Here is a 72,089-nt window from a genome sequence, read left to right on the forward strand (position 1 = left end):
TACGGCCTATACCCTTCTCATTGTGGGAGCAGACCCGTGGGCCGGCAATGGGTTAATATTATGATAATTATGATTTTTATGTCAACTAGAAATATTCAGTACGTATTTAAAGATACTACCTACTAGTATTTTTGTTGTGTTAGTAACACGTGGATCTAAAAAATAGAATTGGAGATCCGCTAGTTTGGTTGTAGGTAATCTGCATGGCATTAGAACCAAACCTATTTTTGCTACGGGTAAGTTTATTTTTTCTTATGCTTGAAAGTTGAATTATTCGAGGGTGTTTTTAGCTATGATTTATGAGAATCGGTCCAAGATGGCCGTCGCCACAAAATAGCGATTTACATATTTAACACCACTCCCTCAATTATCGAAATGGGTATCAAATGAAAGGACTTGAAGAGAAAAAACACTATAATAAATCTCAAATCCAAAAAGCTCGCCACCACGCAATGGCGAATTATATTTCTTTTTTCACAATTTCCTCAGTATCGGTATCAAAAGGATTGACTATTAGATTACTATTTTTAAAGATTTTTTTTAATTTTTAAAGTTTAGGAGACAATATGTGCTTCATCAATAACCAATACCACTGCACTGCTGACTAAAAGGCTCTCCTGTCAATGTGTGTGTGAATTTGGTAGTAATCATCAGGCTGGGCAGAGGTGATCACCGCAGAGTTGCACAGAGGACTCTTCTGCCCGCTCCCCATTATATTCGCTTTGTCGCCTCGCACGAAACCCGCAATAATTGTATTCAAATCTGCCGCCACAATACGGCACTGTGTACTAAAATCAACCTATTCTCGTTTCAATTTAATATAGATAGAATACATTAAGCAAGTAGTTAAAAAGCATACGAAAAATTAATCTCTGAAATTGCAGAAAAAATAAAATGTTGCACAACCCTGCATGTTACAATGTGTTCGTACCTCTAAGTATAATCACTTCAGTACAACTTCGCCTCTACAGTTGAATCCCACCTTGTTAGTTTAAAATGAGGTTGTACAAACTTAGTTGGCCACGTATCCATCCTAATATTTGCGAAAGTACGTCTGTTTGTTTGTTTTTTACATATGTTCGGCTACTATTAAGCTTGTTTTAATTCTCAGCTAAACCAAGTTTAACATATTTTATACATAGATGTCTTGTACCCTGTATCTAAGTTAATTAGAAAAAAACGAAACAGCGAACTAAGTCGTAGGCAACTTCTTGTAAACAATTTGCTTTTGTTTCCATTCTGCTTATGCTTCTGCTGCGTTACCTGGCAGAGATCGCTACTAAGCGATAAGGGCCACTGATGTCCTTATCTTTTTTTATATTGTACAGATAAAATAGAATAATTCAAAATAAAATAAAAAGCCTTTAATCTACTACCAATTATAACATTTTTCTTTTATAACATATTTACTAATCATATTTGAATTTATTTGATAAAAATTATAATAAAGTTAATTTTGTTTTTGTTATTTATATAAAGTTAATTTTGTACAAATTTGAATTTATTTGATAAAAATAATACAAAGTTAATTTTGGTATGTCTTTTAATGTCTAATTCTTAGGTCTAATTTAAGGTAGAAGTCGCCTCATCGGCGTAGGCCTCCCCCAAGTTCTTCCAAAGATCCCTATCCCTACACTTAGTCATCCAGTCTGTGCCAATTTTCTGCGCAAAAACATTTGTACAGATAACAATATTATAAATACAATTTTTAAATCGAAAAATATCACGTGAATCCGTTGCTCGGCTTTGTCAAACTAATAAGAAAAAAAAGCATTTAGGGTACAAGAAGGGAAGTAGGGATGATTCTGCACTTAAATATTACCTTACATTTATTATTATCTACAAATATTATAGACGGCTACGTAACTAAAACACCTAAAACACAGATAATGAGATATTTCTTAGTTCCTCAAAGATGTAAGAAAAACATTAATCTCATTCTATAATATTACTTCGCAGGCTGCATTTAGGATTGAAGGGGAAAATTATAAGATATGACTGTTGGAAATTTTCAAACGGATCAGCGACGTCATCGTTTTATGGGAAATCTCCAAGCGAGTTTCCGTAAAGTCTATTGCACATTGTCGCAAGAGCTGTAAGGCATCATCAGAAGTCCAAATAATATTAGTGTATTATATACCAAATAGGGTTCCAATCTATACCATCCATTTTTTTGTGCATGCAGTGGGTAGTACGTTCGACTAGATCTGCTTACGTCATCCAAATTGTCAGATGCAAAAATAGGTTGGCTGATGCAAGTATTAGATCTCTTCTGGCAATATTATCATCATCCTCAATCTGTCATAAGAGAGTGAGATTGAGAGCATAAACCTACAAAACTGCTCCTTACTAGTGTGTTTACGTCTTTCAAAAGAAAAAATACTTTGGCTCATGCAGGTCTCATGTACAGCATTATTATCTTCGTCTTCAATCTGCTCTCTCATAAGAGAGAGTGAGATTGAGAGCGTTCTAAGCTGCCTCTTACTAGTTTTGTTTATGTGATTCGAATTTGCAGTCCTGATTGCAGATAAGATTGTCTGATGCAGGTCAGTCTAACGTCTCTTACGGTAATTTTTATCTTCTTCAGCCTTTATCCCATCGCTGGGCATGAGCCTCCTCTCTCGTTATAGAGTGAGATGTAGGGAATAAATCCACTCAGTTGCTTTTATTTGACGTGGTGGGCTTAAGTGATCTATGATATAGCGTTGGTACTGAGGAAGCGGGATGAATGAACAAAATCAATTTTTCCAACTAATGACAGGTCCCGAGATTTTTTTATAGGAAAAACTGGATATTTAACAATTTTTGGCAATGTGCTATCAACTTTTTAAGGGACCCGGATCGCTTGGGAGCATAGTTTTCTGCCTTCAAATGATCCCATCTTGGTGCGGGTGATGGGAATTTCATTTTAATTTCGCCCGTTGAGCGCTGACGGCTATGGAATCATTAAAAACCCTTTTACGGATTCGGGATAATATTTCTGTTTTATCTGTTCTATTTTATGTCTCTTTTATGTTCGATAGACCGGCGCTTTACGGTAATCTCATCGGAAGAAGAGATTACTCGTGTGTGCCGAAGTGTAACTATACAATGTATAATATATATGCAGGATCCCCCGCCACAGGGCTACACGCACTATCACATAGTTTATATCACATAGTTCATAAATTATTAATCTTTAACTATGAGAGGTTGATTTTGTCACAAAATCTCCCATTACTACTACTATGTAATGGGAGATTTTGTGACAAAATTCTTTGAGAACTTTATTTTTAATTTAAGTAAATTAAAAGGGTTACACAGCGAAAGAAAGTTCTATAATGCAATTCTGTATTTTTTCAAGTTGTATGCATGACATTTTATTGATTAATTCTTTTTTTAAATAGGTACTACCGACCAAACAGATAAAACCGGGAAATAAGGTTGTATAAAGTACTTTCTTTTTCAACATTTTGTTTAGTTTTAAATAGTTTATTTTAGGTTATATTTATAAAACAATTATTTTGAAGAATAAATAAATTAAACTTTTTCAAGATATTTTTCAAGTATATCCATAACTACTGACTTTTAATTCCTTTTAGCTCTGCCTATATTTTGTTTTCTGAAGACGGGTAAAGACACCGCGGGAAAATTTCTTATCTATCAGACATTTTACTCGGGCAAAGTTGCCTTTGAAAGGCATATTTATATTTTAATAACCCTCTTTTGGTTTCGCCATATCCAGCTATATTTACATTGAAACTTCTTATAGGACATAGCCTGCTAGTATAGAATGCTCGCCTATGTTACTAGTCAATAGGCAAAAAGATTAAAATGAATAAATCCCTTGCCAATTGGACTTATTAGGGCTTATTAAATCAAAGTCAAAAGTCAAAGTCAAAAATATCTTTATTCAAGTAGTTATTATAGGTGGCACTTTTTGTACATAAGAATCACACGGTAGTGAGATGATGGCGATAACCACATTCGTAAACTTAAAACTAAAGCTACGAGGGTTCCAAACGCGTCCTGGTCTAAGAAGAAGCCCACAACAAACTTAGCCGGGTGTTTTTTGTTTTTTTGTTATCACCATCTCACATTGTCATTTCAAATTATTAGAAGAGCAACCTGGTTAGAGCAATAATTTACATCCAAGCTTTTTTATCGATTACATAGTCCTTTATACTATAATAGGACTTTTCTATAAGCTTACGTTTAATACAAACTTTGAACTTTTTAAGAGACATCTCCAAGATGTCAATTGGTAGTTTATTATAGAATTGTATGCAATTTCCTTTAAACGAATTATGAATTTTATGTAACCTATATTGTAAGTTTATTCTTACTTCTAATGTTTAAATTATTGCAGTCAAATTTTTTCTTAAATTTAGAAATGTTTTTATGAACGTACATTAAGTTTTTAAATATGTACTGACTATACACTGTCATTATTTTAAAATCTTTAAATTTATCTCTCAATGACTCTCTCGGACCCATTTTGTAGATCGAACGAACAGCCCTCTTCTGCAGTACGATGTCATGTCTAATATCAGCAGCATTACCCCAAAGTAAAATTCCATATGACATAATGCTGTGAAAGTAACTAAAATATACCAGTCTAGCAGTTTCTACGTCGGTCGGTATCTTCTTTAACGCATAGGCAGCAAAACTAATCCTGTTCGATAAATTATTCATCGCAAAAATATGTAAATAACCATAAATTATTAATCTTTAGGGCTTCTAAGAATATATTCTTTTAAAGGCCTAATGATTGTTTTGACCCTAAATATGTTGATAAATGGCTTGAAAATGAGTGTTAAACTCATAAAGCATCAAATAATTTTTAACTCATGTTTCCATAAAAGTCATATAGCCAATATAACATAACATCTGTTCACGTAAAAAGTTACTGACTGATCTGTACCTACAGCTAAATCACCTGATGTAGTGAGCTTAATTTTAAAATATAGATAGTTATTATAAAGTAGTCGTCCGCCAAGAAAGGATTTCTAAAACTTCATCTCCAAAGAGGGAAATATAAGGGCTGAAGGCAAAAGCTTATAATATAAACATATTTATCAGTAGCATACCATAACGAAACATTTGCATACCTATGTAACCTACTGGAGTAATTCATAAAACGTGGTGTATTAAACAAATGAACTGTTAAGTTTCCAAACACGTCCGGCGACAGGATTAGTTATAATTTACGCCGCTCATGGGCCCAACATCTGCAATGCAGCTTCGTCCAGCAAAGGCCCTCCGAGGTTTGAACTACGAGATATAAAACTTGAAATACAGCAATGCGAATCAAAAGAATATTTTTGCGAGCATCATTAATTATTATCCTCACGTCGATAGTCAGCTCTGTCGCTTCGGACTTCGTCTGCTGCATCCAATTAATCTTAGTCCACAGCGCCAACTTACATCCCCAACACAAAACTTCCCCACTCCATATACTTTCGAAAGAAAGTTTGCGACTACTTAAAATTAAACTATGTAAAATTAATCTCATTTGCAAGTAAAATTACCTGGTTTCAATTTTCGCGGAGCATTTTCATTTTAATATTTTTAACTCGTTAACTTTTTAACGCGCCTCAGATGTGTATCTTCGTGAATTATTACTGGAGTGTCGACATTTTTTGGGCTAGATAAAACCATTAAGGGTGCCCGCAACGCCGCTCGCCGGTCGGTACAATTAACACTTCGGTCTGTTCGGCTCCAAAAATGGGAATTGTGTCAGCGGTATTCCTGCCAAATCCGCACAATTTTGTCTTGTCGCCATTCAGCCTACGGGCAATATGCCCAAATTGTAATGCATACAAGTAGTTTCTTAAGAACAATTATACTTTTGTTCATGACTTTTATCTCTTATGCTCAGTGAGTTTGAAGTGACGACTGTATCTGAATATCATCGCAATAAAAAACGCTGTCCATCTAAAAGTCGTATCTCAGAGGAGTTGGAATAAGTTCCACTGAGTCGTAAAGTTGATATAGAGAAAACATATAAACTAATGAAAGCTTGCGTTGGGGTTGGCGTCCATCCAATACCTCTTTCCTTTGACGTTGCGCATCAGTTTATTACTCACAAATATTTATTAAGAAAACTACTTTAAGCTATATCCTCGTATTTGCATTATTCAAATGATCTCCATTCAATTAAATTTTTGGCGTTTAGGATCTAAGGAGTTGCAACTGGATATCATTTATTGAATTCAGTAGTAATCTTTCTTTACCTATTTACTTATTTTTGCAAAGACAAGTATTACAGATACATTTTTGTAATCGATTCTAATATAATTATTGTAATAGTTGGAAATGGGAGAATAGGAACACCAATGAAATTTTTAAATTATTATTTAAGACTTAATTAAAACTTGGCGCAACCAGGTACCAAACGGATTCTACGGTTTAACATTATAAGGTAATTCTGATAAAATAGTATAATTTAAAACAACGAATTAGTTTGGCCATCCAAAGGGGCAACGCTGCCAGCATCTTAGGAACTGTGCCTCGCTGCGGTGGTTTCGAGGACGTTTTAGATTTTATTTAGTTTTAAATAGTTTATTTTAGGTTATATTTGTTAAATTAAATTATATCACTTACAAATTATATAAAAATATTTAAAACTAGAATGAATTATTAATTTCATGTATTTATTTTCAAATTTATAGTCAGTACTTGTACTAGAAATAGGAGGAGTTCTATTTTTTAGTTCTATTTCTATAGAGATTTAAGTAAACTATATCACTTTCAGTTCTAAAACAGACAGTTCAAAATGGACTCTTTTCATTTTCTTTCATGTAAAGCACAGGTTGCACTCTGCTATGCATCGGTAGATCCCATTCAGCAGATTGGAATGGTATAAATTTTTCATATCTATTGGAAGAGGTGCGGTACATTTAGATCGAGCTTTAATACTGAAAATGTATCTGTACCCAAGTATATTTATTTGTCAGTGTTAACGTAAACTTACTCTGATGTTGATTCTACATTTGAAGATGCATGGCGCATGCAAACACACCGTTTAATTGCCTCTAAACAGTTTATTAACATATTATATCCGCAGTAGTCAATTATAACCCATATTGTAATTTAGTGAAAACACTGCAGATGGAAACTGGTTTACTCTTACTTTATTTATTTACTGTTTATTGTAAGGCTAGATCGTAATTTAACTTGTTTTTAAATACACACACACACAATTAATTTGGATTTCTTCCAAATGAAAAATAAACTCGTCCGACTAAATTACTCTTCCTTCTTTCAAGGCTGTTACGCATTAAATGCCGCCTTTTTCATGCACCAGCGGTGCCGAGGGACATTTTTAATAGAGATTTGTAGAGACCGACTCGCTTCAATTAAACTATACCCATTTTACTACTGTTCACGACCATTTGTTTCATTATCATGTTTAATTAAATATATAGCACTGACAACGACAGTAAAAATTACCAAATTGATTGGTAATTTTTATTTTAGTAGTCAGTGCTAAATTATGCACATTATTTATCTATGTATGACTGTCTCCATATCCTTAAACTATAGAGATCTGTTTTGACTTATTTCTAACCTTTTTACCTACGCATTAAATAATACGTTTTTAGGGTTTCCGTTTACAAACGATGCTAAGGGAACCATATTACTAAGCGGACTGTCAGTCCGTTTCTTGAACCTCTTTTCCGGTTTTTATAATTCTAACTAAGTTATGTGTCATTAAAAAATGAAATATTGAAAACAGATTTAAACTGCAATATTATCTGTTAGGTGGGGCTAACAAACCGCTGCAAAAATGCATAATACAATTTCAGCATCGGTTTGGCCAGTGAACCGTGGATGAATTGATAAAGCAGTCCGGCTGCGATGGCCAGAAATGATAGCGGCATCAAATCCCGACGGTCATTCAGTTTCAATTATGGATATTTTGAAATCCTCAAAGTCTAGATAAACACTTTATTTAATAATCCCTGCTTTATAATATAGTTTACTCGAACGTGTGTTTGTTATTTTGTTGCAGCAACAAAGCTATACGATACATACATAGGTTATATCGTGTATGTGCTATACCATAAAGCATATGTAACATTGCCGCCCGTAAACCAAAATTCTAAATCTATCACAGCAACAGAGCTATAGAATAACACTTATTGTCAATCAATAGGTCTGTTGCACGAATTTTTAGTTTATGGGCTGGAATGTTACATAGGCTACATTTTATTCCGGATATTACATAGAGAGCCGTAGATATTTACATAGCGTTCCGGTACGATGTCGCTTCGAAAACTATTAATAAAACTGTCATACCACTAACAGGTTAGCCCGTTACCTTCTCAGACTGCATCATCACTTACTAGTTACCAGCTGTTTGCAGCATAAAAAAAATATAAAAATGTGTTTTGTTGTTGCAGCGATGGGGGTGGTGTCGCTAGGGCGGTCTAGTGGCGCGGTGCGGGGCGGCGGCGGCGCTCCGGGCGTGCGGGCGTGCGGTTGCGCGGGCGCATAGGGCGGCGCGGTGGCGGGTGCGCGCGCGGCGGGTGCGGCGGCGCATGCACGCCACCGGCCACACGGACCGCTCGGGCGGCGGCGGCGGCGGCGGCGGCTCCTGGCGCCTGCCGCCCGACGAGACGCTGCAGGTCGCCGACCCCAAGTCTGCCAAGGAAGACGTGAGTGAAACCGTGAGCTACCCACTGTACTATCACTTTTTGCTGACCTAGTATTACTAACGCATTTCAACGGAGTTCCCGGATCACTGTCCTCTATTAACTCACTCTCGATGATTGCGTCGCGCGTCCTGTGACCAGCACGTTAGTTGTTTAGCTGTAAATACGAGTGTCTAATGACTAAAACACCGTAATAAGTATTAGTTCCAGAGACACTCTTATGTCATATTTGGCGCTTCAAACAAGGCCATTTCAGCTATCAGTTGTATTGGAACAGCCAAGCCAGTGTTGGTAATAGAGGTCAGTGCCCTGGATTGATCCCCGGCTAGATAAACTTAGTTAACAAGCCTTACTTAACCTAGCCTACCGTATCGCCAAGCGATTTAGAGTTCCGGTAGGATGTGAAGTACTAACCGATCTAGGTTATGGATTTATGAAACTTCCCTACCACTACCAGTTTAACGAGCTTCCATCCTTAGTAAGGGTATAAAAGTGGTCGCTATTGACCTTAATCCGCAAGGTTAAGGTTAAATACGACTCTTTAAACTTTATTACATTTTATTTAATTTTAAATAACGCCACTCAGCTTTCATGTACTATCTAAGACTGCGTTCATTTAAGTAAAGATGGAAGCACGCTTAGCTGGAAAGAGTATTTCGACATCGTAGTGGAACTGTGATTCTGTGGCTACCTTGATCTAGCATGCGTACCAATCGAGGACTTTTTAATACACTCATTCAATTTCTTTTAAAACTAAAAAAATATAATAAACCCCGGAAATAAATACAACAGTCGTATTGTCGCCACGTAATGTTCTAGCGTCCTAAACCGACAAATGTCATATATTTGCCACATGTTTCCGACCTCATTGTCATGCAGTGAAGCGGCCTAATTTATGGTCATAGCAGATATTATTCTTTTGACACCGACAAATCGTTGATTTAGTCGGTTTTCGAAAGCTCGATGACGCGTGTCAACGGTCCAATGCAAACTCCAACCCTGCGCAAAAGTCGCTTTTTCGAAGTTCGATGAAGCAACTAAACGCTTCATTCGAATGCCAGTCGCAGAACTTTGTGTGCTTTGGGATTTGAAGCTCTTTTCTACCAGCGGATGTAGCATCCGTAGAACCACTGTGGGCGATGCCTCTCGGTTGCGTTGTCTCGTTACAACGTATGCAGCGTCAACGCAATGAGCCAACGCAACGCAACCCACTAAACATGAGCTCCAAAACGCTCTATTCTGACACCTTGATCAAAGGCAGCCAATTGGAAATGGCAAACGAACGCACCAAATACAACATCTTCATGTAGAACAGATGCAGTCGTAAAATCGCTTAACGCTGATGTTAGAAATATCGCATGCCCGATATACATTTCTTTGAATTTGACAGCATGCTGCATGCCATATGCGGTTTTTTGAAACTATGCAGTTTTTCTCATGAATCTCATCTCTTTTAATGAAAGATTGGAACATTTTTTTATTAAATAAGATATCCGGGCGCTTTAGTAAGTAAGATAAATCGTAAGCGCCGATTATAACGCGTCGGTTTTTCTAAAGTTCGCAAAGCAAGTCCTAGTTGTGCAAGCCAAGTAATTCAAGTATTTGTCGGCTGCGACCCCACCGCTTAAGTGTGGATTAACTTTAGTAAAACCATACGAAAATGCGAAAATTTGCCAAGAGGAATTTTTTACGTTTTATTCTTCTGCATTTTATGTTGGTGCTAATTTAGAATTTAACTTTTATTTTGGTATGTTACTACTTCTGCCTGTTTAAGAGCCTAAGCTCACCATATCGACTCAACACCGAGTCAACTCAAAACCGAGTCATCTCAAATAAAATCATTGAATTGTGAGCTATGCGATTAAGCATACATTTTCAAGATTTTTGTGCCAGTAGTTACGGCGAGTGGAAGGCGTGTTGGCCGCTTATCGGTCACGTGTCCACTCCAATCGGTTCTTTATGAAACATTATATATAAGCACACATTTCAATTGAAAATTATTGAATTGTCTGACGACCTCTCTGGCGCAACGGTGAGCGTTGTGAATTTATGTGGTCCCGAGTTCGATTCCTGGCAGTGGCAATTTGGAAATTTATAATTTCTGAATTTTCTCTGGTCTGGTCTGATGAGAGGCTTTGGCCGTGACTAGTTACCGCCCTATACCAACACAGACGTGCCGCTAAGCGTTTTAGTGTTCCATTGCGATGTCGCATAGAAACCCATTAGGGGTATGACTACCATACTCCCTAAAAAGTTAGCCCGCTACCACCGCTAGACTGCATCTTCACTTACCGTGAGATTGCAGTCAAGGGCTAACTTATAGTGGAATAAATGTCGAGTCGAAATGGTGGTCGGATAAACTGCTGTACTTTTTATATAGCCTTGGGTACGCAACCGTTTCATTGGCAGGTATTTACTGCCATGGTGCTACGGCACAGAGCTGAGTAGGTAACCCATTGACCGCAAATGCAACATACTGAATTATTGTATTTTTCTCTTTTCTCTTTATATGCATGTCGTAATTTATTGTTATTAAACGGAAGTTCGTGCGCACACACACGAACACATGAACATACACTCACAACTTTCATGTATAGATGGGCGCACAGACACACACACATACACATAAACACACGCACACACACACACACACACACATACATACATACATACATACATACATACATACATACATACAAACACACACACACACACACATACACACATACACACGCGTTTCAGTCAGCATGCTATTCTCACTTAACCGTTAGAGAACTCAACACACCTTTGTAAAGTTTCCTTTGTTAAAGTGCACTATATAATATCTCAATGATTGAATCAATATTTGGGAAGGCACTGGCCCCAAAGATACGGGATTTCCTAGTTTAGGGGTCAGGAATCCAAAGATTTATTGTACTGAGTTTTTCTAATAAATATTTTCTATTTCTATTTCTATTTCTATCGTGGTTAATAAAACTATTCCTTATACTATTCCTTATTACTAGCTGGAATATAATATTTGGCATGTTGCAGGATCTCTACCCGGGAGATGGTCACAACTGGCGGAGCATCATATTTTCGTTGATGGTCATCGGTTTTGTGATAGCTGGAATAGTTACAGCGATTTATTTACTAGGGTGAGTATATTCTAGTTTTTCTAGGTTTTTTTTTTAAATTTAAGTTAAGCCTTTGCGCGTTGGTCAAGATTATAACCAGTGTTTTTTTTACTTCTTGTTAGTACGGCAGGCCGATTCCACTAACTAGATGTAACTACATAATTTTTAGATAATTATTAGACAAATGAATGAAATGTGATATTAAACATTATAAAAGATATGATATTAATCTATTGATGTGATTTGTGATCATAATCGTTATAGCCCACCAATCCGCAGTTTTCGCATTCAATGAGCGTGGCGGGCCTATGCTCTAAAACCCCTCTTTGCTATACAAAAGGGGAACTGTGGCCAGCAGTTAGACGCTAATAAGCTGATGTTGATGATAACTTTTATGTATCATGTTATATGCTTATGTTGGGAATGCATTTATAACTAAATCAAATCAAACACGGGTGCCCACCCACAATGAGAAGAGGTTAAGGCCGTAGTCCACCACGCTAGCCCAGAGCGGATTGGTGGACTCCACACACCGTTGAGAACATTATGGAGAACTCTCAGGCCTGCAGGTTTCCTCACGATGATTTCCTTCTCCGTTGAAGCAAGTGATATGTTAATTACTTAAAACGCACATAACTAAGAAAGTTAGAGGTGCGTGCTGGGATTCGAACTCGGACCCTAAAAAGTGAAGTCGAGCTCCTATCACCGCCTCAAATTTCGTACTGATTTTATCCTCAGTTTTTTTGTTTCGGGAATAAATGTTGCATAAAGACTAAAACAGTCCCATACGACAATTTTACATCGCAGATTCTTAGCTTCTAGCGTTTGCCCCAGCTATACCTACCAGAGAAAATTCCAATCTCTGCCTATCTAAACGTTCTTCAACAAGTCACGATTGCTTTTAAAACTCGTAAGTAACGGGTAAAAGTAATACAACTTTCTGAAAAGAAAGTTTCATACAACTGAAGCTAGCTGTTCTCGGCGATAGCAAATCCTTGAACGCTTCTTTGGACTCGCGAAAGTGCAAGACAAATAAATATGTTGAAACTTTACATTTCTATACCTATATATATAGTTACAACTTGTAATTGAAAACCAAAATAATACTTCACAGGCTTTAGACGTATAGTATGTGCTGTCTCTGAGACTTGTGTGTGAAACCAAAATCTTAATAGTTTTTGAGTACCACTGCCAGTGGCGTGCACTCCATACAGGCACATAAGCACTGCATACCCTAACATTGATATTATAACTCGAATAGGAGGAGAGTTTGAGCCGTTTTATGCAATTTTCCTGGTGTATGCATACCCTGGTAAGGAACCCAATGCACGCCACTGACCACTGCCATAGGTTTTACTAAAAGAAATCAGATTCAGCCCTAACAGCGCACACAAAATTAAAATCATGTGACTCCTGTCACTTTGTTAGGTACGCATCGCGTAGCGTAGGTACTATGCGAGTGTCGGTCTTTTATCTTCAATAGGGTTGTCGTAAGTAAACCATTACAATATTTTGAATTCATCTGTATGGAAAAATAAATATGCTTCTTCGATTTAATATTTACACAGGGTGGTTCCTTATGAAATATACTTATGCAATGCCTTCAATATTAGACCATAATTCAGTTACACGCTGTATATTTAAACATTTTCTCCGATGAAGGAATTTCCGTATAATAAAGATGCATTTTCACTGAAGCAAAGAAATAGGCCATCAATCTTATCAAGAAAACAAATTAAGTATTCTGCGTACGATATTATGTAACCCACCAACCCATATGGCCATCGGCGTGCGTTTTGATTTCATTGGACACGACTCTAAACACCATCCCTTGTACTTTTACTCAATAACTAATAGCTTTACTTCTTTGTGAAAAAGTATGTTATAAATGTATAAAAAAGTATGTTATTCAGTCAACAATCCAGTCATCGCGGCGCCAGACCGAAATGACAACCCAATGTAACATCATAGAGTAAACCTCAGCACTTAACAAGATCACAACTCGTCATTTATATTAGGTGCACAGCTGCATTGCGCATATGAATAAGTCGGGTCACTGAATAAAGTGATTTCTGTATTTCTGACCGTAGATACATTTCCGTTTCCACGACCTAATATTTCACGTGTCTTTAGGCGCCCTACGCTACACCCGACATTTCGTGTTCGGTATTAACAAGTGAGCAAGTGAGACCGCATGCAAGCTCGCATGTGGAAACCGGTTTAGGTACATGTTCCACATAATTCAAACACCGAACCAGCTGGATTAAACCTAGGGCACAAGGCTGCATTCACAAACTATAATAGTTTAGCGATACATCGTAAATAGGCGCTTAGCTTTTGATCACGTGTACAGTACGAATATGTTGCAAAAAAACTACCGCTTTTGTTAATAATAATAGTTATAATCTTTATTAAAAGTTATAAACCAAGTTATTAAAATACAAAGAGATAAATGTGAATTTAAATAACAAGAACATAATAATATTGCAAACGCGCGTCCGTCATAATAATTACTCTTTCTAATTGTAAGCGTCATACTTTTATTATTATTATTATATTATCATATATCATAATATTATATATCAATCACTTTTCACAAATTATTGGTTTATACGTATTTGTAGCTTACAGCCCTACTAACTTGAGAAAAAAAAAAGTGATATTTGAGGTCACTTTGTGGCCCATCTGGCATTGACATTTAAGGCACTTTTTTAGTTACATTAAAAAGATCGAGCCTTTTAAAGTCATTATGTTTAAGTTATACTGAATACTAACCTAAAAATATATAAGTATGAAAAAAATAAATTGATGCAGTCTTTCAAAGAGTGTTCTGGCTGGAGATCAACGGAGTACTAGTAACTAGCAGTTTTTATATATCAGAAATCTTTTACACGTAAACTCAGTTATGCTGATCGAAAATGAGAATGAGAAAAAAATGAGATTCAAATTTTTTATTGGGTAGGGTATAGGGTTTCGTGGTACTGAAACGATTTCCTACCAAATTAAATTATGAAATTGATTCAATGTTTTTTTAATATTCTAATCGCAATCGAAACATTAGTAAAAAACAGCTATCAGAATAATAGAGTATAGACATAAGACAGTCATGAAAACAGATTCATTGCAATGCAGTTTATATTATTATGTAAATAGAGTGAGAAAATTTATTTGGTAACATTTCTCTTATGAATTTATATGCAACTCGGCCTGGATTTGGAATTCGTGCACGAAGCTACAACAACCTACTGAATTTGTATAAAAATATATTATTTTCAGTTTGCATTCGACTGAAACGTTTTCGTTTCAACTCAATAACGTGTTGAAAAAACAAACAGGGTTCGAGAGCGTCCCTATTAGGTATGCGGTTTAAAAGCTTTTATATTATTGTAATGAGGGTATGAGGTACATTTTAAATTAATCTGAAACCTGTAGCTTTTGGGAAAAGATATTTTGGTTTAATCCGGATAGATAGGTAGGTACGTAAAAGAAAATCTTGAATTTGGGAAATGACATACTGGATGTTATTAACTTTACTGTCAAATAACAACGATAAAAGACGATTTGACGATGAGAGGAGTCAAAGGCTAACATGTAGTGTAATAATGAAAACAAAAACTAATAGGAAAGAGATTTTGAGATTTAGTACTCAACTCTATCTCAATTCGATACCGAACTCCGAGTTTTAGGCAATTATTTTATTATCAGTGCTAATGTCTATAACCGGAACCGACGGATTAATTTGTTATTTTTAGGAAAAATCCAAATTTGTAATTCCTAATAACTTAGTAAGTCACCCAAGTTTTCGATTAGTCTTCTGAATTATTGTAACTAATTTAAGACCAAGAGTTAAATTCACTAGTGAGAACTTATTGAATTTTCTTCTGGGGAAACGTTCGCGTGATTTAGGACCCCGGGCGGGTTTTAAACTAGTCAAGTATAGGTTACTCCAACGAAAATTCCCGTGAGCTTTAGCCATTCCCTAGTTACTTGTAGCTGTAAAAACACGTCGGCGCGCCGCTTCCGACATCGGCGATAAGCGAGAAAAACAATAATACGAAATGCTAGCGCCCCCGGCAACTGCGTCCGGCAGCTTCGGTTGAAGAGTACCTACTCCCTCCTTTCATTGGATATATTTTATACCGAAACATCACCTACTAAGAAAACCGATCTTTATGTAATTTTGCTTAGGTAGGCTTTCATCCTGGAGATGTATCTACTTTCTAGCCCAAAAAAACAAACAGTCACAGACTTAGTCAAGGGCAGCAAATGAATAAATATACTATTATAACGCACAAATCGTCATCTTTCCCAAAAGCGTAGCGTGTACGAGTAATACACATAAATACTAATAGTATAGAGATGAACTCTGGAACACTGAAAACATGAATTCATTCATTGAAACACTGAAAACTGTTTACGTATTAATTAAGATCTGAAAACATTAATTCATTCATTGAAACATTAAAAACAGTTAGGTTAGCAGCAGATGGCACAGCTGATGAAATGTTGAAAACCATCGCTTATAAACAGAGCAAACTTCACAAGGCATGCAAGGAACGTGCCGCCGTGTATCCATTAACCGGAAGCGTAGGTGTTAAGCCTTATGTGCTTGTAATTGCACAAGCAACTGCTGTTTCGTAACAAATGCTGCTTTGCGGCGGGCATAAGCATGGCAATAGTAGTACTTTCCCGAAGAAAGAAGCATCCATTTTAAATTGTATACCTCCCTTCTATCGGTCATAATTCCCTTGATTCCAGATATGTGGACGAGTTGCTGTATTGGTCGGGTCGTCGCATGCGACTAGACGAGTTCCTGCGAGGGGATCTGACCGGCGAGCGACTGCCGACCACGTGGGTCAGCTCTCACCAACTGGTATACCAGGCGGACGACGGGGGGCTGCTGGCGCTCGATACCTTCAACAACACCCTCACTGTCCTCGTCACCAACCACACTCTAGTAAGTATATTGATGGTTTTATTTATTTTTAACTTGTCTCATTATAGTAAAACAGAAGGCCCACCGCTCATTGTGACTTTTTGTAGCCATGACGTCTTGCCACTGCCACTTACTGTTGCCCACGATACGCCCACTGTTAAATGACACCGACTCGTATTGGGGTATCGTAACTGACACTTGAGATAATTTTCAGTTTACGACTCTCCCAAACTGAACTGTAAATCGTCCTAACTTTAGATGGCGCGTGACGTCGTTGCAAATTACATAAGAGTTCGCGAAACGTTTTCCTTCTCCTGAAATCGATTTCTAGGTTTTGTGAATATGGGAATAGGACAACAATAATAACATCGCATTGCTTAGAAATGATAATACAAATGATAGTATATAACAAACGCTCTTTTATACTCAGCTGAAACTAATTTGATGTATTTCGCAGAAAAGTACTTATTTTATAGGCTGCTAATCTACAAACGGGCTAGGAAAGGAAAAACAAAAATTCTACGCAGCGGAAATTAAAGTTGAAATGGCGAGTAACTTCCCAGTTCACAATAAGAACATAATATTTTATTTATGCATACTTTATAACTGAAAAGGTCATGCCCGCGTGCAATAGTGCTGATGATATCAAGGTCTACCATCAGGTAGACCTTGATATCATCAGCACTCTCACCATCTACCATCATCAGGTCTCTTACCATCATCCCGGATGATGGTAAGAGACCTGATGGTCTGACGCTGCTTTCCCGCGAACGCGGACGAGCGCTTACATGGGATGCAACATGTGTTGAAACATTTGCCTCATGTCATATCTAATATGGCTGAAAACGGCAAAAGGCGGAAGTATCCCTCTCTTATAGAGAGTTATGGTTCAGTTTGCCGTCGAGACTGACTGCAAAAAATTCTTGCAAGACATTACACCGCGGTGGATTGCCTCTGGTATCAGAAGAGCTGGCTCATTTTTGCGCAAAGAATCAGTTTAGCTGTTCAGTGCGGAAATGCATCCAGCATTCTTGGCATTTAGTTTAGTTATAAATTTATTGTAACATTATTAAGTTTAAGCAGAATTAAACTAATATTAATCATGATCCGAAATGATCACGTTATATTCCGCATAAAATCCTATTTTTAGGGAAATTAACGAATTGAGATGTAACTTTATTCATCCCAAACAAATAGAAAATTGTTACCCAACCTGATAAAGGCGTCCACTGGAATCATCCCGTAAATTCTTCGCCGAAGTAAGTCCGGCCGAAGTTCCGAAGTTTTGGAACAAAGCAAATTCAATTTCCCACATGAATTACCTGTTAGAGTGGAATACCTACTACACCGTTTAACCGGCAGCACAACGCTCTCCATGTTACCGCTATGTTGCGGATATTACACGTACCTTCTGGTAGGTAGGTACTTGTAAGTTTCTGAGTGGTTTACCGAAGAACCTGTTTAACCTTTATATTCTTACCCCTGCCCTGTTATGAAAATTAATAATAGAACAAAGTGTGGTTTTCTTAGTTGACTTTGCAATTTCTTCGAACTTCAGACGGATCGTCTGTCAGACTGGATTAATTTAGGTTCTATTTATAAAGTTCTTTCTATTGGAACGCCACAATGATGATCAAACAAAGTACCCTAATTGTTTATACCCGTACCACTCGCGTAACTTTATTGGCGCAAGCTACTGGCACAAGTTACTGACGTTAGTTACTAGCGGAAATTTTATTGTACAAGTGATAAGTATTTTGATCAAATTCAATCTATAATAAAACTTGAATTCTGTACATTCAAGATATTTTATAAATTTCTTTGGACGGCACTCTATTAGCGATACTGGAGCCAAAACTGTATTTTTTTTTCGTATGTCTATCTGTTTGTCTATATGATAGCAGAGCATCACGCTGAAACTACTGAATGAATTAAAATGAAACATGGCACGATCTGAGTTAATGAAAGCTTCAAGAGCGAGAATAGATTTATTCGCCCACACCGCAGTCTTTTGTTTAAATAGGTTGAAATACTATATCTACTATAATATCATAGGTTTGTATGTTTGTCACTTCCAGAAAGTACGTATGAAAAAATTTAAGTGGTCACTAAAGTTTTTAATTATTTACGTAATAAATATATCATATTATTTGATTTATTTAATTAAATTATTTTTAATAACGAATGTTCAAGATTTGTTAAACACGATGAACACCTCCTTTTTTTCAAAAAGGCTGCTTTTGGCAGTTAGACCAATCGAATAAATAACTTGTTTAAAAATTCCTTTTTTAATCTGTCACTGTGCAAAGCCAGGGAGGTTCAGCTTGTATTAAATGTTGTCACTGGCAAGTATAATAATTTCTACTCGTTTTAAACTTTTCCAAAAAATTCAACATCTCGGACAAAGTTAAAATTGTTATGCAGCGTAAGACTCGCAAAAGCGGCTCTTGAAATTATCCCATAAATTTTCCTCGAAACCAAGTCAGGTCAAAGTTCTGGACTTTGAAACAATGCAAATTCAATTTCCCACCTGAATTGCCTGCACTACGCCTCCCGCTGAACATGCGCATAGCTCAACGTGCGATCACATTATAAAACATGTCGTAAAGTAAATACCTATTTGTACTATTCTATATAGAGGAAAAATTTAAGTTAATACATTGACTACGAACGCATACTTAACCTGAATTGCTTTTAAAATAGACGCCTTTCGAACTGTTGGGAGTCTTTGCTAAAAAACAGACTGGAAGTTGACAGACTGTTTAATTACAGTATCTTATTTAAAATGGGTGTGATATTGTTACCTTTAAGCAGAATTAAATGTGTTTCAAAAGTTATCCTTTATATGTTTGTCACGTTTCATGGTAGTGCAACAATAATGTTATACTTATTAAAAAGAACTTCCTAAAAAGATGGTTATAATAGCAACTTTTTTTAGTTTTTATTTAAGAAAAGCAGCACAAAACTGCAAAATGGCTCGTCGTGAATATACAACGCAATAACCGTTACGATATTTGAAAACGATCATACTGGCTTAGTATATGGTTTGCTCGCTTTTCGAAAAATCTTTATGGATACCTCCAGGCCACGGGGAGGCACGGAGGTTATATCAGACTCTTACTGACTAAAACCTAACGCTGTTCCTTCTCACCATCTGAAGGCAGAACCATACGCTTGGCATACATCCGCGATCGGCGGGGTGGTTCTGCGCTCTGGAAACTATATCTCCTATGAGAGAGGAGGACAGTGCCCAGCGGTGAAACGTTAATAGGCGGCGGGCAGCGGCGTGCATAGTGGGTATATACAGGGTATGCAGATGATATAAAATGAAGAAAATCTCCAGTACGAGTCGTACAAACTTAAGGGTAGGCTTTTAATAACTCTTACAATGCCCGCCCTTAAGTGTTTTATAACACGTACTGGAGATTTTCTTCATTTTATATCTTCTACATACCCTTTGCATACCCTCTATGCACGCCACTGACTGCGGGTAATGATGATTATAAATGAGATGGATCGTAAAAAACGAAGAAGACTTTGGATGAATAATCATTTATTGCAAAAAAACACGTCAATAGTCGGTGTTACTTTCCTTTAAGGTGCATTGCATTGCCAGTAATCCAGCAAAGTATGGCGATAGGAACTATTTTGTCAAAAATATGAAATTTAACGCAGACTAAGAATAGCGTTAACGTAACAACGCAATGCAAGAATTAGCTAAATTAAACAATTCGCTAGCTTTTGCCGTGCAAGATCATATATTTCTAGGATGTGACGTCGCATCGCAGTTTTGTTGTTTGCTCCCTATACTTAAGATTTACATACGCACGATTAAGTACTATTAAGTATTATTTCATATAAATATTCTCTTATTTTTTAGAGGCAACTCAATGTACGCGGTTACCAGTGCTCTCCGAATTTACGCTATGTGTTGTTCCAACACAATATCAAAGAGGTAAATATTTAATAACAAATAAAAATGTTTGCCTAAAGTTTTACATTCAATTCTCAACCTTACATATTGCAATTCTGAAGACAATAATTTACGCCAGAAATAAGTAGGTACCTACAAATGATTTAAAAGATTTTTGTTAGAGTTACAGTTTCATAAAATGATTTTGATAGCTATCATTGAATTCTTACTTAACCCCTTTTAATAAAAGTTAAAACTTTAACATGCAATAAACATAAAATATTTTTATTTTTACAGGTTTATCGACGAACTTTTACAGCGCACTACACAGTTTATGACGTCACAAATGAGTAAGTCGCCATTGGCGGGTATAGAAAATTTCATTTTGCGTAGGTAAAATGGCATTGAACTTAGTATAATTATTATAATTCAGTTCAATTCAGTTCAATTCAATTCTTTTAATTCAATTCTTTTACAAAATATTAATTTTAAATTCTGCAACGAGCTGCACGAAAAAAAATGATGCTTATTTATTCATTTTCCAAAAAAAACTAAAGAAATCCTTGGCACGTTAAATTGCTTAGGTATTTACAAACAATGATAAACCTATCTTTATTATCTTACGTAGAGGCGATTTGCTTTCTGGATTTCTAGTAGATAGGTTAACTTTACGAAGTTATTGAGAGCTTATAATAAGATTTGCTAAGTTATAACTGAGTCACAAGATTTAAAACGCTTCATAAGAGGTATAACAACTTATATCAAACCACAGAAAAGAGGGTGAGCTCAATGCTTCGGATAGGGTTACCACTTTTCAGTATTTTCTCGTGAATGTAGAATCCACACTTACGAGTAAATAATATTGAGTAAAGTAAACAATAATATTACGACTAAATATATTTTTAAGGCCTGATTATATATAGATAAGTGTCTGATTTCGTTCATGAAATTGGGCACCTATGTAGTATTCATTATTTCAAACATTGTTCATAATTTTATTAGTTTAAACCACAATGGACAATTTGATAATATCTTGGTAGTGTTAAACAAAATAACATAATTTTTGTTTTATTTATCGAAGGATTAACCGTGTTTCATTCTGAGGGAAACTATGACAGCATAAAAATGTTAAAACTGTATCCGCATTCAAAACCTTCTTGGTCAGTTTGATGTAGTTCAACTTTCGTTATAACCAAGCAGCACAGCAGGTTTAACTTTTTTTTATTTATTCTATCTCGTCAATTGACAACCCTATTTCTCAGAGAAGGGCTCTTTTGTTTCAACAGCCGGAAGCAGTTCCGCTCCATTAACGAATGAAAATTGTAATCGTCAAGAATAACTCGCCATCATTAAAACTTACCCGGAGTTTTTTACGATGCGATTTTGTTGCATTCATAATTATTATCATTAAAAAGGTAGCCTGAATGCGCGTTTTTAAATGGTAAATATTATGGTAAATTTTACTCAGAAAATAATGAAATAATATTAATTTTTGCCTCCACGTTGAGTTGCGGACGCTAAATAAATAAGTACCTATATATATATAAATATACTACGACAATACACACATCGCCATCTAGCCCTAAAGTAGTTGTAGCTTATTTTATTGGTACTAACTTACTAAGATAGCTGATAATAAACAGATAAACACCCAGACACGGAAAAACATTCATGTTCATCACACAAACATTTTTCAAGTTGTGTGAATCTAACCCACGGCCTTGGACGCAGAAAGCAGAAAGTTACTATGTATAGATCACATATTTTGTATTCCTTTTTATATAGAAGCAAGGAAAGTACCAGTAGTTTTCTAGATTTTATTGGCACCAACTTAATAATGTTATAGAAAATATTTATTTCCTGCCTTTTAGTTGTTTTATTGAAGCGGTGATAGCCCTGTGGGTAGGGTGGTTTGTTTCAACAGTGAAAGAAAACATGTATGCCTGAGAGTTCCCCATAATGTTCTCAAAGGCGTGTGGCGTCCACCAATCCGCACTGGGCCAGTGTGGTTGACTACGGCATTAACTCCTTCACACTGTGGGAGAAGACCCGTGCCCTATAGTTGGCCGGTAATGGCCGGTTGATAGGAAGAAGGACGAAGGAAGAAGTTGTATTGCAAAGTCGGTTTGTTCTTGTCAAAAAAAGGCACAGAAGTTTAACTTAAAGAACCGTCTAAACTTGATGATTTCCTTCCTGCAGTCACCACATCCCGTTGTTCGGCGAAGGCCAAAGCAGCTGGGAGTGGCAGCACGCGGCGTGGCTTGGCACAAAAGGCGCGCTCATCCTGGCCGCGGACAACGAGGTGCTGGCAAGACCCGCCCCTCCCGCGCGCCGGGCACCCTTGCTCCGGCTCACAACCGACGCCAGCCCGGGACGTGTTTACAATGGTGTTTCCGATTGGTTATACCAAGGTACCTAATAATATTTTATCCACATAATACTCGGCTTTTCAATGTTTAAAGTCCTCTATGAAAAACTTGAATCCACACAGTACCTAGTCGATTTTATAATATACTGAGAAATTCCTCGTCCAAAACGTCAACAAAATGTAAAAACATAAAAATACATTTATCGTACACTTTTTCGTTAAATACTATACATTTGTTAAACTAATTTTAACCAGTAATTTCCTGGATGAGTCTTATCCTCCTATTATAAATTTGAATGAAGATGTGAAATTTCACGATTGAATGTGCTACAGAATGATCTATTCAAGTATTCGAAGCCAGTCATTTAACGTCCGAACTTTGATTGAGGTTACGCTGTTAATATCGGGAGTTAGTTTACTTGAAAACTTACGCTATATGGCAATAGATAACTTGCTGTATAAAGCAAAGCGTATGTTTGGTTTGCCAGTGCAAATTGCGGCACCTAATACCCCCTTTGTTGAATGAGGAGGCCTGAGCCAAGCAGCGGGACAATTATATGCTGCGGATGACGGCATGCTACAAATGTTTTTTTTTTTGTTTGCAGAAGAGGTGACAAAAACATCATCAGCGACATGGGGCTCATCAGACGGCACGTTCGTGATGTACGTGCAGTATGACGACAGCAAGGTGTCCGAGCTGATGTTCCCCCACATATCCAATGGCATCGGAGGCGCCGGTGCCACCAGATCTGGCTTCCTGCTTCCTACTCTTAACAGCAGTCTTCCATCAGTCTTTCCTGACCACGTTTCTATTAGATATCCTACGGTAAATATAGTTTGTCTTCAATTTTATTATGAAATCCTCTTGACATTGATCTTCAACGTCAATAGGTGATTTAAAGAAAATCTAGTTAGAAATTGCATACACACCATAATCGAAATTTCAGCTCATTAAGTTGGATAATTGGCTTTTAATACAGTCGTAAGATTTAATCCACACATACTTAATAGCATGTCAAGTTAAATTAGCTTGTATATATTCCTCATCATCATCATTATCATATCAACACATTACCGGCCCACTACACTGTAGTAGGCACGGGTCTCCTCCCACAATGAGAAGGCGTAATGGCCGTAGTCCACCACGCTGACAGAGTGCGGATTGGTGGACTCCACACGCCTTTGAGAACATTATCGAGAACCCTCAGGCAAGCAGGTTTCCTCACGATGAGTTCCTTCACTCTTGAAGCAAGTTATTTTTAAGTATAGTTCAACGGGTACATACCACGATAATATTTTGTATTTGTCAACATTTCTTATTACTTAAGAAATGTTGATTAACCACGAAAATCTTAGTTTAAAATCTTTAAGTGATATTTTAATTGCTTAAAACGTTAGGGGTATAATATATTCCGTTTCCCAAAACTATGAATGAAGTTCTTCTTTTAAATTGTGATTTTTTCCGTTTCTCATTTTAGCCTGGCAGTTCTATACCACAAGCAAAGTTATCGATTGTGGCAGTCCAGAACGTGACTTCACCTCCACGATGGGAAGTCAAGCCTCCTGATACATTAGATGGAATGTAGGTTCTAAAGATTTACCAATTTTTCATTTTTCATCATCTTTCGATCAACCACTCACTTTTCTTTGTGTTTTAGGGAATATTATCTCATATCGGCTCAATGGGTGGGCAAAGAAAATTCTCACATAGGAGTAGTTTGGATGAATCGAGCGCAGAATCTCACTGTGTACAGCAGCTGTTATGCACCGAATTGGACCTGCACGGAGGTAAATATTTTCCACCTTTGATGTCGTCCATGGAATGTTACGCTGAAGTATCCAAATAAACCGAGGAGATAAAAATTATACTTGATCATATGTTTTAACTTCTAGACACATTCTGAAAAAGCTACTGAAGAACCCTGGTTAGAAGTCCATGAACAGCCCGTCTATTCAGAAGATGGTAGCGCCTTCCTACTTTTAGCGGCAGTGCAGGAGGGCGGCGGCCAGTATTATACACATATTAAGCATGTTGATGTTCTGCGACAGCGTATGGCTGTTTTATCACATGGTAAAGTCGAAGTCGCCAAAATCCTGGCGTGGGACCAGGAAAATCACTTAGTATATTATTTAGGTAAGTCAGCTTCAGAAACGCTTACAATAATTAAGCACGTAAACACAGATTTATTTTACGCTCAAATATATTACGGCGCCTTACAATAACAATAACTTTTTGTCAAGATTAAGTTTTGGGATACGATCATATCATGAGGTACTAAATAACCGTTTAAATCTAAACAAGAATTATTTAAGGAACTGGGCAGTTTTTTGTTATCGAACATTGGTTATGCATTCCTTTAATATTTTGTTTGACAATAATAAATTAATATTGTTTGTAAACTTAAGGGATTAAAGTAAAGGGTTTCAAACGTAGTTTGGGACCATTTTATCCCAAAGATACACACACTGAATCATAATTGATAACTTAAAAATTAACAGTCCTTGCACAGACAGGAGTCAAAATATACTATTAAAATTAATAACTCTTGCTCTATGATCATGAGATGTTTCAAAATGTAAGACACCAAATGCATTTCATGTGCAATAAAGTAATGGGTTGCTGGTCTTTGAATATCACCCAACTAACTCAAATGAAAAAATAATATCAATTTTCAATTTCAAATCGAAAATGCCAAAATTTTAAATGTTTTTTTTTATGTGCAACACATCGTACTCAAAGTATTTCATTTCTGCCCGAATGATTTCTATAGCCTGTTCTTTTTAAATTGAAGGTGTTGACGTCGAAAAGTTTTACCCTCATGATTTTGGAGCTGCTAACATGACCACGGAAGCTAATCGAATTAAGTATTATAGTTGATTGATGCCGCGTGGTGTTTTTGAAGTCCTGTAGCATCGTCCACTAACCAAACATCTATTCAAAATTTTCACAGCCGTTAAAATCCAGACATTCGCATTAATTTATTTAAACATCACTCATGGTTTTCGTAATTAATAAGAATATTACCTACCTATGTTGATAACAATTTTTAATGGAATAGTGTGTATAAAGCTTTGTATAAGATTGTAGAGTTTAGCGTTTTTGTGCCCTTGAATTCACATAATGTTGCATATTTTAGCGGACCGCAGTACGATGCATCCAAACATCCCATCATGACTTTTTCACATTAAATTTATTGTCCTATATGTGCTATCTAGATCGGAGGAAAAAAAATTGCTGATACATAATTTCGGTGAACTCGATGACACTTATTCGTATCAATCCATGAATGTTAGAACAAAGTGGTCCTGATTTATGTAAGGCCACTAATACTGCATCTAAAAAACCTTTATTTTACAGCATTGTTTTTGATACGTGATTAAACTATCCCTAAAACACTCTCAATACACTTAAACTTACACAAGTCTCAAAAGTAATTAGTGTGCTCACGAGAAAAGAATCCTCCAAGGATTTATCAAAGCCTTATTTCTTAAATAAGTAAAGAAAAAGTTATTCATTGGAAAGAAAATTGCAACTGTCTTAATGATCGATTTCATTTCGCACAGGTCACCCAAATTTTTTTTTAACGTACTTCTATTGTAATTGTGTATTATACCAGGTATTGTAATGTATTTTAGAGGTAGGGATACTTAATGTATATATAAACTTTTTCCTCGTAAATAAATACTTTTGCTTACTTCAACCCCCTGAAATATGTGTTGGCTACACCTTTACTCGTATGTGTGTCTTGCAAATTTTGTTTTATTAAAAAAACATTAACAACTAAACGTCTCGTTTTGCTAACAGGTAGCGCAGAAAGACCGGGCCAGAGACAAGTCTATGTGGTCCGGGATCCAAGTTACGGTGGTGGGAGTAACTCCGTCAGAGCACGTGCCGAGCGCGAAGAGCCACGATGCCTTACCTGCGAGCTTGCAGTGTGGCCTGCACGTTTGCACTACGCTAACTGCACGTTCTGGAGCGCAACTTTTTCTCCCGCCAGACCGAAGCTTGGCATAACCCATTATGTTCTGGAGTGTGAGGGCCCTGGGCCGCCACTCGCCGGACTTCATGATGCTAGAACACATAAGTTAGAGAGAATATTATACGATACGAGGCCTTATAGGTGAGCTATTAACTTCTGCCCTCTGCACAAAATCTGTTTTGCTTACAAGCTATTTTTATGTTGTTTTTTTTTATTTAAACAAAATTCTGTGATTACTAATAAGTTGCGAAAGTTTGCTTCTAATATTTGTGAATATTAGAAGCAAAGTTTGTCTCCAGCAACGTCATAGTACAAATTTCCGGTTTGTGGGAAAGCCGTATTTTTGCTATCAATATAAAAATGGATTAAACGTAAAATTAATTTTGTATGTAATTCTATTTATTTATTATTATATACTTTCGAGATATATTATGCTAAGCGAGATTAAATATCTATAATGATTGGCATTATTTTCAGATCAGTACGATTACGTGAGTTGGCATTGCCTACTCGTAGATCATTCGATGTACAGCTGAGTAGCGGGTCGAAAGCTCGCGTTCAGCTTTTTCTGCCACCCTCGTGGCGAGAGGAACTTCGCGATGCTGCATTTCCTGTCCTCGTTCAAGTGTAAGTACCTACCTTTTAAAAAAGTTTTAAACAAAATATATACGCAGTTTAAGGAAAAACTATGTATAGATTAGGCCGCAAAAAATAAATTCCAAGCTTTATCAATGCACGTTAGTAACTACTTGCATTTTTTTAGGGCCTCAAACCTTAAAATACTATTTTTAATTGTATATGTATAAAGTCTACATAAACACGGTTGCATTAAACTACACTATAAATTAATCGAAAAAAAAATTTACTACTTGCGACGAAAGTTTTAATAGGTATATTATTACTAACACTGTAACTCCATCCAGAATTTTGGAGCGTAAGAAATTCTGCGAAAATAGTTTAATCTTTTATATATTCATCCCATATATTTTTGGCTACCACCTTTGGAATATCTTTGGAAAAGGATTTAAAATTAATTATTATTTTTTATTTCTTAGGGACGGGCGACCCGGCAGTCAGCAAGTAACCGACGAGTTTCTTCTAGACTGGGGAACGTACATGTCCTCACGTAACGACGTAGTTTACGTAAAATTAGACGTAGCAGGCGCGAGAGGTCTCCCTCGCGCCCTACTGCGCGGTCGCCTCGGCGGAGTCGAGGTGGCTGACCAATTGGCTGTTATTAGGTACAGTTACAGTATTAGGTATAGATTTTAAATGAGATAATTGTATGAACCTAATTTTATTAAATTATATTTTGAATTCAAATCGCCATAGTTGGGACGATCAGACAGACGTAGGTCCAATTTGAAAATAACCGCCGAATCTAAACTTCATGACATATTTTCGACCAAAATTCCTCTAATATGCAAACCAAGCTACGACACAATTAATTAATATCAAATAACTTTGTTCTTTATTTTCAGATATTTATTAGACACATTCAAATTTTTGGACGTGACACGGGTTGCTGTCTGGGGATGGGGTTACGGCGGCTACGTTACGGCCATGCTTCTGGGATCGCAACAGTCGACGTTAAAGTGCGGTATCGCCGTATCGCCGATTACAGACTGGTTGTATTATAGTGAGTTTTTAATATAATTACAGAATGCCACAGATACAAGGTCATTTTAATATGCATCTAGGATAAAGGAACGCCAATTTGAACAATGTAAGATTGTGATAATAAGAATTATCCGGCCATGTTCTTGTGGGGTTCTTCTTAGACCAGTACGTCACGTGCACGCCAAGAGACAATTAGGTCTACCATTTTTTCGGCTAATTTGTATCAGGTAACTGGTAGACATAGTTATCTCATTCCGCGTATCCTAGCCCGGGCATCGAACACGGATGTACGGATTACACGGATTATGGATGTAGTTATCACTATCATCACACTACCATGTATAGGTCTGTATAGGTCCTTTTTAAAATAAACGTACATTTGACTCTGATTGACCGATTGATTGACTGAATGACGTAACGGAATGATAGCGATACGAATTTAACGTGATGATAGAGAGTAGCGTTAACTAAAATCTCTCGATTAGAAATTACGCCTAAACTCCCAAATTAAGCCAAGCCGGGTTGGACTCAGAATCTACAAACTCCGACAGCAGGAAGGTAACCTAAAAGAGGCAGAGGTTGCAACCAACACATACGAGTAAATAAGGCATCTAATGGCGACTGTACTCATTAAAATCTCTCGGATGGCTTATCAACACTTAATACACTACCACGGCCACGTCACTCTCACCTAGTCCTGTTTAACCCGTAGGAATACATACGCAACACATTTTGACACCGGCTTTTAGGTGCAAAAAACTGATTTAATTTTAGTATCTATCTATAACTTGTTCATCAGATGTTGCGTTCACGGAGCGCATCCTCGGCCAGCCGTCGGTGAACTACAAGGGCTACGTGGAGGCGGATGCTTCGCAGCGGGCTCACCACGTGCCACGGCATGCTTTATACCTCATTCATGGCATGGCAGATATGAGTGCGCCGTACCCGCATGCTTTGCAACTAGCCCGAGCTCTTACCGATGCCGGTGTGCTTTTTCGATATCAGGTATACCAACTTCTTTATTATCGTTTAAGTTCATTAAATTGATCGACAATTGTTTAATGTATCTTAATCACTTGTTACCTCATAAACTCTCCTCCTGCATATTATTTTTTACAAAATGTATACCGAAAGGGTAGGGAAATAGGTCTTACCCTACTCTTTCGGCAGCCAATGGTTGGGCTCCAAACTGATAAATGTTTTCACTATGCGTACTTTCGTACCCGACCCTTATATAAAAGTTGTTGACTGAAACTTACTTTATCGCTTCATTCCGTTGACCGGAAGGCCGATTGGTAAAATAACCGTGTAGTCAATATGTCAAATGGCTGTAATCTCGTGGGCATGTTCTATTAAGATGTCTAAGATGGTGTATGTTATCAGCATACTACAGGACACGGATCTCAGGGTAAGAAGCGTAGTAAACTTCGCACGCCTTTGAAAGCATGAAAAACTCTCAGGCATGCAAATTTCCTCATGATTGTTTCTTCATCGTTACAGCAAGTGATATGTAATTTCTTTAAACGTGCAAAATTCTGATAAGTTAGTGGTGCTTCCCGAGGATCGAATTCGGTGCCTCAGAGAGGAGAATCTAAAGTCTTACCCGTAACCCACCGTACCGATAAAACGGATTCACATGAAAACCTATCAAATCGTTTTATTCATTCCTATAATATAAAACTCTATCACAAGAAAGGAACGTGCTAATTCGACCTAACAACATAATGATTAAGTTGCCAAAATTATGTGAGTAGAATGTTTTATTATTTTATTTTTTTATTTCCAGGCTTACGCTGACGAAGGGCACGATTTAAAAGGTGTTATTGAACACGTATACCGATCTATGGAAGATTATCTCCGAGAGTGCCTATCTCTTGACCCCGAAGACACCAAGCTGCCTCCGCCAGATAGATAAAATTATACTTAGAAAAAAGTGTCGCATAAAACAACATTCTACCATTTTAGGTTAGATACGTAATATATTTGTTATCATAATTATTATTGTGTACATATGTAAATGAAATAGTGATTTAAATTGTTGTGTTCTTCATATTAAGTTTAGTTTACGCCTTCCGTTGAAGATGCTAGATAGACGAAATAATTTGATGACACATGTAGTTATAAACATAAGAGAGTAGGTATATATAAATATAGTAGGCTAAAGGGTATTGTCTGTATGTCGTAGGGACTTCATGTTATCAGTATTTTATTGAAACTCCTAGGGAATATCAGTAAATAATACCTAGACGTCGAATAATCCAAATGATTTTCTCCAACTGTCGTGATATATATTAAGCTCGTAAATTTCATCGAATCTAGCGAATGCACGATCCCGAAATCATTGGTCATCCGAGCTACTAAATGCATCTCCGATTGCCACCTTTACTTTGAATCTTCATATTAAGCCAATAACTTAGGTTTAGTAACATTTTCATATCCTGCTGAGTGATTCGAAGCTTTCTTATAATGTTGCCCACGATTAAGGACGTTGTTTTGGAGCCGTAACTTATACCTCGCGATACACATTGTTCAGATGTTATGGGCTTCAGACACTGAAGAATTGATGTAGAGGGCGAAATAGCTTACCGAAAATTATTCGGCGTACCCCTTTTCTTAATCTTGTCAGTTTATTATTGTTACATGCAAGTTCTTTCATAGTTTCCTGATATACCCTAGAGTTTTCACGAAACCGCGGTTAGTCTCATTTGGCTACAACATTACACTGTAATAAATGTGACTACCTATTTGTTAATAATAGAAAACCAGATGTGTGTACGGTATTTGTTTGCTTAAAACCAATACATGCATTTTATAGCATAAAACGTATTTTGATAAGACGTAAGACTGCAAGAAATGTACAGAACACGTCTTTGTTTTCTAAATAGTATTCTAATATCTAAATTTGAACGTTAAACTACGTAAAATTTAGTTTCCGAGTACTTTCCGATTACGAAAAAATAATACGCGGGAAATGTATACCCTAGTATCTGCTAGAATACAATAAAATATATCTAGTAATAGTAAGTATTACCTAATCATCTTATGATTACTATAAAGAGTTCACTTCGTTACTTTGCAAATCAAAATGTAAAAATTAGGTAACTACTTCGTAAGTTATCGATACAAAAAAATCTGACTACGTAATTTTTTAACAAAATCATTCTTAACACTTAATGTCAATCAAATGCAGCTTTTGCAACCTTCGCCTTTATGTCGTCTTTACTAAGTGTCACTTAAGGCTAGATTGTAACTTTAAAAACCAGCATGGTGGCCATACTATGTTAAATTACTCATTTGAACTTACCTCTTTTGTCTCAATCTGAATTCTACTTTCCATATGTCCATTTTCGTTACGGGATATTTAGTTGCAGTATTTTACCAATTCTTCATCCAATAAGAATCTACTGCTTGAAGATGCTTATGTGAAATAATCAGGAAAATATATAACATAACTCTAATGAGACCTACAGATATATAAGCAGAGCATAGCAAAACTGTATCGATTATGATATTGATAGAAATAGAGAATAAAACAAAATTTCATAATAATGGTAACAGTTATGTTATAAAACTGGGATACCTTCCATTTTAGAACTAATTGCTTTAGTCTAAAATCATACAACTTTTCTCGCGGATATCATTTTAAAAGGATGGCGTCACTCATCTCTTCTTTAACTGAACACCTATACTAACTTAAAGTATAATGTGATCATTTTAATAGCAGTACGAGCTTGACTTCCTACCTAGGCTTTACCTGTAGCTCTTTCTACTTTCATCTTTATAAATCCAGAGCCGTTTACCATGAAATAATAAGTATAGAATACAGTTTCAATTTCACTATAATAAACGTTGTTTATTGATAAAATAAACTTAGCCAGATTAGTATAATCTGGCAGAGAATGTCAAATAGCGAATGACAGAGAGATCTGTCATTCGCTATTTGACATTCGGAAGAAGACAAAGTATTGATGCTATGCAACAGCTACAATAAAATAACGTTTATTAGTAGAGTGATTAGTGATTAAAATAAATTTCATAAAAAATAATGAGGAGCTTATCACTTAGGGAATCTATTAGGCCTTTACAGGATTAGCAGTTTTCATTAAACATGAGTTACAGATGTTTTTATACAGTTAAAGCACTGTTATATTATGTAACTCTTACAATCGTATAAAATTAATTAATTAACATGTAATCGAAAGTTTCATATTGTAATTTTTAGAAATGAAGTGACCTTGATCATTCCCTGATCCTCAGCTGCTTTTGCTCCATTAAAATTCATATATTTCTTCTTAGTCGATAAGCTGGGAAACAATTTAAACATCATAATTTTTCACACAACAGTCTATAAAACGAATGTTAATGGAATAATTTAAGTGTGAATGTCAGCAAAAATTTTAACCGTTACATTTAGACGAGTCATAGCCAATGCTTAGAGCTGATACGTTAATATAATTAATAACATTTCAGCCCATATTAATATAAAGTTGGATCAGAAATCCATTCCGAATTCAAATATTTCTCATTTTAAAAGTAATGTAATCTCAGAAAACTTTTAAGTCTGGTGTATTACTATATACCTCACTTTAACGCTATATGCCTCAACAAAACTACTGCGTTTTTAATCTTAACTAATAAGCATGTACAAAGTAGATTAAAGAAGCTAGAAATCGCCTTCTTGTTATATGCAATCAAAAGGAGGTGTCATGCACGTTAAATTATCTAGTGTTCAGCTGTTTACCATAATAGTTTACATATACTGTACCATCACGTACTAATGTACCTACATGGTAATCTGATGATAAGTTAGGTAATATTCGCCTTGGAGATGTTTGAAGTACAATATTTACGGTATTTAATATTTTGCACAGAAGGGGGACTGTAGTAAACTATGAAAATTAAGCTCTAAATATCCTATTTTGAGTTATAATACTAACCACACTCCATTTCGTACGCCTAATTTTGGAATACTAAAGTAAGCTAAAAAGTATAGTGCTATATTTATATAATTTTTTTTCTCCCTTTGTGGATCTTCCAAGTAGGTATACTTGACACTGGCGAACTACAACGTTCTGATTTCGCACACCTAAAAGCCAAATAAGCAAAAAAAGAAGAAAAAGAAACGATGAAACGAGAAATTTTCCAAATAGAAAATGCCTATAAACTTATTCAATTAAAAAATCTCATTCGGCGAATGTTATTTAACATAATCCAATCTTTGCGCACGAAAAATAGGCAACAATCCTTTATTTATAACTTGGTCTGTTTGGTATGGAACAAAATAGCATATACAATAAGCAAAGTTTGATACTATGTGTATGGACAAAGTACCTAGATGTTGTTCATTACATCTAAATCTGACTGTAAGTAGGAAATTCGTTGTTGTTGTATCTATAGAAATAATTGTCAGCCGATATTTGTTAAGTGTTATCGGATACCTGCATAGACGCATATCGTACATTCCATGTTTGTGAAGACTGCCAATTTGGTCTAAATTTTACAATTAAAATACCTACGATATGTCGATGATGATAATTTCAATCGCCGTTATGGTCTTAAGAATGCTGTGATTCTTCTATTGCAAAATTTTATCGATATTGTATTGGATATATAAAATTAAAAATTATATCTGCATCTGATATACGTAGGGCCTAGTCAAATCGAATTCGTTGTAATTATTAATTATAATATTTCTAAGATAAACGTGAATTTAATACTTTTGAAATTCTTCCATAATTAAAATATAAACTATATTGCTTTGCCCAATAATTGTATAACAAACCTAGACAATATATTACGGGCTATGTATACATCACAAACATATGAAATTTTATAATTATTATAAAACGAGAGAGTTCGGAAACCGGGTGCTTTAAATTTTACATCATGTTATATTCATTTCTTTAGCGGATGGTCTATAATTATACAAAATAATAATTATTATATTTAACATAATGGCATGCCAAATACGAGTTCCGTATTGAAAAACTAAATTAGCCAGTACGTTTAAATCGATTCGCAGATTGTGCACATTTGCGAGGCAGCACTCGAATGTCCAGGCCAAAACTTTAAATAATAAGAATTGGTCCGATGAAAGTAAATGAAAATGATGGGGTTTTCAGTAAATAACACCAATTTAATACGTGTAGTTTATTGTATTAAATTATATGACAGGTTGTTATTAATTAATATCAGCACTAAAATCGATCTACAAACTCGATTATATGCACACCGCTTCTCTCTATGGTCACCCTTTCTTTCGTATTTAAAGCATTTTAGTCTTCCAGTGTAGCGAAAGCTTCTGATACCATAGATAATATACTCTTGGGGCAAGAATGTAGGAAACTATGTGATGACTATGTCAATTATTTCCTTATCTCCAATCTGGTCAGCTATGTATTTGTTCATTTGTTAATGTTAATATTTCTCTTAGTAAATTAGTTTAGATTTCTGTCATAATTTCCTCAGATTCATTGAATGTGGTATAAATGTCGATCAGTAACGCGTCTTTTTAGAATTTTTCTGCCAAAACTAAATTGAACTCAACACATTGATGTTTAAATTTTATTTTATATTACAATGTTTTATTGCAATCCATACATTGGTCCATGGTTGGTAATGCTACTGCGGAACTCTGCGATGAGTAAGTCGATGTGTAGAGATCAGTTTAGTTGCACTGCAGTGTAGTGTCCGCCTTCGTAACTATAGAGTGTCGCGGATTGCGCCTTAGCAATTAGATCGATGGCAAGCGCGATGGTGAACACAATAATTGTAAAATTAGTTTAACTATTCTAATAATTGAATGGTTGAAAATAGTTAATCTAAGCAGATGGTAACATTTTTAGATTTAAAGTATAGGATGCCGTCATCCTATGTTTAAAACTTATATAAACAATAAGCAAATTTTAAAAGATATTTTCAACCATTAACATTCACTGGACTAATAATTTACGTTTGATGACTTTAATACAGGGCAGCTACATAAATTATTGTATTCAGTAACGCGCAGTTTGATGGCCATAGAGAAAATTATATTCTACGTTGTTGTTAATCAGTGTTATAAATCTTATCGTCTCGTTTAAGAGTTACAGTGTTGTATAGATCAGTATGTTTATTTGTAAATTCTGAGATTATTCTGTTATTAATGTAAAATTTCTTTAAATAAATAAAATTTTCATAATCGTTCATAGCCAAAGTTTTATTTTACCACTCATTACGTTATTACATTACTTCTATACTATTCGAACTTTTTATTATTTATCATACAGATCGTCTTTAAAAATGCTTGGCCCGCCATCTTTACGTTTTCTACTCCATATTTCTGCACTCCGAAAATATTTCTCCAACTGATAATCTCTTGAAGTAATATCGGAAAGGCTAGAAAATATATCACTTGTAGTATTGCTGAAAGAACCTTCATAGTTGCAATTGGTTTGTGAAACATTACGCATGAGCTCATAGTGGGAAAAGTTCATAGAAATTAAAGATGTATTGTCAACGTCAGATGTATTTACGGTGGGACCTGTAAGGCTATCTATGAACATGCTATCTGTCCTTATTTTACCTGGTTTCGCCTGGCTTGTATTTGTTATGCATTCGCCATTTACTAGTTTACTTTTCTTCAACCTTGCTAACGCCACGTCCAGTGATCTAACCGCTTCGTTCGAATTAAATGATTTATGTTTAGCGGGCTCGCATGCGACTTTTTTAGATTGTCCTATGCACTGAGATTTCGCTTTATTAAGTAGTTTTTTATCACTAGATTCTTCATTAATGTTATGCTCCATGACTAATGACTGGATAATTTAATAGTTAAGTTAAATATACAAAAAAATTAAATCAATGAAACATTAAAAGTAGGTACAAAAATATTTTGAAATTTACATGTCATGTTTTTACTTTTTGATGTACCTACTGTTTTTTAAATATTGTAATGGTTTCTGCCAGCAAGAAAAATGTTGCAAAAAATCAAATATTTTTGTACGAGCGCCATCTCTGGTCTGGTGTTCAAACTGCGTTCGGCATCGTTTATTTGCGAGCTACGCTGTATTAGATCCATGGAAAGGCGCTAGGTGGCAAGGGGTGCTCTTCTATATTATTGTTTCATTACACTAGATGGCGTTGGCAGTTTTTCAACAAAACATTATTTATTAATTTCCGTTCTTAAAGCGTTCAGAATAAAAATTTACACTGCTGTCTATTTTTTACTAGTTAATTATCTATGAAATAACGAAATTTGCTAAAATTAGCCTAAATGGTCTCCCTGTATCAGTTTGGAGGGTACGTAAGAGTCACAGAGTGCGGCGGCTGTTGCTGCTACAGATTCAATCTCCGCCTTCACGCCATGCGCCAACATAACTTCTAGATCACTTTTTATACGGGCACCTAAAGACAACATTTTAAACTTAAGCTATAGAAACATGTAATGTCATATCCGAACTCATAATCTAAAATACATTTTTCGGCCTAACTTCTTTATAGTTACAATTGACAGACTAAGTAGGTGACCCACGTGATCATAAAAAACCATCGCCTTTTATCGGAGCAACTCTTCGCAGGCCTCGCACTATTGTCCTGTGTACCTGAGGCGTAGATGTTAAGCCTCATTTGCCTGTAATTGCACCAGCTATCACGCCTTTCAGACCGGAACACAGCCATGCTGCTTGGCGGCAGAAATAAGCATGGCGGTAGTTCTTCTGCGGACACGCACTGTCACAAAACAGTACAGCTGAAAAACTCTCTCTCTTGAGAAAGATGAGAGTAACTCATGATGTGCTGATGGGATGAAATATCGACATTAATTGAAAATGTCTGAGAGGCAAGAAAACCACCACTCGATAACTCGAACCTGGCTAATGAAGCTTGAAATGGAAAAAAAAAAATTACTCCTCCAGTTTCTTACCAACAGGTGTATTCAAATAAGGCCTTTTAATCAGGGATGTCAGTTTGCGTTTGTCTAGCTGAGTGAGACACAGTTGAGTCTCCTTAGGGGCAAGTGTCATGACGTCGTGGTGGCGAACACCGAGCAACAGTAAACTGCTACACGCCAATGAATCCGACAAGTGCGATTGTGCCTGAATATTTGAAATTTAATCGTAAATATATACTTAGTATGGTACTCTAAAAGCCACAATTTAATAAATTAATATGTATGGGGCAACCTAAAATCTGGAAAAGATCAGACTTGGATAACCTATTAAATGTATTATACTGTTACTAGCTGTGGCCCGCGTTCTTCGTCCGCGTTTTGCTACAAATTCCATGGGAACCGTTAGTTTTTCCGGGATAAAGAGTAGCCTTTGTTACTCTCCGTCCATTCAAATAACACTGTGCCAAAAATCAAGTTGTTGGTTTGTTAGTAAAAGCGTGAAGGAAGAACAAAAAAATAAAAAATAAAAACATACACTTAGGGTTTAGAGAGTCTAGGTTTGGGGCTGTAAACAACAACAACATGTGTTTACAGTCCCAGACCTTGACATCTAGATAGATGAAAAACGATTCCTAACAATTCAATAAAATCCAGATCCAGCGCTATTTGAAGTTTGAAACTTCGGCTTAGGTTACAAGACAAGGAATTAGAAACTAATCTTTCTAATTCCTTGTTTTGACACTTGTCTGATACTTTTGATCACCTGTGACCAGCAGTGGAGCCTTAATAGAGTGCGGATGGTAAAGCTGGGCCCTGTTGCACTACGAAAGTATGATGCCCATGTCAAAATTGCATCAATCACTCTGTGTGAACTCGCCGACGTAGACAATGTATTGTCATCATTCATGCTAGAACTATTTAAGTTTGACGCCACAAATCGCACGCAGGAGTGTTTTACGACTCCCGAACCGAATATGGGCCCTAAGCTGACAAGTATATGAAAGTATTTAAGGCTGACAGGTAAATAGTAAGCAAGGAGACATAGAATGCTTACCAGAGAACCGTATTTATATGTCAGGAAGATCTCGTATCCGTGTGGATCGGCGTCCACTAACGCAAGAGCTTTCAACCGCAATTCCTTTACCAATCGGCACAGGATCTGACGTGTGCATACATCAGGGTAGCCTTTACCCTAAAACGTACCAATTTAAACTAAGCACATTCTATTACAAATGCAGATGCTTTTTATGCTTGAAATGTTATTCAGAGGCAGGAATTTGAAATTTAATAGAAAATTAATTTACCGTTAAAATAATCACTGGCCCCAATCGAGTCAACGCTCCTTCATCTAACAATTTTTGAAAGATAGCGTCTTTCTCCACCACCAATATGTATTTAGCAGTAGATTTAAACTCGTTGATTCCCTTTATATCTTGTGGTATCAATGTACCTACAACAAATAATGATTTCCTATCCTGATTATCCCAATTAGGAAAACACAGTGTTTTCTGGAAATGATTCTGTATTTTATCATACCTCCCGACATCATACAGTCAACAACGGTTCCATCACTTAGGTAGATATTTAACGGGCCTGCGATGAGTCCTTTTGCAGTTGCAACTATACCCAAATCCCAAGGCGGTGTGTCCAATAAGCAACATACATCCCTTACTCCAACATCGAGTCTGGATTGGTTACCAAACCTAGACATATTCTGGTAGAATAATTCTCTGTGGAAAAAAAGGTGCGTTATTTACAGACAAATTTTCCAAAGAAAGGCTAGTAAAGGAAAGGATACTTTAAAACGTACCGTCTAGTAACGGTCAAATTTTTCAAAAGTAATTCATGTACTTTTGTAAGGACGAATACAATTATATTAAAACGGGATTTATCTTCCACACTCGAGTAACACAACTTTGTAGTTTTAGCTTCGTGTAAGGTTTTTAATGTGACCCTAAAAAATTTATAAATTACACTCATTTACAGTAAAAATATGAAGTTATAAATAAATTCATTCAATACACTTTTTTATAGTAAAAAAATGACACACCAAGCAGATTATCCAACTGATTGTTAGTGAAAATCTGCTTCTATAAACAGATCAGGGCATGCAAGGAACACATTTACCTACAAAGTGCAACCCTGCGTCCATCTAAATTCAAATTCAAAATTCATTTATTTCAAGTAGGCCTAATTAATAAGCACTTATGAAACGTCAAGTCTGTTTGTAGTGACTCTACCACCGGTTCGGAAGGCAGATTCCACTGAGAAGAGCCGGCAAGAAACTCAGCAGATTGCTCTTTTCAAACATAACTTTAAAGTTTAACAATCTTTAGAATTTTTCTGCTTTGTGAGAGATGAGAGCGGAGTGGCCTGCTTCCAAGCAGCCTTGTCGTTTAGGAATTCATCAATCGTGTAGTAAATCGTCTAGTATTACCTTCGGTATCATGTTATAAAAGCATATACCCATCCCCACAAAGGATTTCTGTACTTTTCTCAGACGATATGCAGATATCACTAATTTATGTACGTTTCTAGTAAGTCGACTGTTTATATCGACTTTTTGTTTATAATTACTTATGTTTTGTATAATAAAGATAATATTATTATAAATATACTGCGGCATCATCAACCTGATGCTTAGGTGTTAAGCCTCACGTGCCTGTAATAACACAGGCAACCAAACAACTCTTCAGAAAACAACACACTAATTGAGCCAGAAATAAGCATGGCGTCGGACTTCCCCGAACGAGTTCTAACTCAAAAAGCTTTACTAATACTAAATTCCCGTCTATCATAAAGAGACATAAGATCATATGATCTAGTCAATTTGGGATGAGTAATATTAAAGAATCTGACCGGTCCAAATCATAGATACAATTGCTCCACAGCCTTTGGTTTCTTATAATCAGTTTAGGCGAACCATCACTTTCAGCGCTATTGTTAATATTGCCCAATATCTCCTCAACTTTCTTGATAATACAATTTCTAGATTGTTTCGCTTGTATTGCCAATGTGTTATCTGTTTTTCCTGAAACTGTATTAATAAAAATTATATCCCATTTTAAATTTCGTAGTATTTACAGTTAAATCGAGAATACATTTAGGGTACCCTTGACATCGAAAGACTTCTTCAAAAGTTGTTGAACCTCGGTAAAAAGTAATTTACGTTCTGGCAATATTGATGTAGATCCTACCACTTCTTCTCTGCTGTATAGTATATTTATCGCTGAAACTAGCTTAGGATCTTGTTTGTAAGAAGATATTGATGACGACATTAAGTCTATTCTCAGCTTCAATGCGTCTTTGTTCATTAACTCCATTCTGAAAAAACACACTGGTTGATGTCTCAAACCTTTCAAAACAACTATAATTGACAAACAAATCCGATAAAGCACCATTAAAATGAACCACCGGCAAAAGTAGTAATGATCCCTACCTACCTAGTGGCGAGATGTTTATCAACCGCAAACAATAACAGCCACACAAAACGGAGCTCGTAAAAGGGCCAGGAGACAATAGGGCAGCTCCTCAAGTTTTTACGGCGAAGTCGAGCGAAGATGCGAACGAGACAAATTCATCGTCGGTGGCACATCCGACTCGCGCGCACTGAAAAAATGACACAATAGATATAATCGAGAGATAGTAGAGGCAGGCGTCTCGAGGAGCAGATGACACGGCGTGACGACCGCACAAAGGGCGTGAAGTGACGTCATAATAGCCTCGAATTATCGCCCCCTCTTGTCTCAGGCAAATATTTAACAGCAGCTCCGTTTTTGTCCTTCTTCTTTGGTCGAAGATCATAAATAACAGGGTTACGGCAGACAAATGACGAGGACCGTTACCGCAGCGCTTTGTTACACGTGACATATTGCAACGAGGTGATGTTTATGTCTTATTATGGACTAAGGTTTGAGTTATCGTTTCGGTCCATAGTTTCTTAGTAAAACAAAAATTGTGCATGCTTCGCTTTCTGATTGTACGATACGATCTTAATATAAATTTATTAAAAAATCCTCCCAATAAAACTTTTAAATAAATTGTTTATTTTTATTGCTTTTTTGTTACTTTAATGGTAACTTATTTTTAACTTAGTCCTTCTGCTGAAAATATAATACAACATTAAACAGTTGGCGTAACTTTGTAACAGTGTATGGATATAGATAAATATTGTTTTATTTCAATAAAATTAAACTTATCGCAGCTATATAATTTTATTATCATAGAAATATAATTTTAGGACAAAATTCATTAATAAAAGTATTTTTAATGTTAATAATAAGCAAATTCAAAGCTAAATCGTCCATTCAACCAAGACCTGCTAGGAACTCTAATTAATTCGGTTTTATAACTCACGTTTTATAATTTGCAAAAGACGGCAATGTAATGTAAATGTCATTGAACCTGTTGAGTTATGATTTTGATTGCATAATCAAACCCTCGAAGTGTGAGAAAGTAACCCTTACAAAGGGCTTCCCATTGAAGGCAGGCACCCCGAAGTGCGTCGATAGCATCAGCGGGAGACAGCCCGCACAAATACCATACAAATTGTTCGATAGCTCCTTCGTATTGATTGTCGCAATTATTCGGCGAACCCTTTCACAACTTCGCGACCACGGGGAAGTGAGAACGCCCTTATCTCTTCGCTCAATCTCGTAGCAACTACTAAACTCTTTCATATCGGTGTGAGTCGACAATGTCTTGGCTCCGTGTTGGAAGGTCGACGCGGGACGGCACACAGTGTGCTGTTATTTTTTGTCACGATCTACGATTAATATCAAAAGTCAACGATCCTTATTATGATCTAAAACCAAATAATAATACTTAATTTTTAAGTAAAATTATAAAGCGTAGCGTTCTGTTACTTGAATACCTTATGCTGGTATATTGAGTTTTAGTATAATGAATGTATTCCTCTACAAGTTAGCCCTTGACTACAATCAGTTGCGTGCACTTCATACATGCACAAAAGCACTGCATACCCTAAAATCTTTGTATAACTCATAAAGGGGAAGGATTTTTCAATTTTATGCCTTCTTTATGCATAGCTTGGTCAAAAATTCTGTGCACGCCACTGACTGCAATCCAGCCTTGTGGTAATGAACTCTAATAAGACAGCGGGTTCACTTTTTAGGAGTATGGCAGTTATATTAAACCCATATCGCGTGACTAGCCTCGGCTGTGGAGGGAGGCTACAGCCGATGCTAGTAAGCTAAAGAAAATTCTGGCGTAACATAGGGATATATATTTTTATAGAAACAATTGTTGAACTAAGCCAATGCATTTGACCCACCTGATGGAAGGTGGAAAACCGTCGCCTAGAAACCGAGTAACGCTTTGCAGGGAATACGTCCTACAAGGTGCCCGCAAAGTTAAACCTTATATAAAATAAATAATAAATATAATACGACAATACACAAATCGCCATCTAGCACCAAAGTAAGCGTAGCTTGTGTTAAAGGTACTACTATAAATAATATACATAAATACTTACAATGTATACTATATGAACACTGAAAAATATTAATGTTCATTACAAAAACTTTTTCCATATGTGGGAATCGAACCCACGGCTTTGGATTCAGAAAGCAGGGTCGCTGCCCACTGCGCCAATATGCCTGTAATTACACTAAATGTCCCTCTGCCACCTCTGTATAAGACCACAGCTAACCACTGTACCAGGGAGGTCGATATAAGTAAGTAACAAGCTTCCCACAAAATCGCTCCTATGAAGTGGTCATCTAAGCGGAAGCAAATTCGACAATTATAAAAAATAGGAATAAAACATTCGTCACATTGTATGAACTGCGAGAGTGCGTCGCGAACCACAGGGCGTCGTACCACAATGGACCACCATCGCGCTATCTCGATGGACGATACGTTACCGCCCAATTGACTGCTCAAACGTCATTTTAATACTTTGTTATTGAATTCATATATATCCAATATTAATAATATCAACCGCAAAAGAATAAGTTTACGCTTTCCGGCTATTGGTTTTTGCATGCCCTGGGGGCAGAGAGCTAAGAAGTTGATGATAATGAGATATTGTAGTTGGTAGGTATGCGTATTTACGGCTTTAAAGGCCTTTTAGTACTTCAACTCTTATTGTTAACTCCTTGTGTTAATTGGACTCTTACTGATAGACAAACAGATAATTTAACACTAACTAGACTGACCGAATTAATAGCGTATAATTTATACTCATATATGCTCATAAGTGGACAATTGGGCGGCAAACATATTTTTTGTAGACATAAGTAAGGATACTGAATTATTATTTTTTGTCATAAACCGGCCCACTGCATAGCATACATCTCTTCTCTTCGGGCCGTGGTCCACCGCGCTGGGCCAAGTACGGATTGGTGGACTTGACATGTCTTTGAGAAGATGGAGCATTCTTTGCTTTTGCAAATCAACATGTCAGTCCTATCGTACTCTAATACACACAGTGGCGTGCATAGAGGGTATGCACAGGGAATGCAGATGATACGAAATGAAGAAAATCCCCGGTACGAGTTATCAATAATTAAGGTTAGGCTTTTTATATATCTTACAAACCCTATCCCTAAGTTTTTAATAACTGGTACTGGAGATTTTCTTCATTTTATATCGCCACTGAATACACATGAATCTTATTATTATTAACAATAAATTATCGAAACGAGCTGCACGCCACGGGGTCTAGTCTTCCAAATAAATTGTTAAACACGCCAGCGTGCAACTTGTTCCGATTTAAAAAGTAAACTGGTAAAGTAACTACGTCATAACGAGCTCATTCCATCAGCAATGAATTGAACCGAATTTGCAAAAAATTTTGCATGGAAGTATTTTTGAATGGACTAATATAATAAACTAAACAAAAAAAAAACTAAAATTCTAGTCGATACGGCCGCCAATTAACGAGAAAACCAATCTGTGTTTGGCTTTATACATTCGGACCCACATTCCCACACATCGGTAAATTCGCAACAGTTTCTCACATTGAGTGGCTACTTACGGCTTTATGCAACACAATGCAACAATCGTAATAAGTCTACAAACGTCTACAGCTCACTACTCGAGTGGGTTTCCAGTGCTGGGGGCATATAGTTTCGCTCTTTCATTTGTGACCATTGTTTCTTGTGTAAGCGATCGGTCTAAGGTCCCCGGAATACAATACGCAAATATCGATGAATGCGTTATGAAAGGAATTGTTAAAATGACGAACAAACAGACCATACTAAATATTAAGTATAAATTTATGCCACGATGTAAAATAATTCGTAAGCACCTATGTAATTCTACAATTTTACTTATTAGAGTTTACGTCCAATTGAGTATATCTGATGGAAGATCGAACGTGTTATCGTAGTAAAATGGTACTTCAATAGTACTTCACAATTCTTGATTAATATCGACAAAAAGTTAGTTAAAGTTAAAGTCTTGCCAAAAATGTAGGTAAATTACGAATCTCTGTTAACTTTCCGATCCAACCATCTTTTATCAACTTATAACAAAGACAAATTTTTATTTTGAGAAAAAAATATTGCGTTTTATCTATACCTACTTTTATACTAATTGTAAATAATTTATAAGAATAACTTTTTTACATTTTAATGCATGCTGTGATAACCTGTAAATAGTTGAACATTTACTATGTGACTCATTCCAAAAAAAAAAAAGCAAGTTTTAATGTATCTACTGTTGGTTGTCCTTTATAAATAAATAAATAAATAAATAAATACTAATATGCGTTTGTATGGTTGTTTGCTACCTACGAGTATGTTGATTGACTGCCTCATTGGCCTAGTGTTTATAATGGTTAGGTATTGTGAGTTTTCTGTTTAAATTATATCTTACTTGTGATAATAGTCGTTCAAGCCCACCAATCCGCACTGGAGTAGCGTTGTAGGTCTATGCTCTAAAACCGTTTCAGCTATGAGAGAGGAGGCTTGTGCCGAGCACTGGGGCGGTAATAGACTGCAGATGATGTGTTGATTTCTATCTTAGCCGTTCGCTGAATCTTCAGCGAAAATGTCTGGCATAGAGATATCCTGGAGGGAACCGATACTGCAATTCGAACACCGTAGTGCATTTATCTGCTCTGGTATATTCACACTATTGGTTTGTCAAAAAGCTGATAAAGACACTACGTCTGTGATACAGCTGGTCTTACCTTTAACAGCCTAAAACCTTGATTGCATATAATTAAAAGTGTATGTACAAATTATATATAAATTCTAAAAAAAAAGTCTTTTGCCATCAGATTCAGGATTAGGTATAGCTTTTTAAAACTTAGTATTTTGTATTTCTTCACTTACTTTGTTAATCTCGTTATAAATATGAACTTTAAGAGCACTAGAAATTAAAGATATTTTAAGGTGCCTAGGTTTGTGCATTTTTTTTTATTAATAAACGTAGCCCCAGGCATCAAACAAGGCAGTGAAGTGGCGTCCCGCCGCTCCCCAATATTAAATCCGGTTCGTTCCCACCCCACTTCACCCCGCAATATGCTCCCGGATAAATTTACATGTTACAAAGCGACTGTCACATATTAAAGGTCATAATTACGCAATCCATTAGATTTATAGCCGAAAAACAATAGGACTGAAGTGGCCAACCCTTTTGTTTAGTGTAACAGTGTAAGCGACGAGCGTTTTGTTCATTTAGGGGGTAATTAACATAAACGTTCTCATGGAGATCGGGCGCTCAATTGCAATTAAAAAGTGAGATTCCGTTAAAAATAGACAATAGATTAAATAATATCTTTGTTTTTCTGAACTGACTGTTTTTATTTATTATATTGAATTTTCTCACACTCGCAAAATAATAGGAATTAATTATAAAAAAAAAACTATATATTACTTTAAAGCCGCATAAGTGACGCACTATGGACGATGTTATTTCTTAATAAAAAAGCAAGAAATGTGAATGGTAGATTGAACAGTGTATTTTTATTCTTTACGCACTCTCATCATATGTATTGAAATACCTATTCGTGATAAAAATACATACATACCTACCTATTCGCATTTGCTTGAATGTCCATACCTTATTTTATTCAACCTCCCTCATCCATACCTATGGATTTGATAATGGAGGTATATCCTATACCTCCATTATCAAATCAGCTCTGATTTGATAATGGAGGAAGAAGGACAGTATCATTTTCATCCATTAATACCAATTAAATAAGCACGAGTTTATGTGCCTATTATTATTAACTGCTTTACAAAGCTTACCTATTAAAATCTAGGTAAAACGCAAACGATGATTGGTCACACCCTGTGATATAATATAGGTCACTCAATACATATTTAAATAAAAAACGCGGGAAGCGTTACAGCACACAGAGAAATGGTTAGAACAATGTTCTTTTTTTAAATCAACGAAATACCTCGTAGAGTTCTATTTTTTCCCGTAGTGATCAGGCATAGGTCTATAACCGTCATAAAAATTTTGCTTTTTAAAACCATAAAATACTGGTGCGTTCCTTTTTTAAATTCAGAGCACTTCAGACGTTCGTTGACCTACGTAGAATCAGAGCCTCATCGGACAGTGTTCCGGATGTAACGAGGTAAATAAATGCAAAAGGTGAAGACAAAAACACACCAAGCAACATACTATTTGAGCAGAAGCCCGAAAGATTGGCCTTACCCAAGGGCGTCTCCGCTTATCCGTTGCAATATGAAAGTCTTTAATTTTTCCAGTAATATTTACGAAAATTCGTGGTTTGGCTTTAAGTTAATAAATAAGTAGGTACATGTTTCACAATAAAATTAAAAAATTAAAAAATTTCGTAGTGTTAATTAATGAATAAATACAGTTTTATTGTACACCACATAAACATATAGAAGAATTGTAAATAATCATATTTTTCTAGGATATCAGATACTCTACGCAGAAGAAGTTACTGTCATCCACTAGTATGTTATAAGCTAAAAATCAAGTAGCATTTATATAGACCTAACTAAGTGGTACGACTTTAATAGATACGAGTACGTCCTGCAATTCCGGTAGCGGACAGGTGTGCAAGGCGCAAGTTTCGCTTCCAAGATTTCCTTAGAAATCAACTTACCATTTCTGTACAAACTGGTACGCTTTGTTTATCAATTATGTATACCTAGTGAATAAAAAGCATACGAAAAACAAAGTCTTCTAGCAGCCTAGTTTAAAAACCTGACAAAAAGTAAACAGCACCAGATCTAGTTCGACATTGATCTTGCCCTAAGTGCTTTGATAGATAATATACCTAGTAGATACGTGTTTTAGTCACATCTACAGTGTTGGACAGGTGTGCACTCAAGCGTTTTACTGTCGCTATTAATCCTTTAGTAAATTAAGCGGTAATAGCCTAGTGGTTAGGAATTCGGCTTTTCTTTTGGGAGACCGAGTTAGATCCCCAGGACACACCTCTTAACTTGTGCGCATATTAAGCAATGTCACTTGCCTAGCATAGTCGCGTAGTCACGTTTCTTGTATAAGGTATACTAACCCCCGTTTAATTTAATCCTTTTTTCTCTTTTTTTCCTGTGAAACTTCACTTCATAACTTACACGGATTATTAATAGGTTTGAAAACTGCATCAAAACTTATCTACTACACGGCATTAAAAGTCTGTTTTTTTGTAATAAATTTCTACATACCTTAGCGAATGCCTTATGTCTTGAGACGGTCTTGCAACACAGGTTAATAGACAAAATAAGTTAAAACTTGTTTATGGTAGGTATTTTTATTTTATTTCCATGCAAGATTCTCCGTGAGTTGCATTAGATGTACATAATATGTAAAAGCAGGTGTGATTGCAGCTGCCTGCGACGTAAAAACTAAATCTAGAAAGCTCTGCAACATAAAAATTTTATAGGACTTTTATTATGGATCAAGATCATTAAAAACCTATTTTAATTCACAATATCTATTTTCTGCTAGGCTATACTAAAAAATAACCCCTAATAAATCTACTGAACAAAAGACTGAAATATTAAACATATTAAGTAATTTAAATGATTCAGCCCAAATCAAAAACTTCTTAATTCAAATCGGCATATCACATGCACGAAGTATTCATACATAAATATCAAATTTTACTTTGACTTACCAACGTTGCATCAATAATTTTAAATGAGACGCGTCTTATTTATAGCGTAATAGTGTTACTTTTTCTTTTTACTTCATAGGTATTACTTAAACAGGTAGCGTCGGCAGATTCATTTAAAAATGCGAAACAAAACAGTTCCAAATTCAAAATGTATGTCTATGCTTAAGAAAAGAGGGATTTATTTTTAATTCACTTGCAATAAATAAATTAAAAAAATAACTATTTCTTAGTCTCACATGTGAAGATTTTTTTCTTTTTTTAATTTTTCAATTACAGTAATATAAATTGCAAAATTGCAAACATTCCGCGCAACTGTAGAAAAGTTTGGTGACGTTGGAAGAGAGCTCTTATAATACGACTTAGTAATATGTTTAGATGCTTATTCTATCCACTGATCGATCTATTATATCTTATAGAGGTCAGTGATTTTGAAAAGTTGAAAAGGCAAAGGTATATCTGGCATGTGTTGATCTTACAATGTACACTTAGGTATTGATATAAACTGTAATTTCAAGTAAAATAAGTAAATAATACATATACAAGTAAAAAATACATTAAATACCTATATGGCTATTTTATTTAAATCATTTAGTGAATTCATTCAGTGGTATTTTACATCATATGCGTTGGTCTGGTTCGCCTGGATTATAGCAAATTAAGCTTAATTAACTTTATGGAATTTGATCAACATAACAATTTTTTTTTAATTCATGAAATAAAGAACTTGTTTTGTACAAAATTATAACGTTTTAGCTTTAAACCCACTAAACAATTTTCTATTCACTTTTTATATAAAAGCGACAATAACTCTATCAACTGTTTAATCATCAACCACGGAAGCATAGGTCAAGAGAACGAGACGGAGGGAGGTAAATCGATAACTCTGCTGGAAGGAAAGGCTACGTCACACTGGAAAGCAATATAGGTAGACCCCCTACTATGGATAGAAAACAACCATAAAAAAACACGACTATGGAAATAAATGATATACCTACCAACTAAGAATTTGCATTTTGGTTGGCAAATCATATTATTATTTTACAAACACTGACTAAAATTTTATAAGAAGTATGAAAATAAATATTTTCTACCTTTTTTAATAAAACATAAAAATTACTACATACTTTACAAGCTAGGAAGATACTTATAGTATATTTTTTTTACATTTAAATGTAAATGAATTTATCTTTAAAACTCTAAAAGGTGTTAAGCTAATCAATAGCCACGAGTTACAGTGACACTTCTGAGTATAAACAAAAACATTGGCCACCAACCAGGTAAAAAAAAAAACAATTTCTCTAAACGAAGCGTTCGCTATCGGCGCGTGCTGCATCCACCTACTCCACGTGTCCCCGACATGATTGTTATCTGTACAGCTGTCACTGGCACAGAGCCACTCGTCCTCGATAGACAATGCATGGCAATTAGTATTTACATGCACAAACCAGTAGGTATAATATAGTTGTATCGTACCGGTGTATAGGTACTTAATAAGTATATATGTAGTCTTTGAATGAATTCTACATAAATAAGTTTTGTAAGAGTTTTTTTGTGTAGGTATCATCCGTATACTCTTTACTACTACTGTGTTCTATCATGTTTTTTTTATTTAATTATATCTGTGTAATATCATGATTTTTTTATTTGATTAACAGCCTAAATTTATGATCCTAGTTCATTGAGTATACAACCACTATGTTACCAGCTAGTAGGTACAAACCCACAGATCTTTGGTGAGTTAATTAATAAAATAAATAAATACTTAATAACTCTGTTAAAAAACCTCTTCTACGAAAAGTGAAAACATGATTGAAACACAAATAATAAATGCGTTTTATTCGTGGTATATGACCGCCTATAATCAACAAACTTTTTTTATTTGACCATCAATTGTGAGCCGTCGACGAGTATCAAGGGAGGGCCACATTCCCTCACACCTCGCGTCAGCTGGCGATCCTCACCCTCCGAACATTCCTATTAACTTCAATTGAGCCCGACAAATTTACATGAACACGTAGAGTCACTCAAACGGCGGGTAGTAAAACTGAATATGGCAAATACACCCACTGTTCTGAAAACGTTTATCCTTCTTGTATATACGTTAGAGAACATTTTTATTCCACTTTGAGTTTTATGTAAGTAAGATTTAATATAGTTAATATAGTTATAGTTTGCAATATTACCTTGTGGTAAGGTCTTACATGGTAGCGGCTTGATTTATACATTTTTGATGGCAGTTATATGAAATCAAAACCCCTTATCGATTTTTACACGGCATATTACTGAAATGTGAAATTGCTTGACTGCGCATCGTTGCCACTAGCCATGCCAGAAGCTAGACAAATAAAAAAAGATACGAATTATATAAAAATGTTTCAGGGTGAGATGAATTAAACAAAAATCTAGCCAAACTACTGAAAGTTTAAGTGTAATGTTTGATGATTACACACATTGATTCATTACTTACCTAATAGTGATCTGATGATCGTGGTCTTATGGAAACTAAAAATAATTGCTTTGAAATAAATTGCATTGCTGGGCCCAACTTAATAATAAGGATATTCTTTTTTACAACAGTGGACAAATTTTATTGTATTGATTAATTAATTTAATTTAGTTTGATTTAATTTAATTATTGAATTAAATTTAATAAGATATATTGTATTGATCTATACACGGTATATATAGATCAATACAATATATCTACATATATCTGAAAGATCTATGAAAAAAAGGAAACTAAGTAGAAATTAGTGTGAAACAACATTGCAAGCGTAGAGGTTTTTTATTCATAATTAGAAAAGGCTAGATTGAAGCTAGCGACTATAATTAACTGCGGTTAAGAGTTACGAATAAAATTGTATAAATCAGAAGCCAGTTAATGGGCCCAGCTGCATAGATAGCTACGCCAATGCTAAAACAGTATTCAACAAGATTTCGTGGCCCCAACTGCACCCGTGCGCCACCGCGCCATATGGCCGGACCTACCCAACTCAAATCGCTATTATATTGCTTTTAATTGATAACAATTTAAATATATTTGATGATTCACACTTACAAACCTCATTATTATTCATCGACTCATTATCCCCGTGTTCGCGTTTTACCAAACGATGTTATCTTAAGCACGAATGTGTTTTACCATTATGTTATTGTCGTCATGCCATTTATTTGATATCTCAAAATTACTTCACTTTTTATTTATCTATTCTTCAATCATTATTTAACAAGACTTTATAATACTCACTTTAAAATGTTTACAAGTAAACATTTATGATTTACGCTGCACAAAATTAAGATAAATAAATTTTAGTTGTTTACCAAAGTTTATCTTTCATCACCGAAAACCTTGGCAAAATAAAAAAAATAACACATTATAAAGAATATCTATTTTGTAGATAATATAGACATAATATATTTCAGAATTTAACTTGGTGCAAAAACTAATCAGTTTGAAATAGTGTATATAATAATCTACCAAAAGTTTTTTTTTAGAACAAACGATTTTATTCTTCAATTTTTGTTACTGTTTAGTTAATTAATTATATTTGCCTTTATATATAGGCTCGAGTCACCAATTAAAATAATCAAAAACCTAATGTAATTAGTTTTAAGTTCTCTTGAACGTAAAGTCTTCAAACCTAATATGGCCAACGGATCTATAAAATACGCAAAGACATTAGGTAGGTACATTTAAAAATTGCATCATAAATAAAATGAAATAGACTTAGAAATAACTAACCATACCCATTATGGCTCCGACTAAACCTTTAAACTTGAAAAAGAAATTATTACCTATAAAAATGTTTCATTTCGTGGAGAAATTTTATTATTCAATAAAAGTGTGTTTGTTGCAAGTTGGCAACAAAGGCACATTGAATCCTTGTGGTTTTCGGAGGCTATAAATCAGGAGCAAGGACCCTTGCGACTAGGCGAGGGACTTCTTGAACTGTCAAGGCCTCGTTGTGGTCATTCGCATCTCTCCAGAGAGCAAACAAAACGTCACGAAGTTTGTAAGAGCACGTGCTACATACTATGTATAAGTACTTGTATATTGTTGTGTACTGTAATATTACCCTAATTATACATATGGGGCCCTATTAATAAACGTGGCATGACGTCGGAATGGGTACGTCGTTTTTTCACACTGTGACATTTCGAAGGTGTAGTCAGTTGAAGTGTGACAAAATGCGGCATCCAACCAACCAAGCATTTTAATCCGACGTTATGCCATCTTTATTGATAAGGCTTATAAAAAAAAGACGTCACAATTATAAAATAAATATAGGTATGAAAAGTAATTTTCCTATTTCGAACCGCTTTCCAAAAAGTGGTCAATACCTACCCAGAGCTATTTTTTTTAATTATTTCTCCTTTGCAGTCTTCAAAAATGACAAAGTCTGGACGCCTTTGACTTTGTCAGTTTCAGTTTTGAAGACTTTCTTATACTAGTTATTAAGTAATGGGTAAAAAGGTACTCGTGGTAAAACTATGTGATGTGGTGATGGCTCTACATTCAAACGTTTGTTTGCCAATCATCATCTACATGCAACATGTACAAGCATTTTAATTTTGGCTTGCGCGCAGACACACTTCAAGACATGCAAGGCATGGCAATAAGCTACTTAGCCAATGGTACATAGTGAGGTGTGCGATCCACCCTCTCTTGTCACTTTTTGCTAGATTACCTAGGTTAAGAAGCTATGCTTTAACAACGTACGTGAGTAATCTCTAATCTTTAAGTTATCTCTAATCTTTAAGTTTTAGTAGTAACTTGTAGTGACTTTTGTTACAGAGCTCGTCCGGGGCATTATTGCCGCCATCCTTTTTTATGCCGCCAAGTAGCATGGTTGCAATGCTGTGTGTCCAGACTGAAGGGTGTGGTTGCCGGTGTAATTACACCTACGCCTGAGGTTGATATACAGAGGGGGACACGTTGCAGGACGTATTCCTTGCATACCCTGCGAAGTGTTGCTTTGTTTATAAGCGATGGGTTTCCACTTACCATCAGGCGGGTCATCTGCTTAGCCCATCATCATATCAACCGATAGACGTCCACTGCTGGACATAGGTCTTTTGTAGGGAGTTCCAAATTCCACGGTTCTGTGCCGCTTGGATCCAGCTACCTACGACGCGCTTATTGTCGTCTGTCCACCTCATTGGCGGTCGACCAACGCTGCGCTTACCAGTTCGGGGCTGCCCTTCCAGCACTTTGGGTTCTCAACCCGCCTGTCAAATATAACTTTAAAAAAAAGTTTCACATCAAATCAGCTAACACCTTTCCGGTGAAAAGCCTCTTCCAACTAATTTAGATATAGGAAATTATATTCTATTCTATTCTATTGTTGCAGCATATAAAAATAATCAGAGCACGGTAAAATGGAATGTCGTGTGCCGATGGGTGATAAGTGAATCCCCGTCAATTATTACATTAAAAAAACGTTTCACATCAAAACAATACATTCCCATCCAATTGAGAAGCTAACCTTATTGGAAATCGGTGAAAAGTCACTTCCAACCAATTTAGGTGTAGGAATTTATAATTCTAACAGCATATAAAAATAATCATAGAGCATGGTAAAATGGAACGTCGCGTGCCGATGGGCGATAAGTGCATTTAACAGACCATATTGCATCCATATCATTACCATAATTGTTACAATGCAACGTCCTCGTGCTCCTGTGGCGGCATATATTTAAATGGGCTTAATAGCTCGTAACATATTATATTTTATTGAAAGTTATTAGGTATATGGCGAACACTAACCCTACGTTGTAGGTAATCACGAGTATCTTGCTATTTTACCTCGTCACATATATAGTTTACGTTGTTACTTGTACGTATATACATCTGCTTGCATTTATAATATTAGTATGGAAATATGGTTACACACCTTATTCTCAACAGTTTCTCATCCAATTTCCCTTGTTTGTATTATCCCGTTGATGTTATGAAAAATATACAATTATTCGTTTTTACTACCTTGAATAGGTACGTGAAAAATGTTGGAAATATTGAATCACTTCTACAAACTTACGTAATATATTACGACGATACACACATCGTTATCTAGCCCCAAAGTAAGCGTAGCTTATATTATGCGTGTTGCTAATGAATATTTTTATGAATATAATACACATAAATATAAATAATATAAACATTAATGTTCATCACACAAACATTTTCCAGTTTTGCGAATCGGAACCCACGGCCTTTGACTCAATAAGCAGGGTCGCTGCCCACTACGCCACTGCGTCTACCGTCAAATATATATACGTGTGCATACGTAAAATATACAAAAATACGACGCAATAATGTTGTTAGTCAATACTATTAATAAGTACGACATACATAGCATAGCATAGTAAGCATAAGTAGTATGGCAGTAGATACCTCATACCGGATAGGTTTTAGGAGAAGAACACAACATTTTCGAGCACCCCCATCCCCCTTATGAAGCTGATCTATCAACACTGCCGAAAAAATATGCAAATAAATAAATCTACCACCACAAAGGTGAAGGTTCATTCAAAACAAAACCAGTTATGTAATTACGTAAAACTAAACATTGCACGGAAAACAAATTTTCCAGAACAAATGTAGTTTAAACAACATCACGTAAACCACTAGAAAAAGGAATAAAGACAAAAGCTTTGACCGCGCACCGTTTATCCTTGTGCCAGATTCTGTGCGCTAATTGCACTCATATGAGATAAACTAATTAACAAGGATAGACATGAGATTCCGTCGCTGGGTATTGCGAGCTTATCTGTTAAGAATGTAGTCATAGTAAAGCGAAATACGCGATAATACAAAATATTGAAAATGGATCCTTAAGCGATTAAGCAATAATGTAAACTATGCTATTATGTTGGTATATTTATTTATTTCATTAGATACCTATACCAACGATACACTGTATTACCTTTAATCATTTTAGATTATAGTTTATTGTCCGAGTACAGTTATCACTTACAGGTATACACAACATTGAAGTAAATCCGGTTAAAAATAATTAAATTAAGTAAAAAGCAAAAATAGTAAGAATAAAAAAATCAGTATTAAACAAATGAAAATAATGATTAAAATTAAAAAATAAAAACAATTAAAAAAATATAATACTCTAAGTTTAATTTCGCCTTAAAGCTAAATTAATATAATAAAAATAGGTATATCTAATAAATGCAGTAAAATTGTTTCTGTTTATTTGTTTCTTGTTGTAAGAAACGGTGTAGCCAAGGAGTAAGACTTCGACTTCATTTTCGGGTGGCCGAGTTCGAATCCCAGCATTCACTGGTGTCCTCCCACATGCTCTCCCTAACATTATGGAAAACTCTCAGGAATGCATGTTGTTTTCTTTCACATAAAGCAAATATTAATTAATTACTAGGAAAATGTAGAGGAAAATGTAGAGGCTGGGTTCGAACTCGGCTCCCCGAAAGTGAAGTCGAGCTCCTACCCACTATGGCATTTGGCCTATCACCACATTTTGAACATAAATATAGCTATCTATCTATTTTCAATTTTTCGTTAGTATATTCTTACCAAATTTAATACTTATTAGAATAACCCGTATCCCATTTTTAGGTACATAGTATTAAACCAAGTCTCCAGCCGTTTGTACGCTTAAATACTTCAAACAAAGCACCTTTCAGCAATAGATAGAGTTATTCAAGAGAAAGTATTATATGTAGTAGATAGATATGTAAATAATAATTTAGAAAAGCATGAAAGTTCATAGATTTGGAATGTTATGTCGTAGCGAAGATATTTTTGTCTACTTACATGTTAACTAAACCTTGCGAGATAGATTAAATGAATGTACTACTTAAGTGTATTATTAATAAATCCAAACTCACCCACAGTATCTACATTGTAGCCGAGCAAAGCCGGCTCGGATCGCTAGTATTATATAAAATATGTGACACGCGCTTTGCCTATCACAATGCTTGCGGTCATATCCGCACAAAGGCCTTTGAGGCGGCGCAGCGCGGGCGGGGCGAAGGGCGGCCCGCATGATCGCGCGATCACCGTAGACCCATTTGCGGCTCGTTACACGCTGATAGCACCAAACAAAACACCCCAAGTAATTAGGAAAAGCCTTTTCCAGATAGCGTAAGTACTCGGGCACATATCGTGTTACGTGTATTCCGAGTTTACCTCTTATTTGTGTCCAGATATCGTAAGTACTGTTGGGCACATCACGTTTTAAATGAAGAAGCATTCACCGCGAATATTTGTTTGGGTAATTAAGATTTAAGAAAATAATAGTTACTTTGTAACTACTAACTACGGCCTTAGCCCCTTCTCACTGTGGGAGGAGACCCGTGCTCTGGAGTGGGCCAGTAATGGGTTAATGTGATGATGATGAGGTAGTACCTAATAAAGACGTGTTGCTAATATGTAATTATTAGGTCGTTTTCTTTTTCACTAATGCATTCCAGAAAAAATAAAACAATTAAATATTTGGTTTACTGTCAAAAGTAAAGTACGAACAAAACTCTAATAACCACTACAGAATAAGTTTTGTTTGTATAAAATCGTTTCATACCTCAAAGTAGGGTGGGGCCACCAAAGAGCACGCACTTTTGAAACCTTTAAAATCAATTATCAATATTACAGTTTGTATTGCTTGTTCGGTAATTCCGGGTTCGATTCCCAGCCGAAATTAGTAATTTCTGAATTTTCTGTGGTCTGGTCAGGTAGGAGGCTTTGGCCGTGGCTAGTTACCACCCTATCGACAAAGACGTGCCGCTAAGCGATTTAGTGTTCCGGTGCGATGTCGCGTAGAAACCGATTAGGGGTACGACTTCCACTTACCACCAGGCGAGATTGCAGTCAAGAGCTAACCTGTAGTGGAAGAAAAAAAATAAACTTTACTATTTTAGGAACATTATAAAAAAAACGAAACATTCAAGTAATAAACTTGGCAAATATAAAAAGAGGTTAAACCTAGAAGTGCTCCCAGGCACACTCTGCGGGTTCTTGCTAGGAAAACAGTACTACCAACAATACATTATACCCATAACATTATTATTAAATACACATGTATAAGTCAAAACTTTAAGCGCTATAGGATTTAAAAACAATAAAATATACCAGCGGTTCCCGTGTACAACTTTTGATTTGACGGCCGACTGGCGCAGTGGGCAGCGACCCTGCTTTCTGAGTCCAAGGCCGTGGGTTCGAACTGGAAAATGTTTGTGTGATGAACATAAGTGTTTTTCAGTGTCTGGGTGTTTATCTGTATATTAAAAGTATTTATGTATATTATTCATAAAAATATTCATCAGTTATCTTAGTACCAATAACACAAGCTACGCTTTCTTTGGGGCTAGATGGCGATGTGTATATTGTCGTAGTATATTTATTTATTTATAATGTATATTTAACGGCTATGTACTCGAATGTCTAGGGTTATCAAATAAAATAAACAAATGAAATGCAATTGCTAGTCTCAGGGATTTACGTGTTCTAACTTTTCATCTGTTGGCATTGGCCTGCTTGCGCGGTGGAATTTTTTATAATCCCGGAAAAACGTATTTTACTATTCTTATTGTGTCCCCCTAATAACCAATTTTCATCGATAGGTATAATTAAAATTGTACAGTAAAGGTGTAAATCCTTTTCTTAGACGGTTAAATAGGGGATAATTAACTACCTTAGGAATTAAGCTATCAAATACAAAAAAAATATTGTATTGACCCGTGTACACGACTATTGAAGCATCAACAACCACTCCACTTTAGTAGTGTTTCTCGAACAGGGCGGTTAGTCATTTCATTCCATTTAGCAGTTGACAGTGATAATTATTTTACCTCTAATGTTCTAAGTGTTTACCATAAAATGGCAAAAATGGGTTATTAATGGCTATCCGCGGAATGTGGCTCGAAGTGCGCGGGCGTTTCCACTTTTTTAGGACACAAAGCAATGCACGCAATAGTGGCTGAATGTGGGTTCTGTATGTTCTAAATTCTGTTTTTTTAGGATAAATGGCCAAATAGCCATTACTGATTTAAATTTGCATTAGTAATATCAGTACAATGACCATTGATTTACACTTTTAATAGTAGGAGGCCTTTTTAGCAGTGGTCGTCCGTGTAAGTACTACCACCTTGCTTATTTTAACTTACCGTCAGGTTAGCCATCCGCCGATCTGGCCTCAATTATTACTACAAAAAAACACAGGTCATATACACATATCATAACACAGGGGCACGGAGCCCCCGAAACTAAAGAAAATATTCAAAACACAATTGTTATCAAACTGCAAAGTTGTCAATTTCAAAAGCAATAGCAAAGTGTGAACAAAATGTGTTGTCACAGACACCCGCACATTTCGTTTTTTTTTTATCTTTTTTTTTTTTCTTTATTCTTTCCCAGGTTCTTTTAAGGTGTTTATTTTTCAATTTCATTGCAACAAGAAGCATTTACCTACGTTCTAATTTTAAAATATTATTTTTCTGACGTTTGGTAAAACTAATGAAAGTTACTAAAATTATTTAGGTATTCTAATTTAAAATTTAAATACAGTTTATTTTTTCCTTATGGCTTTATACAGATTAGCCACAACAGTTACAACTTACATACGATAACTTAACCGGCACGCTCTCGTATATATTGCTTTATTTTTTTAATAGCAAGAACCGTTTACTTGGGTTCTACTTTTGGGTTTTTTAAATTCAAATGCAGCTAGTTTTTTAAAAATCTTATGTATATTATAACTTCAGCCATTTTCAGACTTTCAAACTTTTCAGATATGTACCTATCGTTTAGTATAAGGAAATGCACCATCAGGTAGAGTCCTACAATATTAAAATCTCGCACATTTTAAACCAAATAACTGAAAAAGTCGTTTAAATACTTATTACAGACTAGATTGTTTTTTTTTTACCAACAATGCCAAAAACATCGGGTTATGATAAATTTACATACATTGATCCAATATGTTACTTTCTGACATTCATTTATAAAATAACCATTGACATACTTTGACAGATAATAATTAATATTGTTATACACCTATTACTATTCCTTTTTAAATTTAGAAAGAAATTGTGATGGGTTCAAAGATCAACAATAGTTAAAAAATAAAGCTTCACATTGTAATTATGGAAACAAGCTGCATCGGGTGGGAGAATCGCATTAGACCACCTGGTCCGATGTCAATGATGTTTTTATTACGGATACCAAACATGTCATTTATTATGCGGCACATATGGCTGCAAAAAGTGCAATCTTGAATCTAGGAGTAAGATTGTTTTAATTAATATCAGGAATATGCATATGGTAGCTATTTATAAAAGGTTCGTTTAGAGTGATCAACTAATGAAAGAAAACATTGCGATAAAAATAGACACGTAGGCAGTATTTTATATTTTGTTTAAGTTAGCCAGTAACAGGTAGGCAGGTAGGTTGCCTAGAGTTAGCGTACCTTGTCCATGAACCTGAACTTGGATGGAAAAAATCAAGTAAACTCTGCCTATCTGTAGATAATCTACCACCAGTTCGGAAGCCAGATCTTACGGAGGAGAAGCCGGCGATAAACTCAGCAGTTGTTTTTTCCAACGTCAACATTACACAATTCACATAAATACTTAATCAAATTTTTGAGAAATGAGAGCGGAGTAGCCTTTTATGCAACGTTATCAATAAGAAATTCCCATTATTAAACATTGTTATTCAGTACTATAGTTACTACTTATCACAATGGATATTAACCGTTTTATGTAATAACTATATGTATAAAGATGAAAAAAGCAACCATCAAGTCATGATGGTAAACTGAAATTACTAAATACCTTATACTACTTACTTTTCGACGCGAATATTAAACACTTAAATTGCTAACGTCATTGTGTAAAGTCATCAACCTTTATCGTCCCACTGCTGGGCTTAGGCCTCCTCTATAGCAGTTTTTAAGAGCATTGACCCACCATGCTGCACCAATGCGGGTCGGTGAACACATTGAGATATAAAATAACGTATAAGCCCGGTATCCGGTAAACTAAGCCCCGGCACCGTTTTAAAAACAAACCAAATAGATGAGGCTATTAACAAGGTTAATTTACATATAACTAACTACTAAGCACACAAAAAACAGGAAAACAGAGAAACAATTGTTTTTTTTTTTAAATAAAGCCCAATAACAACTATTATTATTTTTATAATACGATAGTTGAATTTGGAATTTCAACTTGACGTTTAGCATAGTTTTTGGAGATATAATATTTTTTTCGCACAATAATCAACGGCTATAATGTTATTAATTAATGTTCTTCTTAGCATTATCGATGGGTTTATCACTCATATTTATGGGAAGTTTTATTTCTTTTGTGACCTAAAAACTTTATTTATTTATTTATTTAACTCTTTATTTGTACACCACCATGAAGTTAGGAAAAAAATAAAAATAAAATAGAAATACAAAGACAGAAGTAGATTTAAACTTTATACGGTAACGTTACGGTACTGTTAACTAAGCGATGCTACGTTGAACATCTAACTAGTCTCAAGTTAAGAACACAATGACAAGTAAGTAAGCCTCAATCAGTTCATGAAGTATACATGGAGTACCAACTAGGAGGGTTGAGAAAGTGTAACGGTGTTGTGTCTCGCCGAAGTCTAGTCAATCAGTGGATGCGGGTTCACAATTACCAACACGTGCCGCACTGGGAAATAGCGAATCATATATTTTCATATACATCGATTTAAAGCGTCGCTATAAGGACTCATGAACAATGGGTTTTATACGATTATGTGATGGCAATCGACAGCTGGAATAATTTTATTAATTAAACTTAAGTATTTTGTAAATTATAAAACTTTTTACTTAACAATCATTGAGACCGATGGATTTACTGATGGTCTATTTAACTTACTACGATGGATGGATGGATGGATGGATGGATGGACTTGATGGACTATTTATTGTAAGGATTTCCCCACTCTACCGAAGCTTGTGTCCGATAATAAAGTTCTAATAATAATAATTTATTCACAAGAATGTAGATACATTGAGATTTTATAATATAAAATAGAATCCAGTAGGTACATTCTACCATGAATATTTCACATTATCAAAAATGTTACATTATTAAGATTGAATTAAGGAAGTACTTAACAATTTATTATAAATCTAATAGATTCATAATTTATTATCAGTATATATATAGCTGCATTATTATACCACCAGGGAATAAAAAAAACTAATTTTATTACGTAGGTAAACCGAGCATAGATATCATATTAAGTCTTGATGATTTAAATTATAAGTGAGAACACGTGCTCGAAGACTTTGGTCTTAAATAAGTAATTAATTACTTTGTTAGTTCGGTAACTTAGTAAACTGCATCCCTGTAGTCCAATAGTTCAAGTAATTTTAGGTGGAATTGACCACGGGTCTAAGAAGTTAAGCCGGACCGGCCATCATTACCATTATGGACGGTGTCGCATTCCTGGACTGATTTTTTTACCGGGATTACTAAAGCGTTACGTTATAGCGCTTTCTTAATAAAAAGAGTAGGAAAACACCACTGAGGTTATTCTCTGAGTTAAATTATTCAATATGCCAAGCTTAGCCTTAGTCAAATGTGTCAAATTAAATGTACATACTACTATTATTGCCACACACAAAGCCATAATAAACCCAAATTGCCTTGAAAATAAATAATTTCTGCCGTTGTAATTGAGATAACACACTAATAAGTGGAATTAGCGTGCGTCGTCATTTTAAACTGGTTTAGCATCTTTTTACACCACAATCTTAGCCGGACACCTATAACTTGCCTATTCTAATTTAGCGTTATATTTAAAACTTTGCTCCTGTATAGAAATTATACCTTAGTCTATGTTCCTAGAGGCCGGGTAAATTACTAAATTAAAAACAGTTGCATAGGAAAACGTAATTGTAACACACTTACCTACCTACCAGCTTTTATTTTTGTTAAACCTCATATTTAACTCATGCTCAAAAAAAGGTCGCTTTTGTTTAGAAAATTGCACTATTATTTTTAAAATACACCTCAATGACTTTCTCGCAAGTGCAATTTTAAAAAGTAGCATTACTAGTCACAACTCATTTCAATAAATTAGTTCATGCTTCAATCCTTTTTTTCATTCCAATATTTTCTTATGATTTAAATATAGATAACTTTATGATCTGGAACTGGAAAGAACTAAACGTGTATGTTTTTTTGTCTCCATACAGGAAAATCTACTATTTAATCCCAACCTAAGCATCACACCTGCCTCGGTGTGAACGCTTGAACTTAGAATTAATTAGAATTTATCATACGAACGTTTCCAAGAATAGGTACAGAAATTATTTACAATTGATTTCTTGAATTTGAATTTGAATAAGAAACCAACTGTAAAGACTCTACTCAAAGATATCTTTTACCCCATTTGGTAACTAAGCGGAGATAGCCTAATGGTCAGTGGCGTGCAGAGAGGGTATGCACAGGATATGCGGATGATATAAAATGAAGAAATCTCCAACTTGAGTTATAAATACTTGAAGGTAGGCTTTTTTTAACTCTTACAATGCCTATCCTTAAGTTTTTTTATAACTCGTACTGGAGGTTTTCTTCATTTTATATCATCTGCATACCCTGTGCATACCCTCTATGCAAGCTACTGCTAGTGTAGTATTAGTATTAGTGTTCGGGGAGACCAAGTCTATTCCTCTCTACGAAGCTACAGCTATTTTTTTTTTTTTAAATACATAGACAAGTGCTTGACTGCAATCACACCTGATGTTAAATGATGATGCAGCCTAAGATGAAGCGCGCTTGCCTAGAAGATGCCTATTCACTCTTGATTTGAAGGTACCCAGATTATAGGTATCAGGGAAGACGGAAGATGGGAGGGCATTCCAGGCCTTTGCGGTGCGGATCAGAAAGGAAGAAGAAAAACGCTTCGTACGTGTTGATGGTATTTCAACCACGTAACGGTGCAGACTCTTTCGTGTAAGCTAAGACCTTTAAGAATAAAATAACACTTTCTTCAACGATAAAAGTAAAAATAGTGAGGAAACCTACATACCTGAGATTTCTCCAAAATATTCTCAAAGGCTTGTCAAGTCTACGAATCGTGCTAGCGTGGTGCAATAAAGCTTAAAAAATCCTTCTCACTCTGAGAGGGGACCCGTGCCCTGTAGTGGTCTGGTAATTGTTTAATAATTATGATAATGATTGCCCATAGCACACGTACAGAAACCGTATACACGTCTTATATTGAAGCATCAAAAACCACTCCACTTTAGTAGTGTTTCTCGAACAGGTGGTAGGTAAGTCAGTCATTCAATTTAGCGGTTGACAGTAATCATTTTACCTCTTATGTTCTAAACATTACCATAAATGGGGTAGGTTCATAATTCTGTGATAAAACCTAATCATGAATTCACGTTATAGTCAAAAACAAGGATGTTGCGCTTTGGATTATTTTGGCAGCCTTCCTTTTAAGTTAACAGTGCCCCGATCTTTCTTTATTTTAAAAATCACGTAGGTATATCCGTTGCTCTGGATCTGCGTGATCGAAGGACCGACTAACGTACACACTTTCGAAACAATAATTTAGAGTTTATGAAGATTTTGTCAATCAATTTGGGTTTTCAAGTGACTTTAAAAAAAGGCAGAGGTTCTTAATTCGACTGTATGTTTATTTATCTATTACCTAGACTTTTATACATGTTTTTGTATATTTGTTACTCGATTACTCCCCACATACTTCTGATTTTGATGTTTTTTTTGTTTGATATATTAGGCCTCAGCGGTGGTCCCATTTAAATTTGGTGAATATTTATTAAATTTAAATAAATATAAATATACTACAGCGATAAACATACACACACACTCATCGCCATCTAGTCCCAAAGTAAGCGTAGCTTGTGTTATGGGTACTAAGATAACTAACTGATGAATAATTTTTATGAATAATATACATAAATACTTATAATATATAAATAAACACCCAGACACTGAAAAACATTCATGTTCATCACACAAATATTGCACAGTTGTAGGAATCGAACCTACGGCCTTGGAGTCAGAAGCAGGGTCGCTGCCCACTGCGCCAATCGGTCGTCAATTTATTGGAGGAACCCTGAAGAAGTTGAGGGAACTCTTCAACTATTATAGGCACAACAATAGCAATTTGAGTATTTTTAAAGGAACTTGTGCATCTTCCTATCAAAGCACCATATGGTCAGGTGGAAATGATGATAAAGACCATTGAGATCTACCGGAAGTATACAATAATTAGTACTACACGGGTTGCTCTTCGATTATGGTATATGGTGGTTGGTTAAGCAATTTATGCTCATCACAACAAAACAGCTGCTGGTGAAGTGAAATTGTTTCTGTACCCCTGAAACATTAATGCTAAATATCATGATAATTGATAAAGAAGTTACTGCGTGAAAGCATAACAAATAAACTCAGCTTCGCATTTTTTACACTAGTAAGAATAATAAGGAAGTAAGGGTGAGAATAATAAATGTGTATTATGCAGGCGAAACGAGGTGGCGGACATCTGCGATAGGGTTTATAAAAATCATCACAAGTTCGTCGAACGTTCAGCACATCTGGATGCGTGGACAATCTATTAACATGGAGTTATTGCGTAATAATCTAGCCGGCAGATGCAAGTTGATTGCCTCCTAGCGAGGTATATCCAGTCACAGGTGTAACCCACGTGGATATACAGGGCTGTGACACTTTGACTAATCTTCTTTGTTTATGGTCATATTTTTATAGACCATTATTAATGCTGCGAGGAAAGATTATGACGTATATACGATATTTTAGCTTAGGTAGCTATTAACCAATTTTATTTAGAAGAATTGATAAAAATGTAATTAAAAATACAACAACTAGAAATAAAAATTCAAAAAATAATAAAAATTAAAACATCAATTAAAAATGCTTTTTACAAAAGTTTGCATAAAGATAGCTGGTGATAACTAAGACAACAGAAGATAGGTTTTGCCGTCTGAATCTCAATACATTCGCTGTGACTTGAAAATAATTATAATAATAAATAATAAATATACTACTTACTTTTGAGTAATATACATAAATACTTAGGATATGCATATACTACTATTCAACAAATTAAATAGTTATTAGCACATTTATAAGAAAGCTAATCAAATAAATAAAATATCTGACACAAATCAAGTTAAAGTTATAAAAAGCTTAATTATACCGTTCTGGAGAGGACTATAAGGATACTTTTATATAGTAGGATATATAAGGATTGAAATGCAAACGAAGTCGTTGGTCACAGCTAATCTATAGTAAAAATTATGTTCAATGCATTGGACCAGGTAGAGTTGAACACATTAACGAGACATCGCACTTAAGCTAATCTATATTTAAATAAACCTACCAGCCCAACAACCTTATGTAATGCTTAATTTCTTAATAATTTTATTATAGCGACAACCCTAACCTAATGCGCGCGCTAAACTAGATTATCCAGTTGTTGCGATTTTATTGTATAGTCATTGCATAATAATTATTGAATAATATCCCTGTATCGTCAAGTGTGTACAAGCACGCATCGATTACAGAATTATCATGTTTGGCAAACAAACAATTAGCATATTTGCTGGGGTTAACGCTTCTTGTCTGTGGTCATAATTACTAGGGGCGTGCTTTCTGCGAGCATAAAGTTAAGAATGAAGCAATAAAAGATCGGGCGTAAGAAACGACTAAATCAACTAACGAGTGACTTTAAAATACATTATTTAATAATACATAATTTTTTTATGTATTATTTGCTGTATCATTTTACTGTACTATCTAGTTCAAGGCGCAAGCATAGTATTTATTCAAATAGGTTGTATTTTTTTATTAATTTTAGTACTTTAATAACCTATTTATTATTGTAGGTTGTTAAAAGTAACCTATATTAAATTTTAATAGAATCTCTTTTAAATCTGTTAGGTGTTTGTTTTTAACACCCATTCTAGAAAATTGTCTTCTATATCAAGAACATTATACGCATAACTTTCAAGGGTTTGCGGATAAATCTGTAGGTACGTAAGGCATCGAATTGAAAACCTCTGCATTATTCGTAATTCAGTAAACATTAAGAAATAAATAAAAACTGGTATAGATATCTAGTATTCCCATCGATAACAGATTTTGATCAAACGCAAAAAAATACCCGTAAAGGAGAGGATAAACGACAACTGGTTTTAAAACAATTATATTTTTTGTTCTGGCACTTCGAAGATTCTTTACTAGCAATAATATGCCAAGTGAGGATCAAACTTGCGATATGGGGTTCCCGTTGCCATAAAAACTGTGTAGCTATATCTGCTAAAGTGAGTTCCTAAATTACTGATTTCATTGATCCAAAATGTTTTTTTTTTTTGATAAATTGCAATTTTTTTACTGCTTAAAAAATTAACAAAAATGTTGGTGTTTTTGTTGAGTCAGACCTAAGAGCAGTGAATGCATGTCTTTCTGTAAGTCCGTCTATCTGTATTTGCATCTATATGTCTGCCGTACGTCTGGTGATCTGGCGATATATTATAACAGTCACTGTATATTGTTTTTTTTTATAGTAGGTATAAAGGATTAGTATACAAACGATAAAATCTTGGATGTGAATTATTGCTCAAAACAGATTGCTTTTTAATTAATTTTAAGTGGCAATGTTATAAAGTTAAATGTTATTACATAAAGAACAAAGTTGTGAAAACAAAATGAGCACTCAGCTAAGTTTGTATTTAATGGAATTCTTCTTCGACCAAAGAGCATTCCCTCGTGGACTTGTTTTATGTTTACAAATTAAGTTCTTGCCATCATCATTTTTTTTATTAAAACATCAAAAGTACTTACCATCTATGGGTTTTTTTCGAATATCGACTTACTTGACTTTAACATTGTTGCGCACAGAACCCTAAAAAGTGCCTACTCAATTAATTAAACACATCCCTTTGACATATCTCCTGATGTAAATGCCCGTCGTGCACATAATATGAGATAATTAATCTTTTAGGTCATATATGGCATGCTATTAACAAGCCCTGATTAGGTACCAGATATTGAATCAGGCGTGTGTAGGTACGCAGGTGATTTTTCTTATAGAAAAACCTTTTTTGCAAGGCAGATGTCGCGAAAATTGCGAGCCCCTATGTCCTATTGCACTCATAATCTAAGTATTAATAGCCAATTGCTAATGACAAAATGGAAAAGCAACGTTTGGTCAAAGACAAAGTAATTACCGGTAGGTAGCTAGTACGTTAGAATCCGTAGGAATATACGGGCGAAGACACGTGCCACTGCCATCCGGCTGGTGTGTATTTTTTATATTAATATATTAAAAACTGACTTCATTTGCGTATACTTATTTATTATTATCATTAAGAACCCATTACCAACACAGTACAGGGCACAGGTCTTCTCTAAAATGAGAAGGATCTGGGCCATAGTCCACCTCGCAAGTCCGCTTGAAAGAAGGAAAGAAAACAAATTTATATTGGTAGACTTCACACAACTTTAGGACCTTTATGGAGACTCACTATAAATGTCACTATAAATACTTATTACTTACTTCTTTGTCTAGCCGCGACCGAAGCCTCTCACCCTTCTGTAGGTGAATATTTGTACTATCTATTTAGTTTATCTTTAAAAATAAATAAATGATAATGGTCTGCAATCTACAATCTAATTCTATAGACGCGTGTAAATACGGCAAATCAGTTCAAAATATTGCGAAGCTTTTGTATTGGCGCACATGCTCACTCTCAATATTGAAGCAGCGAGACTCCACAAAACGCTTTTCATTTCGTTTGAATCGTTCGCGCATTCTGTGCGCGCACGCAAGATATGAGTCAGAAGCGACCGCAAAGAATATTTTTTAACAAAAGCAGATGCGCAAATCGTCGTTTTCAATTCCAATTTTACCGTATTTGGCAAAGCCAAATATTGGTAACTTCACTCTCTTAAGATACTTCACTTTTAAGATACTTTAAAGATAGAACATTTAAATATTTATCATAATATAGTATCATCATACTTGTTACACTTCTGAGAGACCGTGGCAAAATTTTAGTGTCTGTTGGGTTGTAGATCGTGCTCTCTAAGGCACCAAATTGAAACTCTTTTTTTTCATTGATGGAAAACCTGAATAAAATACAGTTCCGGTAAAATCTCCAGCCCGACCCGGAAATCGAACTCAAGTGTCCTAATCCGTAGGTACTCAAATATGCTAACTATCCTCGTGGCCTGCATTTTCTACCTATCCAATTTCGTGCCAACAATAGGTCCAGTAACATAACGTTAATTTCCATTACATGAAGGTTGTAAAGTTAACGTTATTCAACAGATATCAATTTTGCGTTCCTGGTCATCTCGTCACAACCTCAGGGCATCCTGGTGTTCTCATCTAACGAAATGTGCCCAAAACGTGATCCATCCTTGAAATTCTAATGTCAACTGTCCTTAAAAATCTAAGGCGGTTTACAACAAATTCATTATCATTTACAGATCAAAATACAGTTGAAGGGTTGTGCCCTTCTCCTTACCGCGGGTGTCTTACGAGGCTACTAAGGGAATATAGTGCAGAACGGTCAGCAGCTTCCTCTGTGCTACTTATACCATCTACTGCGATCAGCAAACGGTCTACTTACTAGCGTGGTGATTATAGGGAAACCATCCCGTTAGAACTTTTTAGTCCAGCAATGGACAACCTACAACAGTTGTAGGCTCAAAATTTATAAAAACTACCTAGTACATATTCCGCCGAATATTCTTTGGCCGCGTGTAATTAGTAGCGCAGTGAGCGTTGTCTGCGAGGAATTCTTTTGAGAGGAGACAAATGAAGGAGGCTACGAGAAGCATCGTCCCGATCAATGGGGTATCGTGTGTCGGCCACCTGCGCGCCCTGAGTCGTCGGCTCTTTCAACGCGCACACCGCTGCGTTGCAGCACTGCGCATTTACCTACCAGCTACCCACTGATAAGACCCTATCTCTACATAGTATATAATAATGAACCTTTACACATATTATAAATTAAAAGTTTTTTTCGTTTTTATTTAGATATGTTTTGTGTATGGAAACATCTGGTATGATTTATAGCTTGAGGGCAATGGTCAGGACCAAACTGGCGCAGCGTAGCGCTCTACAGAAAACAGTCGCGGGAGCTAGAGAAGCCCTTTGCCCGAAATGCTTGATATTATAAATTAATAATTAAAGTACAAAATTTTCATTCAATATTATTGTAAAACCATACCTAACCTTACCAATGCATATATTAATGTTTATTAGTATGCAAGAAATCACGTTCTGAAAGGTTATTTTTTCAAATTGATATTATTAATGCGAAAGGGTGTTTGTTTATTTGTCTTTCCCTTACGCCCTAACTAAGCAACCAATGAACTTGATTCATCCCAACATAAAAAAAAATCACCTACCTAATTCTCTGCCTTCCTCAAGATTGCTTCCATACTCTCGATATAGTACCCAACGTAGTACATCATAGTAGGTATATTACAATGTCGCATTCAAATTGGAATTGGAGGATCTGTTTGGTGTGGAGTATACGGATTGAAGTAATTATAAATTAAACCATACAGATTCTGCTGCTGTTCGCGGAGTATAGCAAATTAAGCATAATTTTCATAATATATTATGGATTTCCGCAAAGTAACGCTAACTACTTCTATCCAATACCCAATAATGTCGCATTCCGCGTCTGTATGTTTAAATTCGCCAACCCCCCTTAAACCACGCAACGAATTTTTCAGTATCGTTTGAATATTTTTTCACAGATGGTTTAAATACATGATCGACAGCCTAACCACCACCGCGACTAAAGTGGGGGAGTCCCAACAGGACGATTTGCCCGTAATAACCACGCTGTGCAGACGGCTGGTGAATGACATTAAAAGTTTAACCTGTAATAATTATAACTCATTTTCTTTTCTTAAAACATATAAGGGGGCGTTCATAAAATAAGATGTTTAAGGGGGGGAGGGGGTCGAGTCAAATCTCATCTAATCTTACGTTGGAGAGAAGGGGGTCTCGGCAAATATCACGCAATTTTTTTTCCAGATTGAAACAAAAAAAATACATACTATTTTGGTCCATGGGTCTTTTTACAATAACAATACAACGCGGTAAAGTAAGAAACCCACATTTTGAAAAATCTCACGTGACATTGGAGGATGGGGTAGTGGGTTGAATAAAAACTCACGATATCTTACCAGGGGGGAGGGAGGTACAGAAAATTTTAAAAAACACCTCACGTAATTTATGGACGCCCCCTAATTTATTATTAAATTACATTTAACCAACCAAAACATAGATCTATGTAAAGAAATTAATAGTAATATGTATTGGATCGGTATTTTAGGTATAGTAACAAAAAATTACAGAAGTATTCGCCAATATTCAATACAAAGAATTTGCCTTTCTTCTAAGATCTTTGTAATCTCCCACGTGAGTCACAGGCTCACGGTTAACCAGCCTTTATTATAAATAAAAAATGCCTATTCAAATAACATAGGTAACATAGGTAATAATAATAATAATAGGTAGGCATGCAACGTAAAGAAATAAAAACATAAGTACTTATTAGTTAATACTTTCCTATCAAACAATAACTACTGTACTTTACTTAAATAGAGAGTTGTAAATTTACAACTAACATTACGTTTGCGGATCGATTTATAAAACGGAGATCTCACACGACGATACCGTCACCCCCGGCTACCCCGCTGGCTCCTGAGAACGTCACTTATTACCAATAATATCGGTGTATCGATACAATGTTAAAATTATCGATCGGAATTGCCGTATTGATTTTATCAGTCACCAGTTGCGGCTTTTGTGGGAATTGAGTTGGAAATAATTACAGGCTTCTAGGTTACCCGGCGAACCGCCTAAAGAATGCTATCTATCTTTTTTTTTTTATTTTTTACAAGTTAGCCCTTGACATATTGGATAGAAGCAGGCGTTACTTCGCGGAAATCCATAATATATTATGAAAATCAAGCTTAATTTGCTATACTACACTTTATAATTACTTCAATCCGTATACTCCACACCAAACAGATCCTCGGCAATGCACCCTCTACGCACGTTTCGCTCCGAAACCGGAGCATCCTCAGGAGATGTGGACTTTACAATGAATAATTTACTTTACTTTATCACATAATCGAAACGTAACTGGTGTAATACTTATTATGGTATAGTTTCGGTGGCCACCATTGGTCTTCATTATCAGTTCGACGTGTCTAAATGGTACACTTCGAAAGAAAATGCCCAAATTACATTTAAAAAAATACTCAAATCGCTATAGGTGTGACTATAATTTGTAGAGAGTTCCATCGAATTTACCAGGATCCCTCCCATAGATATACACCAAATTAAAATGGGACCACCTCTGAGATATGATATACCAAACAAAAAAATAATCTTAATAGAGAAAAAGCGTTACAAATATACATTTTTATAATAACATGCAGTCGAATTGAAAACCTTCTGCCTTTTTTTTTGTCGATTACAAACGAAATCTATTAAAGACAAAGTCGCGGGCATCAGTTAAT

General features: G+C 35.6%; 3 protein-coding genes across 5 annotated transcripts; 1 reads left to right on the forward strand and 2 right to left on the reverse strand.

Moving 5' to 3' along the window:
* Positions 1 to 8,525: 8,525 nt before the first annotated feature.
* Positions 8,526 to 32,448, forward strand: LOC120636922 (inactive dipeptidyl peptidase 10). 2 transcript variants are annotated; one of them, XM_039908487.1, is made up of 17 exons: positions 8,526 to 8,642; positions 11,673 to 11,776; positions 16,514 to 16,712; positions 20,572 to 20,646; positions 20,902 to 20,954; positions 22,804 to 23,015; positions 23,578 to 23,798; positions 24,451 to 24,554; positions 24,631 to 24,760; positions 24,866 to 25,106; positions 25,765 to 25,833; positions 26,778 to 27,093; positions 27,430 to 27,579; positions 28,008 to 28,193; positions 28,434 to 28,591; positions 29,372 to 29,577; positions 30,359 to 32,448. In XM_039908487.1, exons 1-17 carry the CDS (start codon positions 8,526 to 8,528, stop codon positions 30,485 to 30,487), a joined length of 2,670 nt encoding a protein of 889 aa, XP_039764421.1. In that variant the 3' UTR covers positions 30,488 to 32,448. The 2 variants fall into 2 exon arrangements, with proteins under 2 accessions (XP_039764421.1, XP_039764422.1); XM_039908488.1 differs by lacking the exon at positions 25,765 to 25,833.
* Positions 32,449 to 35,761: 3,313 nt separating this feature from the next.
* Positions 35,762 to 36,419, reverse strand: LOC120637300. Of its 2 annotated transcripts, none has more exons than XM_039909078.1 (2): positions 36,137 to 36,419; positions 35,762 to 35,949 (listed from the first exon to the last, which is right to left on the reverse strand). In XM_039909078.1, exons 1-2 carry the CDS (start codon positions 36,357 to 36,359, stop codon positions 35,810 to 35,812), a joined length of 363 nt encoding a protein of 120 aa, XP_039765012.1. In that variant the 5' UTR covers positions 36,360 to 36,419; the 3' UTR covers positions 35,762 to 35,809. The 2 variants fall into 2 exon arrangements, with proteins under 2 accessions (XP_039765012.1, XP_039765011.1); XM_039909077.1 differs by having other exon boundaries at positions 35,762 to 35,976.
* Positions 36,420 to 36,817: 398 nt separating this feature from the next.
* Positions 36,818 to 40,764, reverse strand: LOC120637418 (meiotic recombination protein SPO11). Its single transcript, XM_039909257.1, has 8 exons — positions 40,554 to 40,764; positions 40,301 to 40,472; positions 39,252 to 39,395; positions 38,978 to 39,171; positions 38,746 to 38,891; positions 38,496 to 38,633; positions 37,475 to 37,646; positions 36,818 to 36,957 (listed from the first exon to the last, which is right to left on the reverse strand). The coding sequence occupies exons 1-8, from the start codon at positions 40,762 to 40,764 to the stop codon at positions 36,818 to 36,820; spliced, it is 1,317 nt and encodes a 438-aa protein (XP_039765191.1).
* Positions 40,765 to 72,089: the final 31,325 nt, after the last annotated feature.

Source organism: Pararge aegeria, chromosome 3 (assembly GCF_905163445.1).
Source record: "Pararge aegeria chromosome 3, ilParAegt1.1, whole genome shotgun sequence".
NCBI lineage: Eukaryota > Metazoa > Arthropoda > Insecta > Lepidoptera > Nymphalidae > Pararge > Pararge aegeria.

Coding starts and splice junctions, on each gene's coding strand:
- LOC120636922 (XM_039908487.1), top strand. CDS start 8,526: ATGCACGCCACCGGCCACACGGACCGCTCGGGCGGCGGCGGCGGCGGC. Junction 23,799..24,450: donor TTTCTATTAGATATCCTACG/GTAAATATAGTT, acceptor TTCTCATTTTAG/CCTGGCAGTTCTATACCACA. Junction 28,592..29,371: donor TACAGACTGGTTGTATTATA/GTGAGTTTTTAA, acceptor CTTGTTCATCAG/ATGTTGCGTTCACGGAGCGC.
- LOC120637300 (XM_039909077.1), bottom strand. CDS start 36,359: ATGGAGCATAACATTAATGAAGAATCTAGTGATAAAAAACTACTTAAT. Junction 35,977..36,136: donor TACAAGCCAGGCGAAACCAG/GTAAAATAAGGA, acceptor AGGTTCTTTCAG/CAATACTACAAGTGATATAT.
- LOC120637418 (XM_039909257.1), bottom strand. CDS start 40,764: ATGGAGTTAATGAACAAAGACGCATTGAAGCTGAGAATAGACTTAATG. Junction 38,634..38,745: donor GGCCAGTGATTATTTTAACG/GTAAATTAATTT, acceptor GGTACGTTTTAG/GGTAAAGGCTACCCTGATGT. Junction 36,958..37,474: donor TTATTTGAATACACCTGTTG/GTAAGAAACTGG, acceptor TGTTGTCTTTAG/GTGCCCGTATAAAAAGTGAT.